We start from the raw sequence: 72,089 nt of genomic DNA on the forward strand, positions 1-72,089 counted from the left end.
ATGTTTTAAGAGTTTCATCTGTTTTAGACGTATGTTGCAAGTGTTTCATCTGAATATTTCAAAAGTAGATTAAGTGTTGCACATGTTGCAATGGTGCCACTGGCCGGTGGACAGTAGCCTGTCGCAGGGCTTCGGCTCCTACCTCGCGTGGCGCGCCTCATCCTCTCCTCTCCTCTCCTCTCCCTCCCCTACCTTCCCTTCCCTCCATCTCACTTTGGTGTTGGCGTGGCATTGGCGTTGGGGTGGGGGTGCTGAGGGTGCTGCGTTCAGACGCAAGTGCTGACGTGGGATGGGATGCGTGGCGCGGGGAGCAGCGTCCGGGGCACGGAGACTTGGGATGTGATGTAGGAGCAGCGTCTGAACGAGTCCTGCGCGGCCGGACGCCCTGGCGCTAATACTTATATGGTCATCTTCTGGTGGCAACCGATTATTCCCGCAGTTTTCTTCCTCAACATGAGTTGTTTTGACTTGTACGTTGTACTAGGAACCCGTTTTCCGTTGATGCCGGCTACTACTACTACTGTGAAAGCTGCTGTTCATGGGCATACATATGATACATACACAACACAGTCGTCGATGCTGATATATATTTTATTATTCGACCCCTATGTTATGTTTTCCAAGGCGTGGATCGGAATTTTGGCGTGTGGCTGATGGCAGCTTCTGTGATCTGGCCACAGCTAAAATCTTCCCAAAAGAAAAAAAAATTAACCCCGAGAAGAGGACATGCAGGCTTGGATGATGTAGCAGGCGGTCTTGGCAGATCGTCATCCAATTTTCGTCAGCCCTCTGTCACCCCAGTAGATAATGATTAATTAACTTAGCGCCGGCAAAGGTAATTTATCAGTCCGTCCAATCATAAAGGGCTGAAATTCTGCATATAATAACAGTTTCAACAAAAATATGCAAATAGATATATATACACTAAGAACAACTGTAGATTCTCCTTTATTAGATTGTCATAGGAACCGAAAGAAAAAAAATTGCTAGTATACACCAGAATCCTCTGCTTTATACTCCCTCTAGTTGCATTTTAGCGTCCTTTCTCGTGAATTTTATATGTTTTCATGTTGTTTTTATTATTTTAACGTTTTAGGATCCTCCGTATTCAATCGCTCCGGACACAGAAAGAGCCAAAATTTGGACTTCGAAACGATCTCTAAAGCAAAACTTTAACTAATAATATTACTATAATAGATTAACAAAACAACTGTTGATATTCAAGAAGTGATAGGGAGGTTGAAGATGGATCTTGAAAATCACGAGCAAAGATGAAAATGAGTTGATCCTAAAAGTTTTAGGAGAAACAGGCTTAGCCGGTATCCCAAAACCAGCTGAGCCAGTTTTTGTACTTTGTCAAAATGTGTAACGGACTCCACCATTGGGAGACGATCGAAATCATCAAATTTGGAGTTCGAGTAAAGAAAATGAGACTTCAGGAAATCCACCAACAGAAACCAGCTATGATAGATTTCACCGTTGCATTCCTCCCCTGAGATGATTGAAAAATATATAAAGAAATCCAATTTGGAGTCCGGATAAAGAAATTACGCTTCCAGGATATTTTCACTGCAACCCGCGCAAACCAATTCCTCCAATCTCGTGAAAAACTTACAAATTCCGTGTAGAATAAGTTTTCAATTGGGATAAAACTAGTATCCTCTATTTATTTGAGAGAATCATGACTGGTTGAGAGATCCGTCTATCCAATCGTCAAAAACACATATCTACCTTACTTTTTATCTCTAACCCTAGCTTTTCCATTCACTTGTTGTCCAGCATGTCGATTGTAACACCCTCGGTGTTACATTGTACTATTTTTGCTAAAACGCTGCACAAGCACCATACTTATGTACAATAGTGTGTAACAGGATGCATAAATCAATGTTCAGCACTTGAAACGTTTATCCGAAACAAGAAATAGATGTTACGTTTCTTGTTGTTTAGTATTCTAAGCGAATTTTTATCGAACAAAAATGCTATAGCATGTTTATGCGAACTTTGATAGAGTTTGTAGTACGTACTTCGTAGGCGACGATGAAATAGGTGTGGTCGAGGACGAGGTTCGCTAGCTAGTATACCTAGTGGGTCGGAATTGGCATTCGATGCGAAACCGTTCGAAGTTTAAGTCATTTCGCGTAAGTTTGAAAATGGGTCGACGAACCCATGTTCGGCAAAGTTTGTAGAGCGACCGGTTAAGAAGTGGCGAGATGTTTTGGCACGATTAGCTAGCCTTAGGTACCCGGTGGTTGTAGCATCGGATATGAGTTTTTGGGCCGCTTTAAAAAGCATGCACGGCACATGGTCCATCTCCGGGCGCGGTCACCACCCCCTGCTTGGCCTGGCACCGCTGCTGGCTTGCCAGCGCGCGCTGCCGCGCCAGCTGCGCTCCCACTGCCGCGCCTGGGCTTGTACGCACGTGCATGGCCCTTGCGCTACGGGTCGTGGCCGCCTGCCACCACGCGTGGGTGCGCAGCTAGCACCGCCGCTGCTGTCGTGCTGCGTCCTGGACACCTGCCCGCACCCTGCCCTCGCACGCGTCGGCTGAGCCGCCGGGTCCCATGCTGCAGCTCGCACTGCCGTGGCTGCACGGCACACCACGCACGCGCACACACACGCGCACTGCGTCGTTGCGTCTACTTGCGCCTTTCCGCTCGCTGAGCTGGTGTCGCCACTCGCCAGGCGCGCTCACGAGCACCGCTTGCTCGGCACTATTGCCGTTGATGCCACGCGGTTGCACACGCATGGGGCGGATGCCTACTTCGCCAGTGCGTCAGTGTCTGCTGCCATGCTATGCCATTGTCTCCTCTGCCCTGCCAGCCTCTACGGCTATTGCGCCAAGCCGACGTGCCTACCTTCCCCTGTTCCACCGTCGTCGGGCCACGCCGAGGCAGCGCAGCATCTGCAAAGGCAGTGAGATTGCGTGCCTTGGGATGGAGTGCGGACTTAGCGACATGCCGAATGCGTCCACTGCTGTTGTTGGCCTTTGCCATGCTTAATTGGACAGTTTCGTCGTCCTCGGTCGTTTTAAGGCCCGCAGCTACGCTGTGAAATTCCCTTACCCACGTCCACCGCTATCCAATTGCTTGTCACCGCACCTTCGCCCTGCTCTGCTTTACCACGTGCGCGCCATATTTCGCCCTTCTGTGGCCTGCCCAGCACTGCCACCGTAGTCTCGCCATAGCCGCCGTCGCAAGGCCTACCGGGTGCACGTGGCCAGGCCCACTCGAGCCGTCTCCGGTCAAGCCACCGTGACCGGTAAGCACGGGGTGAGTCTCTGTTGCCTACCCATGAGTTGGTTCACGCTGTTGAGGTTGTGGCTCACGGGAACACGTCCGCCGTCGTAGGGAAAGGGCCATCGCCGGGGATGGAGCTCGGGACAGCGCCCCTGTTTGCCGTATTGCCTCCGATCGTTGCGCGTTGAAGTCAAGGTGAGCATCAGCTCCTTAGGTTGGGATTGGAGGGTCGGGTGTGGCCGGCGTAGCCGCCCGGTGCCGCGTCGTCGCGCCGGTGTGCGCACGGGTGCCGGGGGACGTCGCCGCGGCGAAGAAGGGAAAGGAGAGGGTGGCAGTTGCAAAACCTATGACTCAGTGTAATAGTGCTCATGTTAGTTTTGAGAATAGGGTAAAGAACAGGGGCTTATTCGCTAAATGCGCCAGCCGCGCTCGGCTCCGCTGTGGGCCGCTTGCGATGGGCCGCGTCACGCGACGCCGAGCGAGCCGCGCCATTCGCTAGGCCTGCGCGCGGGCGGGAAGCCAGGGTGGGCCGAGTCGAACCGAGTGGGCCGCGCGATAGAATGGCGTTTTCCTATTTCCAGTAAAATAGGATGTGTTTATTCAATAAAGATTTTAGCTGAACTTTGATAATTTGTAGTAAATTGTGTAGTGGTCCAAAAATAGTGAGACTAATTTTGTTAAGTTCACAAAAATACCATCTACTTGTTAGTACAGTTAGATTGCAGTTAGCTGTGATAAGGATTGGGTCATAAATTCAAAACTAGAGAGCTAATATTATGTAGGTTAATATTTATAGGAATATTTGTGGAAGATTGTTGATAGCTGTAGATATAAAAATTTTACAGTAGGCTTGCTAGGTTGGTAGGTACTTGCTGTAAAATTTATAGCCCTAGGGTAGGTTGATAAGTAGAGTAGCTATTATCCTTGTTTTACTGTATATAGCGTAAATCAGCATTAGGAGTAAGGATAGTTGTAGTTGCGATAATGATAAATGCCATACTTCATACTTGTTGTTGATAGCAATAGATAACTTAATACCGTGGTCGGTAGCACTAGCGTAGTAGTTAGACAGAGGTACCTTATTTTAAGAGCTGTTGTTGCTATATTACTAAGTATTGCATCATCACTTCATGCATGTAGATCACGAGCTGGTAGAAGTCATGTCTGTCGACGAATAGGAGTACGACAAGGTCATCGAGGAGTACGAGGAGGAGATCCTCGTGTAGGAAGGAGCCTCGGAGCCATTCGGTGATGACCCTACTGACCCATCATCTGCCCAAGGCAAGCCCCGGTGCATAACCCCTATTTTTAATGATCATTGAATATATATATATGTGTGATGTGCATTTAAGTTACAGACATTTTATGGAAACTACCTGCATAGATATATCTACCCATGAGTCCTACTAGTACAGGTCGAGTAGCTGCTATGCTCAGGATATCGGTAGCGTGAGTAACCTGCCGTTACTCGTAAATAGGTGATAAAATATGATCACTCATGATAAAATGGTGGAAAGAAAAATAGTGATCGGGCAGGGATATGGTTTGGGTACTGGTGGGTGTAAGGGGTTGTGTTCTGCGGCCAACAGGGCATGACTTGGTTACACTTTTTTCCTGTCCGTGCCGATTAAGGGCCGGTCGTTGCAATGGACGCTAGGCAAGTCACAGATCTATTGTCCCGAGCACATACTTGGGTATGGGCGCAGAGAAGACTTGTTGCTCTCTTGTCGTGGATCCGGCTCTTTCCGGACCGACTGATTGGAGGCGGAGATGGTGTAGGTCCTGGCACCACACTGAGTCCAGGACTCAGGAGTGGGGGTTTGGAGTCCAAGTTTGGACGGAGACCTGGACACCCAGGACAGGAGAGTGATGGGTTAGTCCTGCTTGTGCCTGGGGTCCAAGCGGGACGTGTGTTTTCAGGGCACCCAGCTGGGCACATTGGTTCGCGAATCGCCACCGAGTCGGTACGACTTGTCTTAACTCTAGCATCGTAGTAAGAACTGAAAGATGGAAGGTGATGAAATAGAACTGATTGCTCAATTCTTGCTTGAAAGTAGAATAAGTGCTTATATAGACTGCATAGATAATAACTTAACGCGGCCAATAATAACAACCTAAATAAGGACTCGCTATTAGTATTGCTTTCTGCTAAAAATAAACCAGCAAACTATAAAGCTTCTCATATTCCTTGGAGTTGGAAAATTATTCCCACTAGTCGGGTAAGTCTTGCGAGTACATTGTGTACTCACGGTTTATTTACCCTGTTGCAGGTGATGTATGAGATGTACCTTGTGTGGAGGATGCTTCTGGTGGGCTCAGACGGATCCTCGTCTCTATCGCTAGATGTTTTTTTTAAATTCCGCTGTTTATCATTCCGCACTCTAATATTTGGTATTGTAATAATGTATTTTTTTTAAAACTCTGATATATGAAATGGACTAGTATTGTAACTCGTTCTCATTATTGAATCCTTAGGAAAAATGTGGATCTTTCGGGTTCTCCCTTGGGGTGTGCCCGACGAATACCGTCCGTTGTAGCTTGCTTTCGGGGTGCTTAGTGTTTGGTGGAAGACGAGCGCCTCCGTAAGTATGCTATTCCGGACGGTTCTGCCACATCAATGCTGATATATATTTTATTATTCGACCCCCATGTTATGTTTTCCAAGGCGTGGATCGGAATTTTGGTGTATGGCTGATGGCAGCTTCAGTGATCTGGCCACAGCTAAAATCTTCCCAAAAGAAAAAAAAAATTAACCCCGAGAAGAGGACATGCAGGCTTGGATGATATAGCAGGCGGTCTTGGCTGATCGTCATCCAATTTTCGTCAGCCCTCTGTCACCCCAGTAGATGATGATTAATTAACTTAGCGCCGGCAAAGGTAATTTATCAGTCCGTCCAATCACAAAGGGCTGAAATTCTGCATATAATAACAGATATATATATATATATTGTCATAGGAACCGAAAGAAAAAAATTGCTAGTATACACCAGAATCCTCTGCTTTATACTCCCTCTAGTTGCATTTTAGCGTCCTTTCTCGTGAATTTTATATGTTTTCATGTTGTTTTTATTATTTTAACGTTTTAGGATCCTCCGTATTCAATCGCTCCGGACACAGAAAGAGCCAAAATTTGGACTTCGAAACGATCTCTAAAGCAAAACTTTAACTAATAATATTACTATAATAGATTAACAAAACAACTGTTAATATTCAAGAAGTGATAGGGAGGTTGAAGATGGATCTTGAAAATCACGAGCAAAGATGAAAATGAGTTGATCCTAAAAGTTTTAGGAGAAACAGGCTTAGCCGGTATCCCAAAACCAGCTGAGCCAGTCTTTGTACTTTGTCAAAATGTGTAACGGACTTCACCATTGGGAGACGATCGAAATCATCAAATTTGGAGTTCGAGTAAAGAAAATGAGACTTCAGGAAAATCCACCAACAGAAACCGGCTATGATAGATTTCACCATTGCATTCCTCCCATGAGATGATTGAAAAATATATAAAGAAATCCAATTTGGAGTCCGGATGAAGAAATTAGGCTCCCGGGATATTTTCACTGCAACCCGCACACACCAACTCTCCAATCTCGTGAAAAACTTGCAAATTCCGTGTAGAATAAGTTTCCAATTGGGATAAGACTAGTATCCTCTATTTATTTGAGATAATCATGACTGGTTGAAAGATCCATCTATCCAATCGTCAAAAACACATGTCTACCTTACTTTTTATCTCTAACCCTAGCTTTTCCATTCACTTGTTGTCCAGCACGTCTCTCGATGAGTTTTGCTTGCGTTTTAGGTGGACTTGCCGATCCTAAAACAACCTCGTTGTTCATCGCCCCGATAGTCTTCCCGAAGGCATTCATGGTTTTTTCGAGCAAAGATTAAATGTCGAATCGGTGTCGTCGACATGCTGGCCGGCCTTACCATTAGGACCTCCCTCCATTTCATATTTGGGCTGTGTACAGCCTCGAGCGATCTAGCTCATACCGGTGTGTGACCTGAATCAACGTCAACAACAACTACAATAAACTTATATGATTATGAAACTATTTCTTGGAACAAATATACTCATCTCAATGAACACAAAAATAGTCAATATGGTCAAAGTTTGCAAGTATACTCAAAATGTCACTCTTTTAAGACATGAGGGAATATTTGCATTCTCTTGAATTTTGCTTTTTGATAGTACGTTCGAAAGGCCTTTGAGTTAAGCTTCTGGTTCATTTTTTAGCTAGAAATGTGTTTGTTTTACTTCTCTTCAATCATAATAACTTTCCTAACGAAGGTTTTCGTGTGTATACCCCACAAGCCTAACCATGAGGCCTATCGATCAGCTTCAAGTAGCTAGGAGTTATTTATTCGCAAATTCTTGTGTCAAGGTAGGACAACTGACAAGTTGAATTGAAAAGGACATATTGGTTCGAAGCCTTCAAACTTCAGTTGATGGTCAAAATCAGGAGCAAGCAGCTAACTGATGACTGGAGTCTAGAAGATGGCAACTCTTGGGAAAAAGGGAAGAAAGACTATGTAATGGCTTTGAAATTCCTAGAAACCAATATAGTAGCTAGTATTGATTTGATTGCATTTTTTCATATATTTTAACAGTAAATGTTAGGGCAATGAACTAGAATACCTTTATATATCTTCTTGGAAGAGACCCATCTCTATCTTAATTAACCAATTATAAACACATCTTATCATATGCCTCCCCCCATGCGAGTTGATTTTATATGAGCGCACCACCTATAACAATTAGCTTTCCTAAAATAGAAAAAAGAGCCTTTATTTATTTATATCAACACACCACCTTTAACAATGCAATCAAGTTAATCAATATCTGAGAGCATCCAGATAGCCTAGAGCTTTTTGTGGGTCCTTCAAAAGTTACCAAATACTTCTGTTTGATGCCAGATTGTAGTACTCAACATCGTCAGGGAGCATCCAGATAGCCTAGAGCCTTTTATGGGTCCTTCAAAAGGTACCAAATATTACTGTTTCTGTTTGGTGCTAGATTATAGTACCCAAAAAATATGTGTCATGAAGTGTAAAGTGGTATATAGCTAACGCCATGTTTGGTTGGGTTGTGGCTTTTGAAAAAACTATTGTGAGTTGTAGCTTGTGGAAAAGCAGGTGTGGCTTGTGGGCTTTTGAAAAAATCTCAAGGCTGTTTTGTTGCACAGCTGTAGCTTTTTAAAAAGCAGCTATCAGCGGGTTCTATGTGTCAGCCAACCCCACATCTGTCGCATGGTGGCCTGAGGGAGCTCCATCACCGGCCAAGAGCTCCATCATAGGGAGAGAGGGCACCAGCTTCCCAAAGGAGCGCCGCCGCCGGCCCAAAGATGCCGTCGCCGGTGTATGCTCGATGATCCAGATCTAGCCTTGTTTGCTCGAGGGAGGGCGATGGTGTAGGCACTGTCACTGTGGAGGCGGAGAAGGGGTGATCGGTGCTTCGTCGGAGAGGGACGCAGCGGCTTGGGCGGCGGCCGGCCTCGGGCGAGCAGCCTGGGCAGGTGGGCAACCGAGCATAGAGGGGCAGCGAGCCGCCTTGGGGGAAGCGGCTGGTGGGTGTGCCGGCCGGCCCTAGGGGCAGCGACCGGCCAAGGGCGGCAACCTGGGGGCAGCGGCCGGCCGTAGTAGTCGCTGGCGGAACTCCTTGTGTGCTCCCATCGCGTGGTGTTTCTATGGATGGGACGAGATAGAAGAAAAAAACAAATCGTTTTCTTCCATAACCAGTGGCAGGTGGGTAATTTCTTTGAAGTTACCCACCTCCAAATTAGGTGAAAGCAGGGGAACCTGCTTTTGGATTTGTACTGGAGGAAAAGCTGCTTTTGGGCCAAAGCAGCTATGGCTTTGAACCCCTTTGGTTGGCTTTTGACTTTTGTAAAAGCAAAAGCAGGTTGAAAAGCCCAACCAAACAGGGCCTAAATAGAAGTTTAATAAGTGACAAAAAATATAATCTTTATCTGTAGCTCTAATGGACGATAAGATATCATAGATGCGTAGAGCTCGTCAAATGCATTCCGTTTGACTACTCATATGCGTTGTCCAGAGTTGGGATCAAGAAACTACGGGCATCGGAAGATTGAAGGGAAAAAACGATCAATAACCATGTGTACTGTAGCACCGCTACGATACCCGACCATGTTTCTTTTCCATGCCTTTTCGCATCTCTTTCGCCCTTGAGCCGTCGTGTCTCTTATGCACGGGTAAAAGCAAGAAGAAGGAAGAGATGAGCGGGAGAGAAATTAGGGCTTGACCTTGGGTCACGGCCGTATGCGTTCCTCTTCTAAAACCAGTTAGTCATCTTCTTCTCCTTTTGGTTTTTTCTCAATTCCATACTTCCTCCCACTGTTCTTGATGGTGATGATATGTACGGAGTAGATGAAGTTGATGAGACGTGTAGCTTAGGAGATTGCCACAAAGAAGTTGTGTGTATTCGTCATACTCGCTTTTGGAGTAAGATCTATCTTTTTCCCACTATTTTTTAAGGGAATCCGTGTTAGGTTTTACCGAATTCGATGGATTAGTGAATGGGGTTAGGATTCTAATCTCATAATTAAGCCCTATAGTTTTTTCCAGATTGTGTAGTGATTGTTTATATGATGTTTACTGCTTTTTAAGTCTCTAAAAATCATAGAAAAAATACATTTATGTAGCAGACTTCGGTGTCTTTCTTTTGGTGTAGAGATCAAATTTATATCCCTTAAGGCTTAGGAGATTTGATCTTTGCTTGATGATGCATCTGGACAGTATTAGACACATTCAGTTTATCATATCTTAAATCCAGAATCACGTGGTATGATATAAACGAAAGTTGTAGGGAATTTCATAAGCTTTTCATATTGTTAAAGATCATAAATTATGGATCAGTATATCTCGAGTTATGACTGTTTTAGTGCTCTATTGTTGCTCCGTTGTTAGAAAAGTTTGGTTGTTTTGAAGTCTTGTTTTGTGTATCTTAGGCTCTTCGAATTCTAAAAGTAATTTTTGTTAAGATTTCTGGATTGATAACGTTTATGATGTTGGAATTAATATATCTTTAGTTATGAATTTTTGAAGTGTGATGTTCTGTTTTGGTCATCAGAAGTATTCAGTTAAATTCAATGGTTAATTATGCCATCTTGGAAACCTCTTATGCAAAACCGTACGATATACGAAAGTTGTAGATAATGGAGTTGTTCATAATCTTGTAAAATTTGGATGTGTGGTTCAAGTATATGAAAAAGAGAAGAGATAGTGATGTTGTCATGAATTGTAGCGCAAACGGTAGAAGCTTAAATGTCGGGTTTGGGTGTGCTCTAGTGCATAATTGTTGTTGTACTTGTACTTGCTTGTATGATTATGTTAGTACTGAGAATTGCTTGTGATCAAGTGGTAGTACTTTGGAACGTTGATAGTACTTTTGAACTTTTTTGGTAAAGAGGCAAGTGAATATAACGATGGTTTGCTACCGTTTTGGCTTGTTATATTATTTTTATCACCTATAGCATAATTTCTATAATAATTTCATACTACTAATAATCTATTTTTGTTTATTAAATTTTTATTTAATTGTTGCCTTAATAATTCATACTACTAATAATTTCATACTACTAATAATTAGTCATGATGACCCTTCGCAGTTTAATAATATTAATTGAGGTGGAACCTTTCTTAATCATAGTTTTATTGTTGTTGTTGCTCCCGCGTTTTACTTTGCCTATCGTGTTTGCTGCTGACTCTTGTGCTCTTGTGCTCCAGCACGAGGGAAGGGACGTTTAGTGGCATTCTTGGCTTTTTTTTTGCGCATGAGATGTTACACAGATGGGTCATATTTTTTTGGTACCGTCAAAATCATCATCGGAGGTGCCTCTCCAACAATGCTTACAATGCCACAAATCACTGACAATATTTCTAGTTTATTTGGGCAACTTTTTTTATGCATGAAACTTGGGTCTCGCGCTAGTTAGGCGTAGAAATTTTACGGAACTTCTTAAAAATCTGTTCATTTTTATATGGAAAACACAAGAAATAAGAAAAAAAACAGTTCATTTTTTATATGAAAACATAGCAAATAAGAAAAAAAAATCGGAGGCCTTAGCAGCCTAATTTAACACACGCCCATACAATGTACACAGGAATACATTGTGTCTGATCCTTGCAAGAATGAGCTCTATCAAGGTCAACTACTGATGGCCAATAATTTCCGGTAGTTTCCATGCTGAACATGCGTGGTTTTGACTTGTATCCCATTGATTGATGCCGGCTACTGGGAAAGGTACTGTACACGCTAAGCTTTCCAACAGCTCGTGAGACGTTTGAGATTTTCTATATCTCTTGCAATAATTCTTCTGTCTGACCACATCTAATGTCTTTGCAATATAAAATGACAGTCCTAGGCAGATCATCATGTAATCCTCGTCACGCTTACCTTTCCTAATTACTAAACTACTTTTCCATTGCAAATTATGAGACATTTTGACTTTTCTAAATGCATTGCTTTTATTATGCATCTTAACATAGTGTATATCTAAGTGCGTAACCAAAGCTATGTATCTAGAAAATCGCCAAAACATTTTAGGACTTGTTTGGATATACTCCGCCGATTATAATAATCAGATTATATAGTCAAATTTTGATTTAAACATAATTAATTATATGATGGATTATTATAATCAAAACTCTTGATTACCATAATACCATAAGACAGGCGAGACCAGGTTATAAGAGATTATGTGTTTTGAAAGTCCAACTTGTCCCTAACTGATTGTCTAACCTGCCAAACTATAAATAATAAGATATGAATTTCTCACTAGGATCAACCATAATCCATTGATCCAAATACTCTGATTATTGTAATTCATAATCCTAATTATAATAATCCCTATGCATAATCCAAATTATAATAACCCAGCTGTCATCCAAACATGCCTTTATAATTTAGGATGGAGTGGAGGGCTGTTGGCACAAGAAGTGGTCGGAAGAGTAGCGGACACGGGCTCATGTTGCCCTAAATGAGTAACTTATTGGCCTAACTTTTTTTTTGTGAGTAAAGAGAGAGCTTTATTAACTAGGCATGAAGTTTATACAATCAACATTGATCAGGCTTCAACACCCGGCGGTGTTTTCTCCAACCAAGCCTTTGACATTTTACTATGCCTAGCTAAACTAGCAAGAGCATTTCCAACGTTGTTTCCTTCTCTCTTTACACGGGAAATGCGCCACTCATTCAACAAACGAGTGAGCCCCTTTGCCTCCTCTATAACGAAGCCAATCTCCGACCTGTCCTCCTGCGCGCTTCTCATGGCCTCAACTATCCATGCACAGACGCACAGGCCGTTTCGATGATGATCCGAGGCAGTTGCCGCTGGACAGCCCACCGTAATCCTTCGCTGCAGGCCAAAGCTTCTGCTTCGGGTGCACTACCACACCTTCCGTACGTAGTACTTACACGCCGAGAAGGCTACGTGCCTATCACTATTTCATGCAACACAACTCCTACTCCCGCCTCACCCAACTGGCCTACAAAAGCTCCGTCAATGTTGATCTTGATCCAGCCGGAGTTTGGAGGAGACCAGCAAGTGTGCGGTTTGTTTATTTGGTGGCTGCGGTTTCTGGGAATTCTTGCCAGGTGAACTGGCTGTTTGTCCTTGCTGTCCTCACTGGCTAGGGGTTCTTTGCAGACAATCAGACTTTCCCAATAGCTGAGGAAACCTACCGAGTCCACTATATATAAATAATAAGATATGATTTTCTCACTTTAATCAATGATAATCAATCACCATAATCCATTATTGATTCAAATACTTTGATTATGATTATTCATAATCCTAATTATAATAATCCCTATGCATAATCTAAATTATAATAATCAAGCTCTGATCCAAATATGCCTTTATAATTTAGGATGGAGTGCGGACCGAGCCTAGCTCGGGTGGCGAGCCTTGCTCGGTTGGAGGCTGCCGGTCAGAGTTCGATTTCCCCGGGAAGTGAATTTCCGGTCTCGCACCCAAAAAAATCCCCTCGCTGTGCACGCGAGCCTGGTGACTGCGTCGGCTACGGTGCGTCTTCTGGCTGCGTCCGGTCTGATGATCTGTCCCGGTTCACTCGGCCCTTCGGGGCATATGCCAGGATTCAGGGGTTTTCTCGACCGGGGTCATACGGTCCCTTTCTATGACAATGCCGTGAGAACGTTTTTTCCCTCACCGGTCGAGTTTTTTTTTTTAATTTAGGATGGAGTGGAGGGCTATTGGCACAAGAAGTGGTCTGAAAGAGTGGCGGACACGGGCTCATCTATTGGCCCAACTTTTTTTTTGTGAGTAGAGAAGAGCTTTATTAACTAGACATAAAGTTTATACAATCAGCATTCATCCGGACTTCAACACCCGGCGGTGTTTTCTCCCACCAAGCCTCTGACATTTTACTACGCCTAGCTAAACTAGCAAGAGCAAGTGTTTACAAATGTTACGTGGAAGGAAAAAACTGAAACCCAAAAAGTGAAAAAAAGGACTGAAAAAAACACGGAACGGGCAAAAACAGGCACGAAGAAACTCTCCGTACTTTAGCATATCCGTACCAAATTTTATCCAAAAACGAAAAAAAAGGAGCTTTGAAGGCTTTCGAACTGACAAGCAAAACGGCGCTCACTGCCTCGTCAACGTCTTTGTCTTCTTCCTCGCTTCCTTCTCTTTTTCTTCCTCTCCTCCCTCTCTGAATTCCTTGTTCGGTTGTTCCTTCCCACTTCCTCACTCTCGTGCGCGTGTACTACTTCTGAAGCCGCAAGGTCAGAGGAGAGGATCCACCTTTGAGTTCGATTTCGGTGACTCGGGTCCTTCCGCCGCGGGGGATTTGAGCGTTTTCCTTGAGAAAATTGAGTTTCTTCTAGAGTGTTTTTTGTGTTTTCTCTTGAGAGATTCGTGCGAAGGATGTCACCTTCGATCCATTTTCTTGGGTAGTCGAATTGCAGTCCTATATAGCGTCAAAGAATCCAACTTTGACTTCTCCTTGGTGGCTCCTTCTGCTCTGTGTTGTCGACGAGACAATTTGATCTTTATTTAATTGGGTTGGATGCTTGTTCAGGTTGAATAGTTGGAAAGTGTAGCCAGCAGAAGACACCATCAATCCTGGTGATTTTGGTGCTTCTGTGAATAATTGAGGGTCAAATTAGTCATCTGCAGCTCTTACTTCTCGTTTTCCTGAGAGGATTTGGTGAATTTCGGTGGCAGGGCAGAGCTTCCTTCAATCCTCCCTCCTCGTTTTTATGGATTTGGGTGGTTGGGGGTATCTTAACTTTATCCTTGCTGCAAAAAGGCTATAAACTTGGGGGTTCCTGTGATATTCCTTTCTTGGGAGGATTTGATCTTGATTCTGTTAGTTCCTGGCGAGTTGGTTGAGATGAAAGGAGTACTATGCTAACTCTTCGAGGAAAGAATAGTACAGGCAGTACTACTCTGAGGAAAAACTGACACTTCTGTGCTTTCCTTTGGAGGACTGTGTTCTGTTCCTCCAAGAATTTGTGTAAAAAAGGGTGGTAGTTCAGAATTTTCTTTGCACGGGAGAAGCTCAATTCCGCCTTGCAGATCTGAATTGGCCCATGGCGGTGAGTAAATCGTTTCCGATTTTGTGTACTTATCATGTCTTTGACCTCTTGATGTCTTGGTACAGTGTATTACATTTTGATTCAACTGTAAGAAATCTGGAATTGGTCTGTCATGTGATGGCTAATTGACTGGTTAGAAAAGAACTAGTGTAGAATGATATTTTGGTTCTGCCTTGTCTTGCTCAGGCTGGAGAAATTTTTGACATTTTACATCTGGACGTGTTTTCGCTGTAGTTAATTTTAGACATCCTGTCTGGAAGACACAGGGAGACATATGGGACCTATAACTACTGATGAATGAGCAGTGTGCTTAGCTGGTTTGGTAATTATAAACCCACCTTAGTTTGTTCTTGTGGTGATTGGTGTGCTGTGTATGGTAGCCCTTTTTATGCTGTGAGTAATTTTTTTTCTAAGGTTGATATATGGCAGATGCTTTACCAGATAAATCCTTGTTGAAACCAGTGAACTGCAAATGTCACAATTCTAGATCTGAGTGCACCTGACCCAGATTGATATATGGATTATACTCTTCTTTTGCATGTCAGCATGTATCATAGTCATCCCAAATATTTAGGGGGTTTCAGTCCTAGTTTTTTCAGAAATGTTAATGTGAATCTTGCTGTAGAGTATTCAGCATAGTTTGGGATGCTTGAGAACCTTTTTGTCCTTGCTAATTCTTCTCCCACAAAAATGATCCTAGCAACAGATGGATGCTTTTACATGTTTATATATATCATAAATCATAGTCCTCCGAAAGTTGACTAAAGCTACCGATTGATCTGCTCTGTACAGCACCCTGAAATTCCTGCGTTTGGGGATTGGGAAACCACAGGAAACACCCCTTACACACAAAAGTTCGAGGATGCACAGAAGAACAAGAAAACAGGAATTCCTACACAACCAAATGATCCAAGGAGGAACCCAGAACATCCTCGCAAGTCGCCTTTGCATCCAATGGCCTACAAAACCGATCCTCAAGACCAGGGTCCTAGGAACCCACCACCTCGACCGAGACCTGAAACTGACCACCAACGACACTCCGACCGGCCTACTCACCGTGAGCCTGCACCACGAAGACATGCAAATCCTCAGAGAGAACAAGGGAGTAATGCCGGGGCACCAAGGAGCCCCTACAGAACAGCTGTTGGGTCTGCTTCACCAATGCAGCCAAACAACCAATCAAAGCCGAAGCACAGGTTGACTGGAATGCAGACTCCAGAGAGGAGGCCATCTTCAGAGGGGCATGGCCAGCATACACCTGGAAGGAGCAGGATGAAGCCGGGTGGCTATGAGGTAATAATACCTTACTATCTTTCTGTTTTTCAATAATATAATATTTCTATGAATATGGTCTAGAAATGCCTTTAGAGTAATTACTCTTGCTTTGCATTTGTCAATCCAGCCTGAAGAAGAAGTGGCTGTACCACCCTTTGGTGAATGGGATGATGCAAATGCAGCATCAGGTGAAAAGTACACTGGTATCTTCAACCGAGTAAGGGACGATAGGTTGTCACCTACCTCTTCTGCTAGGCAACCATCTACCACCCGTAGCCAGGAGAATAAGGAGCAACAGGTATGCAAAAACGAGTAAAATTGAAAATTCAGTTTATATGTTCAATTCTTCATTCATTTGGTATATGATTGCACACCATATATGTAAATGCACTTATGCAGAAATAGTATCATCATCTCCATGACGTTGATGCTAACTTAATTACGTATTGTATCTGATAGATCATATATAACAAACTAAAGATATTTATGCTATTTGCTTTTAGAACTCTCTGGCATTTAATCTTCCCTATGTTCTCCAGTAGAACATAGCCTGACTATATTAGTGCACTAACATTAGATGTCCACGGCTCATCTATTTTTTTTCTCGAACACGCAAGGGAGCTGTGTATCATTTTATTAAGAAAGAAGAGAGTACACAAGGAGGACAAAGTCCCCCGAAAATACACTCAAAACTCACACTAACACACAGCCACACTACAGCGAGAAGGGTACTAGAAACAAATTGCCTTTTTGAACAGCAAGTGACCAACAAGCTACCAATAAAATTTAATTGTCTTGTAATCAACTATGACTAATTGTCTGGCATTAACAGTCCAATCTGTCCAAGCTATGTGATCTTGAACCTTGATCTGACGACTAAACAATAAATGTTTTCTATATATTTCATTCATATGTTCCTTAAAGATTTAATTTTGTGACCTTAAATTCATTGAAGTATCGATGACAATATTTGTATGCCATACTGCTGGTCGGTCGGTAGCCTTGAGAACAGTTTTTTTTTTTTTGGGGGAACCCACACATCATTATCTGTATTCTGCAAGTAATATATACTGGCAAGTGGCAACTTCGCTTTTTTTCTTTGAAAAAAACTGGCAACTTCATTGTCAATTTCTTATATGATAGATTTGTATTAAGATATGTTACATAATAACATAAATACATAAGCTGCATGATGTGTTAATTATCTTCATTTGTTTGTTTTGATTCATGGCAGCGCAAACACTGAGACATATTCCTTACTGCTCTGTCAATAGTAGTAAACCATTAATCGTGGCATTGTTTTGGTATAGAATGTCAAACTGTTATACCTGTAGATTCTTCAAATGAGTGAATTTCCCTTCCAGATAAATAAACATGAAAAATTAAAACACACAGATAACCTTATTTAAAGTTCCCTAAAACTCCACATGTGATACAGGGATATCTTATCGACTGATCCTTGTCTCTTTTATCTCCAGAAATGTTCTTGCTGCATACTTTGAGAAAACGAGGACATGATCTCAAAGAGTTCTGGACAACTTCCTATACTGCTTCTGTGATGAGATCCCTATCTTGTAACTCTTCCTGTGCTAGTTGTCATGTTTGTTGTTGTTGGTGTGATTATGTATCTGTAATTGGATTGTTCCATTTAAGCTCTTCACTTACATGGAACATATATATGATACCATTTAGATTTGTAAAGTATGGAGTGAGCAATTTCCTTGCGATAATAAAAGATTTATCGAATGGGCTCTGGAGTTCTATAGTTAGTTAATGTGGATATCAGCCAGACACCAACAATGTGCTTTCAGTTTTTTTATTCAAAACCTCCCTTGTTATTCTCAATAGCTATGATCAGATTATAAACAGAAAATTCCATACAAATTAATCATTTGTCCTTTTACTACCATTTTTCTAGTTGGGATCTTCCTGAAGAGCATTTCTTAGTATAATAAACTTTTCCAGAGAGCCTCTAAAAAAATCCTTGAAATTAGGAGATATGTAACTATACTTTTTTTTTCCCAACTGAAACAGGGGGTAGAGGTCCCTACTGCATTAGGAGTTTAGGACATATGCAAATATAAGAGTTCCCCATTTTACATAGGGAAATGACTTAAATTTAGATAAAATAGCAAATGAAACTTTAACATCAAACAATTCTCATACAAGATATGATATAAATGGAACTAAATAGCAGTGTAGCGGCCGCTATAGCGTCCACAATAGCAGTAGCGATCTCTTACCGCTACACTATAACGTAGTGGACTAGATTTAGTAGGATGGAACTTATTTTTTTTCTCAAACTACGCAGGAGCGCTGCGTGTCATTTCATTAAGGTAGAAATAAAAAAACATGAGTCTGGTTAGATCCTACTCGAGTATAAAAACAACACAAACACACATACCAACTTAGCTAAAACAGACACGCCACAAAAAAACGACGACGACCAGGCAACACAGCCTGCCTTATACCCCCAAGGCCGGTGCCCTGACCAAGAGTTCCTGGAGCTTTTTTGCTCCAGCACTACACCAAAGATTGCCCTCAGCAGGATGGAACTTAACAGTCACTATTTGAGGTAATAGACAGCTATAGTGGTCCGCAATTCTTTGTAACGGACACAAATGATTCGAGAGATTATGGGAGTGATGAGGTTGCTACTTCTTACAATAACAACAAATGATGGTTTTATAAACTGTTTTATGTCTCTTATAATCTATTTAAAAAAACTCTGATATGAGATGATTTTATATGTTATGTGTGGACACCATGTTTGTTTTCTTAATTTAAAGTATGTGAGACATCGTACCTACAAGTGCAATTAAATGTCTATTTTTAATTATTGTTTATGATATATACATAAATTTATGTCACTACCGCAAAAACGATTTTAGGACACGGTCTTTTTGATTAATGGAGGTGGGCATATCTAGGAGCTCTGGAAAATCATCGTAACAGAGGCGGATGCCTTAGGGCATCCTAAGCGAGTAAGCGTCCATCACAGAGGCGGCTGCCTTAGGGCATCCTAAGCGTCCGTCTCTAAAAATCAATTTTCAGAGATATAAATAGTTGAATCCATAAAGAATTAATAATATTTTTTTATATAAACTTAGATAAAGACAAACTTTATATCAAATTTGTAGCACTTGACGTGATCTACAACTTTTTAGTTGAAAAGTTTTTTATTTGAAATAGTTTAGAGTCCTAAAATGTTGTTTTTAAGTTCATGGATTTGAAATTTGAAATCTAAAATTCTCAAACAACCTCGGATGTTGACATGGTCTATACCAAAGTTATAGTTCTCAATACAATCTACCAAAGTTTTCAATTCCTGGGAAGGACATTTTTTTAGGTTTTGTAGAACTATTAACAGAGGCGAGCACCTTAAGACGTCTGCCTCCGTTAATCGATTTTTAGAGGCGGACATCTTTAGGTGCCCGCCTCCGTTAATCAATTTTTAAAGGCGAACGATTCCGACGTCCTCCGTAAAGTGTGATTAATAGTGACTATTGATTAGAGGCGGATTCCGACGTCCTCCGTAAAGTGTGATTAATAGTGACTATTGATTAGAGGCGGACAAAAAATAAGAAATGACTGTCTCCGAAAATCTATTATGTAGTAATGTGTGTGATTATCAAACACCGCTATTAGAATTTACGCAATAACACCTGCTATTCACGATCCGCTATGTTGAAACCAACCCACTATATGCTAGTTAGCACCTTGATGGTATAGTGTAGTACCAAGTATTATTAGGAAAAGTAGCATAGTATATACTTGTTCTTTTTTTTGTCTGGCAAGAAAAGTTACATTGTCTCTTGATGCTTTCCAAATAGGGCTAACCTGGGAATATGTTGTGACCATAGAAAAGGAAAAAGAAGAAGAGAATTCCAAATGTTTGCTGTCTGTTCAACAATCTGTCACTGTAGGTACTGCTGTGGCAAATAGAATCTATTTCGTTCAGTACTTGATGGCTTGTTTTCTCCAAGTCCTTTGGTGCTGGAGCTACCTTAGCTTCCTCAATGGCAGTGCACGGCTGAAGACTTGCTCAACTTCAGTCGCTTCCATGTTCAGCTGATCCAACAGCTCCATCTCCTCCTTGCTCAGCCCCTGCAAGAAGTTCATCAAATCCTGTTTCACCTCCATGAGACCTTCTGCCAGCTTCTGAAACAATGATGCCTCCTCCTTCTCCAGCTCCTCAACCTCTCCCTCAATCTCCTTCACCTCCCTGACGATGGTCTTCTCTCCTTCCTCCACAGTCTTCTCTATTCTCTCCACAAGAGGCGGCTCAGGACCACAGGTGTTATCAGTCCTGATGAACGTCGAGAAGTCCCGACCTATGCTTTTTGCAGCTCTTTCTAGCTCAGGTATTATTGTTTCAGGTACAGTTTTACTTCTTGTGTACAAAACAGAACCACCATAACCATCCCATGCGTCATTTCGGCCACGGTAGTATACCAATATGTAGTCATCATCCTTGTTCTCAACCTTTGATGAGATAATGTACCTACAGGTCAGCAAATATCAAGTTGATAAACCTGAGGCATGATACATTGACAATGGTGGAAAAGAATTTCTAAGAGGGTTTACCAGTCATCTTGGTAGTGCAGGAACTCATTGTCATGGTTGTAGAGTATGCCAGGCTGTGAGGGGTCCTGCACAAAACGCTGCACGGTTGACCTGGTAAAGAAACCAGAGTCTGGGGTGCGGATTCTCCATGTTATGTTTGCAATTAATTTGTCTCCCTCGACATGAAACTCGTGAAGCTGGCAATCAAATGTGTCAAATGTTGGGTTTAAGCCACTTGAAATGTACCATTTGCCATTAAAATCTGCCATATTGAAGTTCTTAACCAGGGCAGATGGATCAGGGACTGGGAACTCGCCGACATCAGATTTTCTTGGAACACATTTCTTGCGTGAAACAGCACAATCATTGAATTCATCGACTACACTGTTCTCAAACAGGTCTCCACATTTGATCTGATGGATGATAAAAGCAGAGCATAAAAGGCTTATTTTTCTGGAAGATTTCAGTGAGCTCAAGGTTTATGGGATTAACCTGGCATTCACTTTCATCAGGTCGATTATTGCATGTGTTCAAGCATGCTACGTTTGCTGCACAGGACGGGTTCGCTATGCATTTGGCCAGTTCTATTCTGTGAAAGGAAAAATCAATTGAGTAACAGCTAACAAATGTATAAAACAATCTAAGTTTACTCTCATCCAAAAGATGACAAGCTTGTGAACGAGGAGCTCTTAGTTTCAAGTAGTTACTAACTTCTTATTGACCTATATTGGCTATATACTGAATATAAATAAAGAAAACCCACTGGATGAAACAATGAGACATCTTTGCAGTCACTGCAGTTCATGAAGCAGAGAAATCTGACAGACAAAATGCTGGCAGAATTTAAAAAGTGCAGTGCAATACGGAAGATGCATTACAATGGAAGATTAAGCATCTATGAGTGTTAGAGTATATTGTTATATCACTGGAGATCCGATATGAAAGTCTACACGTGAGGGGTTAAAGTATAAGTGAATTGTCCACCTTTTTCTATTACCTTATTAAGTTTTTTGGTTAAACTGATCAGTCCATACAACTCAATAATGAGGATGAAGCAATAAATCGGCAACTGAACTAATTCTAGTCTTCAATATGGTATCACAGGTTTAGGTTCTAATACTAGGCTACAAACCCTATTTGTTTGTCCTCCATGGCGCGCTGGGCACACTCCCTCACGGTGCCTCCTAGTATGCCCATTTGAAGATCATCAATAAAGATATTTGCTGAGAGCAGTGCCGCTAGTTGCGTTGATTGGATACTGGAGTCTTTTCCTAATTCGTTGATCACGGTTTTCCCTCTTGCTGGTGGTTGATTGGCATTTCTTTTGGTTTTTCGATCTGATGATCGGTTTCCATTGCTTGCTGCTTGTCCTCTTCACGCGCTTCTACTTCGACTTTAGCCTCGACTACACTAGCCACTTCTTCGTCTCTGCCGGTGAGGCATGACATGGCAAACTCCATGGGATGCTCACATGAGTCACCTCTATGCCTTTTTCTCTGCGTATCACACATGTCGCATCCATATCGATCGGGAGGCATCCACGAAGACCCTTGTTACACGACACCCCTGGTTCCGCCATGACGTGACACACCGACCATGATGTAGATGCCCCTTGCCTCTTCGGTGCAAGCGCTTAGCCTAAGGTTGGACAGCACCAGGATTTTCAAGTTTGGTATTTAGAATTTTTTCGACCACCCCTGGAATTACCAAAATTCGAAAAGTTGGTCAGAATTTTTTAGAGACTTAAACATGCAGTATACTGTTCAATGTTTGTTAGAGCTATGAATGTTTGTTTGCTGGTTAAATGGATTGATGGATTGGAGAGGGGAGATAATAGCCTTTTCTGTTCACTGTTGAGGAGAAAATATCTGGGACAGAAAAGTATTTTTCAAATCAAGACTAGGAAAGGTTCATAGTTTTGGAGATCTTTGTTGGATATTCGAGAGTGGTACCAGAGAGGTAGAGCTGTTGAGGTAAGGAGGACAGCAGACAAGATTCTGGCATGATAATTGGCTGGGAGACTGTCCTTTAAAAATCAAATTCTACAGGCTGTTTCAAATAACCTCAGAGCCGGATTTGGAGGTAGCAAAGGCAAGAGTGAACGGGCAGTGGTTAATTCAGTTTAGAAGAGAGTTAGATGAGACACGGAGAGATGAGTGGGATGAACGGCAGAGGTACAGCTTTCTGAGGGCACTGACAATGTATGCTGGGCACTTGAGCGTTCTTTTTTTTTGAAAAATATGGCAGGAGCTCTGCCTCTCAATTAAGATAGGAATAAGAGTTTATGTACAGAATGGCCGAAGGCCTAAGGGCACACCCAGAACACTTTCTCCGCTATGGGAGCACCGAACCCACTAATTGAAATTGTTATTGAACGCCCTCCCATGTAGTTCGATGTCTTCTTTGGCTCTAGAGGCCACCTGCCTTGCATCCACGGAGCTGTTCTGAAAAATCCTCCTATTCCTTTCCTTCCAAATATTCCAAAACGTGTAGATTACCACCCCATTGAAGTGTCGCCGCCTTTGCCTTGGGATTTTGGCAGCCGCTTGTTCGGCACTTGAGCGTTCTAGAAAGTATTCAACAAGATCTCTAAGCAAATTGATGACTTCAGGTGGAATTGTGGATATACAAATGATGACCGTGTGGAAATGTAACAATCCCCTCGAAGTGAAAATTTTCCTTTGGATGGCTGCTGACGATAGAATCCAGTCTGGTGTTCATCTTAAGAAGAGGCAATGGTCTGGACCTAAAAATTGTAAAGTTTGTGATAAGCTTGAAACAACTGATCACATTTATTTCAATGGCCCATTGCAGTTTTTCTGTGGTCTTATTTGATAGATGTTTTGGGTTGGACAAGATCGGCAACCAGCTGTTCAGAGGGTTTTTTTTTTTTTTTTTTTTTTTTTTGTTGTTGAGGTGGTGAATGCTTGTCGAGGAGAAAAAAAAAAGACATGTGACGCTTTTCTTATGTGCAGAAGCAATGTGGACCGTCTGGAAGACAAGGAATGATGCTGTTTTCAACAACAAAGTGCTGACTTCACCAGTGGTGATTATCGACAAGAATACAAGATGCTGATGTAGGCGAAGACTTGGTGTCCCCTCCTGAAGCCCAAGCTGAGGCCCATGGAGGATGATATGTTTAACTTGCTTTCAGCTGGTGCAAATTAGTTTGGTGGAGAACTAGTGTGTCTGTAGTTTAGAGTTGGTAGCTGAGATCTTTGTTTAGTTGAGCTTTGTTAAATCTTTCCTGTCGATGGTTTGGATGTTGGTACGCTTGTCTTTGTAAGCTAGTATCCTCAGCATCAGATCTTGGGCCTTCGTTAAGCTTTCTAATAAAGCCTGGGTGAATGCCTTCGATCTAAAAAACATGAAGCATGATTTTTCTAAAATGTTTGTATCTAAACAAAATATTAGAATACAGACCTATTGAGTAGAAGAATATGAAAAATATGAGTCTAGAGTTATAAAGCACATGGATTATTGTAATATGAAATTTCAGATTTTTCTTTCAGCCGCCCAGAAATTACCAAAATCCATGAAACTTTCATTGAAATTTTGCTGAAAATTTTGAACCCTGGACAGCACAAGTCATTGCAAAATGCAGCACCGGCTCCACCCTGGCATCGCCATCATCGTCTCTGACATCATGTGCTTCCTTGTAGAGCCAGAAATCGGAGGCGATCAAGCATTTGGATTCCAAGAGAGCTTACCTCGTGGTCTGTGCAGGCATGATTTTGACTAGTTTTTATGAGAGAATTACGCTCGGCCGCGTTGGCAAGGCAAGGCTTGCTTAGCCAGGCGAGTCTAGTTCCGAACCAAGCAGCCCTTATATGGGTCTGTATTCTAAGATTGTGGAAAGGCAAGAATGTCAAAACTATGTTGACATCATGATGAAGAGTCACCTGCATTCCTTTAGCAGGCAAGTGCATGTCTTGAGAGCATCGATTGCATCAGCAGAAGGGACTACCAGAACTACACATGCCATCACCCCTGTCATGGCGACCAATTGCAACTTGCTCCAGTTCCTGATGCTACTGAAAATATCTGACGCTTGCAGTACAGCAATCATCTGCTGGAGGAGAGAAAACCCTGCTGTTCTTAGTGGCATAACAGGAGGTGAATCGTCTCGGTATCATATTAATGAGCAATCATGTATTACCTCAGACGGAGTAGCCCCCTTGACACCAAGGCGCTCGGTCCTCCAGAGATTAGCTCTCACGCAGCACCAGTTGAGTCTGACGGTGCCGCGACTCCTACTGGATGAAACTCTAGATTTGAGGCCATGGAGGAAGCTGGAACCTCCACTTAGAAAGATGCGGTTTGTGCACTGTCGCGACATCATCATGTCTCTGAATCTGCAGTTCAAGAGGGAAAGTTCAGTACAGAACTCAAACAAACTCGAGCAGAAATATCTGCAGAAAATGTTTCAGGCTTTCTCTACATAAACAATAGGGTACATTCTCATTTTGGGGGTGTGGATTACAGCCATGACTCATCTCTTTTTGTTTATTTGTTTATAAGACTGCGCTACCAATCTGCTACGAGACATCTGACAAGAAGTGTCGGCAGATGAATTCTACTGCGTTTACATGCTCGCAATCACTAGCTCCAAAATATGCCGGGTCACCAAACTCTCAATTTCAAGCATGATGAACCACGCACGAAACCTTTAGTCTGATGATGTTACGTAGCCCTGAATGCAGGCGCAATTGGAACAACGAAAAATGTGAAACAAGAAGGTCGCGCGGGATGGAGAACCAGGAGAGGAGGGGAAGGGATGAGGAAACCAAGAGGCGAACCTGCGGTGATCTGCACACTGCGCCGCCGCGGAGACGCTCCCCCGGCCCGACGACGGAGGACGCGACGATAGAGCGCGGGGGGGGGGGGGGACGGATAGGAATGAAGCGGAGAGGTGTGGCGCGGAGCAGCAGCCAGCAGGGCTCTGCCTGGCTGCTCCTACTTATCGCGGGCCGACCAAACCGGGGCCCCATTAAGCGCAAACGGATCCAGCTGAATGGGTCCGGTTTGCCCGGACGAATCGCAGCCCTTCATCTCTCTCACGTGCTCGCTTTCCTTCTCTCCCCTCCGTTTCGAAAACCAAATCTCTCTCTACTGGGCGGGAGAGAGAGAGAGAGACGGCCATGGCGGAGGCGCGAGCCCTAGTGCCGGCGCAGGGTCCCGACGAGGCGCCCCTCGATGCGTCCGCCATCCGGAGGTGGGCCAACGATCCTCCTTTTCCATCTCCGCTCGGTGGGTTCCTCCTTCCGTGGATCTGGTTCCTCAATCTGCATTGTTCCCCTTTTGTTTTGTTTGCGTGTTCGTTTCAGCCGGGTGGAGCAGCTCTCTCTGGAACGGCGGCGTCTGGGGGGAGGGGAGGAGGAGGAGCAGGCGGAGGTTGCGGATGCGGAGGTGGCACTGGGTTTGGACTCCCCGTACAAGGTGAGGTCGTCGCTACTCAGGGTGTATTCTGTGTCAGGTGCGAGGGCGATGCTTCATTTTGGTTTACCGTAAGTGTGGCCTAATTGTTAGATTTGTTTTCTATTATGTTTCCCTTCTTCGGGGATCCATGTTTTAGGTGGCTCAGGAAACCACGGATGAGTGGGACTCTACCACTGCTGCAGCTTCAATTGATGATCTTGGTAAGCATGGCTGTGTGATTTGTTTTCAACACTTGCTTGTTCCGTGTGATACAAAGCACACTGTAGCAGCGATAAGCATTATAATGCAGATTTGCTTAATGGACTCAATTGAATACAACTAGGGAGAGGAAACATCAAATATAAGCTCCGAGTTTGTAGCTTGTAAATGTGGTGTCTCCTTTATTTTCTTTACAGATTCTTCTTATGTATTAATCATTCATTCATTCATTCCATTTGAAATTTGCTTGTTACTGCGGTGGTTCTTCGCTCAGTGCAATTATGAAGATGGTTCTTTGCTTTCAAACGGTTATTTGTTTCGAGTGCATCACTTAAAACGCCATTATTGTGTTCAGATGCATACCTGGAAATGTTGAGAAAGGATGTAGCCATGGCAGAGGAGGCGAATCGGAAGGTATCTGCTGAGATTAGTGTCACTGCAGAGACAACATTCAATGGTTGGTTTATTTATTTGCCATGTTTTTCTTTGCTGAGCTCCGACAGTTTTCTGGGTTAGTAATCAATAGTCGTTGTTATTCAGATATGATTCAAGTGGATGTTGGTATTGAGATGCTGGAGTCTTTGTCTTCGAATCTTGGTCCAAAGGTAAGTAGCTAAATTGTTATTTCTTTACAGTAAGTAGTCTAAAATATAATTTTCACAGTAGTTGAATATGGACCCTGATTGTTATAATCCTCAAACTGTATTTTGTTGATTTGCATCCTTATGGCGTTCCTTACGATAGAATCTAATATACAGCTCAACAGCTGCCGAGTTGCACAATTTTAACCTTACGTACTGTATGGCCTCAACATTCATACTGTCTTATTTGCAACTTATAAGCTGCATTGAATTTCTATTGAACCAAAGTCTAACAACAACAACAACAACAAAGCCTTTAAGTCCCAAACAAGTTGGGGTAGGCTAGAGTTGAAACCCAGCAGAAGCAATCAAGGTTCAGGCACGTGAATAACTGATTAATTTTGCTCATCAAATTAGAAGTTTCTCTTCTTTTCCAAAGTATTAGTTTAGTTTAGATGAAGACATTTGAAGTCTTTCATCCCTCATGATATAGGCTTTGAACCATTTTGATGAAAGTTCTGTTCTTGGGCTGTCAGACTCAACTGTGTTGGCCCCTGGACTCCCCGCACAGGTGAGCAATTAGCTCACCAGCACACTCACACACACACCACGGCTGAGCACACTAGCACAGCACAGCACAAGTCTGAAACTCTGAAAGAGTGTTGCTTTGAACTGAATTTTCCATTGCTATGACTAGAGTATATATACAACTCTTGTACCAGCTATAAGGTACACACGAGTATAGCTGATATCAGCCCCAACTACTCCCTATATGGCTGAAGTATGCCACTACCAAGTTGGTCTATTGCCATACTTCTACTAGTACACTTAGTACAAGGGGGTAATGGCCTTATTGCCATACTTCTACTAGTACACTTAGTACAAGGGGGTAATGGCCTATTGCCATACTTCTACTAGTACACTTAGTACAAGGGGGTAATGGCCTATTGCCATACCTCAACAGGAGTCAGCAGAGCTGACCGATTGTCAACCCTGCTGCTGCAGCAAAAGACTGGAGAGGGGGAGCAGCAGATTATCTTACAAACTGATTCATGCAGAAATCAAAGCATTGGTGACAAGGACTACATATATGAGGTGTGCTTGTAACTTAAATGTTTATGATGACATGTTTCTGTTTTCCTAGCATTATTGAACTTACTTGATTTATTGTAGTTGGAACTTGATCACCAAATAGAAAAAAGTACGATGGAACTTGAAGCTTTACAACATCTACAAAGGTAGTGATATTGTGTATGTTCTTTTTTATACTGAACACAAGGAACTAAAGGTATCATCCACCTTTAATCTATATATCAATTCTAAGTAAAGCATTTTAACACATACTAAACTATGAATGGTAGTGCATCTTGAATTTCTTATACACCTATCTTGAATTTGTTCACTATCATAAAAATTGTGATTTCTATAATCAGTTTTTTTTTTAAAAAAAAATGGATTCTATCCAATATTTGTGATGATCAAACCGTGTTTAAATTTCTTTCTGATATTTTAGAGAATACAAAACTTTGCTATTCTCTGTTTCAGAAAATATTTTTCTGCTGTATTGTTCTTCTTTTCCCACATGTGTCCTTGAGTTAGGAACACTATCATCAATGCATTGGGATTAAGCAGTTAATGGACTGTTTTCTGGAGTCTTTATTCATCTTTACTTCACACCCATCTTTTCAGCATTTGAAATCTTTTGCAGGGCTTCTAGTCCCAACAATATGCTCATATATGCATGCCTGAATCAGTTTGTGAATTCATCGCTGGTTTTCTGTTGTGCAATATATAGTCATGAACTCATGATCAATTATTCAGTTTGTAATGTTCAATGTCCTTCAAACTATATCGTTGCATGGTTAATCTGTTTTCAACTCATGCAAATTAAAGATCGCTGTCATCTTCTACTCTTCTTCATAGTTACTTATTGTTATTACCATTAGTCAGCAAGTGTACTTCTATTTCCATTAAATCAATGTATTTTTTTCCTTCCGGTACTGTTGTGAGCAATCACAACAGGTATCCTATGTTAACAGTTCTGAGTTTACTATGCTATGGATCGATAAATTTCTTTCTGACATCCCTAAACCTCTATATCCAGGGATGATGAAATGTTTCAACTTGAACCTATGTTATTGCCATTTGGAGCGAAGGTCTTAGACTTTAAAGACAACTGTCTCAGGATGTTCTTGAAGGCGCCAATATTGACCTCAGACTGTGAAATTTATGGACAGAAATTTAATTGTCCTATTGATTCGTTTATTTCAGACCATGAGCTGCTGATAGAAATTGATAAAAGAAATATGGAACCAAAGAAAATACAGGTGCTCTTATAGAAAACTTTATTTCATGATGATTCTCTCAATGTTTGGGCTTTATTATTACTATGGCATTGTTTTCGCCTTTAAATTATAAGGCATTTTGTTGCATATATCTTATTTATCTTTTGGGATTTTCAGATCATTCCTGATGACATTTCTGTAGATATACTGATTGAGAGGATGGAGTCCTCCAGGTATGGAGTTCTTATATCATGCTTTCCTGTTGATGACATAGAACTTATTTTATGCACAGATTCAATGTTATTTCCATTTCCTCATGTTTCTTTTAGATGTAAGTCAGAAAAAATGATTGTACAGTGTTATTCTATGTTTCTACTACTCTGTGTTCTTTCTTCCATTATGTGTTCGTACTAAAAAAAAAAGTGTTTGCCTGTTTTTGTAGAGAGGCTGTTTCTTATCCAGCCTTGCGATGGCTTATTCAACAATGTCAACACCAGTCTATAATCAATGCTTTGAGACGATCATTGGTGAATGATGCTAATAGTTCGAGGTGATGTGATTGTCCATAACTCCATATGCTAACATTGTAGTATAATTAGTTAGGAATATCTTTATATCAAACTGTTCTTAGAAGTTTGCAATATTTTATTAGGACGTTGTGAATATATAACTGTTATTTAAGCTGTTATCTGCAAGGGAACCATGCTCTCTAAACTTGTTCCTTGAATTTGTACTGTGTAACCTTGCCTTCTGTTGTTTATCAGTAATTATTGTTCTTTATATCACTGTCTCGTTCTGTTTGTCACCGTGACTGCTCTGCTGAATGCTGATGTGGTCATTCAAAGTGCCCAAATAACCCCCACTTTGCTCCCTAATGTGGTCAAGCACCCCTAGGCCTGAGTGATTTATCCCACCAAGGTTCCACCTGCCCGGAACCATAGCACAGAGGTCAAGGACAGTATCTCAGTCAGTGCATAATCGATGCTGAAGTGCTGCATGGGATCATGAAGTCTCTGGCACTGCTGACAGCCGCCAAGCATAAAAGTGGGGAGGAAAATGGCCTGCAGAGTTCAGGAGAGAACAGAGAATGGGAAGCGAAAGAGGTCTGGAGGAAGAAGTACCATAAGGGAGAGAAGAGCTGGGTCCTGTCCTGGGCTCCTGGCAGTAAATTAGAGAGAAGGGGAAGGCGTATAGACATGAGGGATATTTAGGTTATTTTGTCACAGTCAACGGCTTGAATGGGGCTCATAACATTCAAATCAGTAGCATCACACTAATAATTTGAAAAACAGTAGTGTATGTCGAAAAAACATTTTGACTCATGAAATAACCTAAATTTTCCATGTATTTGTTTATCAGTCCTTTTATCCCTTTACATCTTAAAATCAATTATCTCAGCATTATTGTACAATCATAAACCTAATCTTTACTTACATTACAATTGCACATGACAATGTTGATGCAAGACTTGTCTAGTGAAGCTTGACCTAATCCTAGGTGGAGAGCATGGATCCTAAACCGTCTCCTAGTATTCAACTTAACCTTTTTGGAGAAACTTCATTCTTTTTCTCAGGCATTCTTTTGAGTACTTTAACAAAGAGGAGATGATTGTTGCTCACTTAGATCGTGGGATTGATGTCTCCATCAAGATATCTTCAGATTGGCCTCTTTGTTCCTACGGCCTGAAATTAATTTCAATCCGCAATTCAGGGGACCGTCTGACAAATATTGCTTCAACTCTGCTTTCCAAGACCAAGGTAAAAAGTGGTTGCTGCTGGTCTGGGACCAATGCCTATACTCATTGCACAATGCATGCAAGAATGTGTTTTGAACCCCTCTGAAGTGGTAGTTCTTTCTGAAATACCAATTTATTCGAAATTGGCAGTAGACCTACATTAACATCTATTAGGATGGGGGTAAAAGTTCTATGGTGATCATACCACTGAAATTTCTGCTGACTGCTGAACCTATTTTTCCCAACTGTCTGGCATGAAATTTGAAGCTAAAGTGTTTGTATGGGTTAGCAAGCATAGAACATAGAAGATGGATCGGTATCAAACAGCCTTCTGGAATGAGGTAGTAGAGCATCTCGGCTCATCATAGTTAGTAAATAGAAAATTTGAATGTTTGCAGCACTCAGACTGGTGCATCATATCATCCATCCTCTAATGGCATGGATGTATTACTGCTGTGGGTCGACCGATGGAGGTGTACATGCTGCATTAATGCATTTTTTTCACTTTTTTGAAAGAAAAGGGAAAAAACTACTACTAATGCTGGGTCCTTATGGGTGCTAGGAACTGGCCAATGAATTGGAGCTGCAGATTCGCCAACATCTTGTAAAGTTTGTCGATGCTGTTGAAGAGATTCTCATTCGAGAGCTGCGGTCTTGTTAGGATCACGCTGTTGGCAGGAATAGCTTTGGGGGATAAAGTATAGCCAACCTCTGCTGGATTGTGGATCACTGTTTCACTTCCACACTTTGTACAGAAGCGACTATATCACCAGTCATTTTTACGCATCTAGGGCTGATTGTTGAGTGTCAGGCGCATTGCCAGAAAAGAAAATCTTATTAAGCTTTTGTTAGTCAGTTCTTATGTTCCTCCAAGTTTGAACCATTGCAAATTTGACCAGTGCGTGCATGGTTCATATATACTTGCCTTCATCATTTTTATCACTTGCCTTCCTTTTTGCATCGTTTAGGAACTTGAATATTATTGACGAAGTATACGGGCAAGGAATTGGTTGTTTGTTTGCTCTATTGGGTTTGGTTGGATGGATGAAAAAGGTCCTGTAGCGGCATAATGCAAGCCGCGCTGTTTGGTTGCCTGCACATGCCTCGCCATTAGCTCATTAAACAAGCTTGCGAAGTGAAACGGACCCCAATTCCAGGCTTCGCTAGTCGTAGAGATGGAACGTGCTAAATGCAGGCGAGCACGCTGCGGCGCAGCCTCTTAAACACCCTGTTTGCAGCGCCAGCGCGGCCCTCGCAGTTGCGTTGGGACTAAAAATCGGGCGCCAGCACGAGCGTCCTCCACGAAATCTGCAGCGGTGAACTTCTATGAGCTCCGTAGCAGGCAGCTGGCAGTGGATCGGCTCCTCGTCGATCGAACCCCCTCACAACGCGCATTCTGCGCAGGGCAGGCACTGCAGAACAACAGCACGGTTCGGTATTTGTGTAACAAAGCGGACTTATATTAGGCTTATATAATGAATCTATATAAGTTTCAGCCGGGGGTGAAAAGGCGGCATGTAATACAAGAATACAAACTCTCATTCCCATTGCAAAAAATGTACTGGTGTTTACACTTCGGTTCTCACTGCAAATCTGCAACGTTAGGTCAAGATGCACTTCATACGTGATCCGCATGTCAGGCTGCAATGCACTTCATCTGCAAATATGGTGAGAACTGTCTCGCGAGAGACTTCTGATTCTTGGCATGTAGTAGGTTCCATTGCTAAGACCTAATCCACAAGGTATGCTCACAGTGAATTTGGGCTGAATTATTTACCTTGCCCAACATAGTGACGGTATTATTCATCGAATAATATTAGGTTGTACAACCATTACCATATGCTTTGGTCCTCTGCCTTATAAAATGGAAGAGAACATCAAAACTAGACGATAATGACTTCACCTACACCTAGAATTTGGTGATTACAACAGCACTTTTACAACCAACCAAACACGGATGGCTGATAATCATGCAAAGCTCAGCTTGCGCAGCCAACCAAACACAGTGACGACAATTAAGCATTAATTTGGGCAGGCAATGACTTGACGATATCAGAAGTTGAGACCAATTCAGAAACCAAGACAAAAATACTAACTTTAGATTCTCATCATGCATCAAAGCAAGCTTGTCCATATACAAACTCCATATTATTATTACCTTGAAACTATAAGTCCTGTAACATATTCAATACAACATAAGTTCACTCAGTTGCGATGGAGTCACCATTCATAACCAGCAGCAGGCACCCCACAGAAGTCTTCTCCACCAGGCCCACATAGTAATCCAAACTTTGCAACTTTCACGATAACAGATAGCATACTGTGCACGAGTGAGATCCATAAGTAGCTGAATTCTACCCTGCTAGATAACCTAGAGACTGTTTCTTATAGAGAACCCCAGGACTGAAAATGATATAGCAAGTGCAAACATTGCCTAGTGTTCTTGATTAAAGCTGCACCTTGCGGTCATAAATCCAACTGAAAGGAATAACTGGTGCCTGCTTCGCCCTTGCTTGAGCTCTTTCGTCCAACCGCCTGATTCTCGGTGCCAAGGTACAGACGAAATCCTGCGCCCTTCTCCCTTCTCCAGACAGCCCAGTGAGATCTGCAACTTTCCACCTCTGGACCAAGAACTCAAGGATGTCAGCGTAATCTTTAGCAGTGTAGACGCCCAGCCTCTGCGCCACTGCACTGAAGTGCTCAAACAGGTTGTCGTCCTTGCCATCATACATGAGATGAGCAGGCATTGTAATCTTCTTCCTCATCATGTCAGCAAATGCAAGCACTGTGTAATCAGGATCAATCTCGAAGAGCTTCTCGACTATCTTGGTGTAGGCTGTTTCATGGCGCTTTTCATCAGCTGCTATTGTACCACATATCTGGGCCAGCTTGAGATCACCATACTCCTTGGCATGCCTTGCAGTATTCCCATGCGATACAAATGTTGCTCTTTCTTGAAATGATGTGTAAAGGAAACCCAAGTATGGGTTGTTCTCAGTTCCAGGATCCTGCATAAGAAATGAAAATAGAAATTACACTTATGGCTATGTTCAACAAGTTATCTAAAATAGCTCACTCCACATCATTATTTTTTCCCCATTTATCCAATTCTTCAACATGTTACTATACAACATTTGTTGCCGATGATTTCATGATTCAATGAAAGTTATAAATGGAAGGAAAGGGAAAGACAGATATCAGTAGTGCCTAACTGCTTACCATTCCGGAACCAATCAGATACTGTATGGTCTTCTCAATTTGTTTCATGTCAACCCGTCCAGTAAGGTACATGTACTTATTAAGGAGGTCACCATGTCTGTTCTCTTCAGCTGTCCATGCCCTTGTCCAAACCGCCCACGTGGTTGGACTTGCACCAGTTTCATCGCGGACACCATCAAGGGTGTTAAGCATTGTTTGATAGGTAGGTAAGGCTTCCTCGGTAACCATATCACCAACTAAGCAAACAAAGTACTCATCAGGTATTTCATTTGCCCGCTCCCTCAATTCTTTAACTTCATCATAAAACCCATCAGAAGAAGGCTCTGGTAGGAAGTCCTGTGGCTGCCATGACTGTTCAACTGGCTTCAGTAGGTTCAATAGGTTATCCTTGGCCCAAGGTTGAAGTGAATCGAAAATCTCCCGCTTTTGAGGTGGTAGTGAATGGGTAATTTGGCGATGTACCTCTCGTGGAGGAGTATAGGGTTCTTTGACAGTTTTGACCCTAGTAAAAGCAATAATCAGAAAAATGGAAAAGGAACATTGCACAGTAAAAAAAGTAGTTGACAAGGTGATCCATTCATAACAGATAAAACAGAAAGAAATGTGTGCAACTCACGACAAACTATCTACCACCAAATCTTAATTCTTAAGGATGTAAATTTCCACATGTTTCTTGCAGGAAACTTAGAGAACAAACTACATAGCAGAAAACCTCTAGACTGGAAACTTCCACATGCTTCTTGCAGAAAATTGAGAACAAACTACTACCACAAAACTTCTGGACTGGAAATTTCCACATATTTCGTGCAAAAAAAAAATACAGTAAACAAGAAATCTCTTTAGCAATTCATAAGCCACATGAGGCAAAGCGAAACAACTTATTTACAATGGTAGCAAGGGCTTCTGATCTTTGCATAGATAGTTTGTCTCAGGCTCTCACAATTTACCCTAAACAGGGCCAGCATCTGACACAATAATCATTACTGGAATTTTCTAAACATAGTTATTATCTAAGGGGCTGGGTTTAAATGCTAATGTTAAAATTGCAACATATACTTACATTAAGATAGGAGTACCAAGTGCAATGTTTGATCAACTAAAGTACAACGAACACACTGCAAAATTCATGTGACAAATATATGGCACTTTACAATTAACAATACATCTTTATCAATTCATCATCAGTTTATTAACCGCTTCTCACGTTTGATGGCAGGTAGTGACTGCTTTCTTACTGTTTCATAGTACCAAATGCAGCAGTTTGACAATTTACAATCATGTATATTCCAGGAGTAACGTGAAGAGAGGCAGAGGAAGACCGAAGTTGACTTGGGTAGAGGCAATAAAAGGAGACTTGAAAGGATGGAATATACCCAAAGACTTAGCCTTAGATAGGAGTGCTTGGAAGACAGCTATTTACATGTCTACACCTTGATTGCTTCTGATGGGTCAACTCTAGCCTACCCCAACTTGTTTGGGACTTAGCTTTGTTGTTGTTGTTGTATATTCCAGGAGTGTTCTTGATATGGATCCTAATTTCGTGCGGCAAACTTAAGCACTGTAATGATTGCAGTAAAGTTTGACAAATTCTTACTGCATATAGCCCTCTAAAATAACACATTTATTGTCAACCAATAGAGAGTGACAAAATCCAGTTGTTTAATTGATAAATTCAGATGTAACATTAGAAAGAATGTAAACCAATCGTTTCTTAAGTTCACGACAACTCAATCGCCATCAGCAGATTTGAACAAGTTGAGACATCAACAGCCAACTAGTTTCTGCATGGTATCAATACCGCCGCAAAGCAACCCAGATCACGAAACCAAGGGCGGATCACTAACAACCGGTCCAGATCACAAGCAGAAACGGAAAATCGACTGAGAGATGAAGACGAAAACCCGGCACAAATCTTTCCAATATCCTGGATCTCGATGAAAACGATGGAGGGTGGGGGTGGGAGGTGAAAAAAAAGACCGCAAGGTGGCATCTCTGCCCCGCCCAGATCACGAATCAATCGCAAAGGTAGAATTTTCACCAGTGATTTGCTTCGATCCACCGGGGCCAAGTGACTGCAGATCGCGAATCTCACTTACCCCAAAGATCGTGGCTCCCAAGAACCAACACATTTCCGCGAAGGAAAGCATCTCACGGTGAGGAAGACAGCGAGAGGAGAGGGATCCGCTGTGCTCACCTGTTGATGGTGGACGCCATGGCCACCACCACCCCACGGGCCATCCTCCTCCGCGCCAACGGTGGCAGCGGCGCTGCCGCGGCGCCATGCGACACGGGGGACGCCCTCAGCGCCATGGCGATCCTCTCGACGGTCACCGCCTCGGCAAAGATCTCGACGCGGAGGACGGGATCTTAGGCGCTCGTGGTTGTCCCCTTCCCTGTGCCTGCTGTGCTGCACTCGCGCTGCGACAAGGGGTTCCTCGCGACGTTGAGGTCGGCTATTAAAAAGGGTCTCCTGGCCCAGGCTCTCCTTTCCGCCGTGAACATTATTATTACTATTATTTTTGCTTTTGTCGTTATTTCACTTTAACTTAATATGTTTTTTTCAGTGATTTTTTTCCCAGTGCTGAGTCAGCGTTTCCAACCTCTTTTGTGGCGTGCATTCAAAATTCGTCCGTCACCGAAGGACGCAGTCGGTCCATTTGTGCAGAAAATAGCCAATGACTCGAGGAAGTGGACCCGGCTGCTTAGATTAACAAAATATTTTGTTGATGAAACTCTTTTATTAGAAAAATTGTAGTCCACCGTTCTAAACTGCACTCCACTAAATCATGTGCATCTAGTCATTTCAATGACGATGATGAGCCAGACACTAATTCAACATTCTTTTGCATATGATGGTCACAAAAAGGTATGGCGAGCACACGAGTATAAACACAACTAAAAAAAATATCAGTTCAACAAAGCAAATGATTCAGTGCAACTAGTTGTATTTTTCGGCCACATTCTACATTACACCATGCATGACCATCATACCATTGGACTAGATTTTCTGCAAGTATTTTCTCAAACAGTCGGGATGGTTCAAATCTTTCAGTTCCAAGGTAGTATAATTGAATTTCTGAAGTACAAATGTAATTGGCATGATCTTATTGTGAGACAGTTCCTTGCCACCGTGGAGACTGATTTTAACGAAGAAGAAATAGAGTGGATGATCCGAAAAAGGCAATTCAAGGCTTCATTTGTGGAATTCTGCACGGCTCACAAGTTAGATTATAATATCTCTACTAAAAGCATCAATATTGACAATGAAGAGTCCTTCAAACAACTGAGGTCCACTAGTGCCAAGTAAACCGCCATAGCCGACCATCCCTCTATTTATAGGAGGAAGCCATAGTGCCACACTAACAATTAACATCAGTGACTGACCTATTTTACCATAGGTATGCCAGACAAAAAACATATGAAAATTAAAATTAAAATGCAACACACAGAAGTCGAACTAGCAAACCACATGCTTACTAGTGCATGGAGACATAAATGTTTCTTATATTAGATGATACTCCGCGCATTGCTGCGGTAATTCAAAAATGACTGCATATACTTGGTTATAGGAGAAATAGTTAAAGAACCAAAACACGTCTACACGTGAAGTTGGGGCTGTAATTTTGTACATGTGGGTATGTAATTTTCTGGTTGAATATAATATGGGCATAATCTACTATATGTGATTGATTTTCTCTAGCTAAAAGAGGATGAGGAAGAACAGAATTATGTATTCCTGTTGCCATGTTTTAAAGAGGCTGCAGAGTTTCGATCATCTCTCAAAGATAGCAAAACAAAATGATGAGAATGACCATAATTGCATTTTGAAGCCCAAAAGAAAGACCAGCTAATAGGAAACATGATACAAAACCAAAGAATCGATCAAAAGAGGATTGGATGAAGAAACGTTGGCTTGGATGTCGGCTCCAGGAACACGAAGTCGAAGGCGACCCTGGTTGTCTTCATCAGTGAGGAGCGCGTCCAGTTGCTCCATCGCAGGGCCCTCGCGCTCGCAGAAGTCCACCAGGTGCACGACCCCCCGCCTGGTCAAAGAACGGCCGGCCAAGCTCATAGTACTCGCAGCTCACGCCGATGGCCATAACTTTGTCGTGTCCAGGGAGCGAGGGTCGTGTCTACGAGCGAGCATCCGGTACGGTGAACACAATCGCGTTCTTGCGCCGCTCAAATTTGATCACCATCCGCAGCCACTGTTCCTCAACTGGACCTCTAGCGTCGGCATGTTCCACTTGCACTCACACACGCATGGTTACGGCCCTGTTTGGTTTGTATATGCGCTCTTAAAATTTCTGTCATATCGAATGTTTAGATATATACATGAAGTATTAAATATAGATTAATTACACAACTTGTGACTAATTTGCGAGACGAATCTTTTAAGCCTAATTAATTCATGATTTGACAACGTGTTGCTACAGTAAACATGTGCTAATGACATATTAATTAGGCTTAAAAAATCGTCTCGTAAATTAGCCTCCATATATGTAATTGATTTTATAATTAATCTATATTTAATGCTCTTTATTAGTATCTAAACATTCGAATTGACATAAATTTTAGAAACAACTAAAAAAACCAAACACCCCCAAACTCACATATTGAAGAACTGCAGGAGCTGCAGATGCATCGGCATGTGGCTAATCGATGCAAGAGATGGCTTGGCTGCAACTACTGGTGGGATGCCCTGGAGCACAGATGATGTGATCGCTGGGGCCTTTTAACTGGGTAGTTGACCGTCGGTAGATTCCAAATGAATGACGAATTGATGTGGAAGGGGAAGGGGAAGGGGAAGGGATGGATTAAGTTGATTAATGAAATCGTTTCAGCACAGTGGGATGCCGTTTCTGATCAGTGATAGACGTGAGGGAGATGTACAGGCAGAGAGCAAGTATATCCTCTCTGTTCATTTGTTTAATCGGGATGGGTGTTATGGCTGACACGTGAAAGGTCTAAACGGCCAGAGGAGTTGAATAGCTTATAAATTTTTTTACAAATACACTAAAGTAACTTTATTTGTCAACTAAACGACGAAATACGTTTTGCTCTAGCTCTAATTAAAAAGCAAGCCACCTACCAGTAATTCTAATCAATTATGATCACTAAACACTCAATGGTTATGTCACTAATTGTAATAACTAGTGAGCTAACTAAACAAGTAATTTAACTAATTACTTCTATGCTACACTAGAGAGCTACACTAGTTAGCTAAGCTACCTCTACACAAGATATATATAATTGAATGTAGTCGGTCCAACCTCTTTTGATGGCGTGCATTCAAAATTCGGCCCTCACCTCACCGAAGAATGCAGTCGGTCCATTTGTGCAGAAAATAGCCAATGACTTGAAGAAGTGGACCCGGCTGCTTAGATTAACAAAATATTTTGTTGACGAAACTATTATATTAGAAAAAAAAATGCAGTCCACCAATCTAAATTGTAGTCACTGAATCATGTGCATCTGGTCAGTTCAACGAGGATGATGAGCCAGACACATAATTCAACATTCTTGCATATGATGGTCACGAAAAGGTACGGCGAGCACATGAGTATAACAAAGCTAGAAAAATATATCAGTTCAACAAAGCAAATTATTCAGTGCTTCCACAATTTCACGCTCAAGTGCAGTTAGATGTATTCGACCACATTCTACATTGCACCATGCATGACCATCATACCATTGGACTAGATTTTTGCAAGTATTTCCTCAAACAGTCGGGATGATTCAAAGTCTTCGAGTTCCAAGGTATGACTGAATTTCTGAAGAACAAATGTAATTGGAATGATCTTATTGTCAAACAGTTCCTTGCCACTGTGGAGATTGATTTTGACGAAGAAGAAATAGAGTGGATGACCTGACAAAGGCAATACAGAGCTTCATTTGTGGAATTTTGCACGGCTAACAAGTTGGATTCTAATTTCTATACTGAAAGCATCAACATCCGGGGAGTGCGGTGCGGGCCACACCGGCAGCGGATCCGGCGAGCGCGGCCCACTCCACCCTCCTCCGCTCCAAATTCGGCGGTGGATCCAAGCGGTAGTAGCGTCGACGCCCTGAGCGGATCTGAGCGGTGCGGCGAATTTAGAGTGCGGCCCACTCCACCCTCCTCCGCTCCAAATTCTGCGGCGGATCCAGCTCAAGGCAGCAATGACGGGGCCACAATGATGGCAAATTCGGCTCGGGGGCCAAGAACAGGCTCGTCGGTGGGCTCGGGAAGGGGCTTGCCAACGGAGGTGGGCGTTATAATATGCCTGTCCCATAGTTTTTGTTTTTGCAGGCGGGCAGTGTACCGCGCCTGCCTCGGTAGTTGATATTTACACAGGCAGGCAAGGAACCCGCCTATGAAGCTGTTGATTAGTGCATACATTTCGAGGTAGGCGGACTAAATGCCCGCCTGAAAAAAAAAAGCTTTCTAACCACCCGTAGAAAGTTTTCTATAGTAGTGAGGACAGGCATATTCTTAATAGTTCATTTTATATGTTGATCTATAGACAAACTTATTTTAATCTAGGTCAATTCACCTATAGTGAAATTAGTTTTGCAGGTTGAGTTTTATGTATTGTCATACACCTGGTTTTGGTTGCCCTCACACCAGTTTTGAAAGCTACTCCACCCTCCATTTTAAATTGCGAGACATTTTGGCTTTTTAATACATACTTTTTTATGCATTTAGATTTATACAATATCTAGATATATAGAAACCAATGTATCTAAAAAACAAAGGGTGTATTTGGTTTGAGGAATGAAGTGGTCCATTATGTACTTATTTCTTACTTTTTTGTTTGGTTTGTGGAATAGAATAGGTTGATACATCATTAGCTCATTTTTCACAAGCTAATAATTAGTACTAGTACGAGAAATGGAGTCATTCCACCAAATTTATAGTATGTTTGGTTTGTGAAGTCACCTCATGCTTCATGAGGTGGTGCATGATGAGTTCATCCCATAAATTTTGGTAGAATCAAGTCCCTCATGCATATACTAATGATTAGCTGATGATAAATAAGATGGTGATGGATTAACTCAGGTCATTCCACAAACCAAATAAAAAAAAAGGAGCGAGAAGAAGATAGATTACCTCATTCGCCAAATCAAACACACACTTAAGAAATAAACTCATAATGTATCATCTTTACTCTTTAGAGTGGCTCCTCAAGCTAAACACCCTATAAAAAAATTGCGTATAATTTTTGCCGAAGGTTGAAGGGGTACAATAATGATACAACTGCCACACATTATGGGCGGCCGCGAGTCGTAGGTGAAAATAGTGTACCACTGTACTCGCTCGATCGGCTGGGATGGTTGGGCAGGCCGCGCAGCGCACCTGTTTTGATGTGCTGCAACAAACGGGTGGCACATTTTGCTTGTATAATGGCACATTCAGCCCTTGTTTAGTTCCACCCCTAAATCCAAAAAGTTGTTACAGTACCTGTCATATTGAATGTTTGCGGTCCGTGCATGGAGCATTAAATGTAGACGAAAAGAAAAACTAATTGCACAGTTTGGTGGGAAATTGCGAGACGAACGTTTTAAGCCTAATTAGTCAATATTTGGACACTATTTGCCAAATAAAAACGAAGATGCTACAGTAACCCCAAAATCCAAATTTCGCGAACCCGCGTTGCAATACTGCAGCCTTGATCCATAAAAAAAATGGCTACACCTACACAGCTTGCTGCCGACCGTCAATATAGAGGCCACAAGCTGCTTCTAGAGGCATGCCAAGTTCGCAATCGCACATTTGGGTCTCTTTTTAGAACGAGGGACTTTTTGCTTATGTCCTGTTTTTTTTAAAAAAATAATTCCCATAAAATCCTACATTTTTGTAAATCCTTACCTTCCAAATAAAAGGATGATGGACCAAACCTACTCGATGCTTTCCAAAGGGACAGGGGAATATTATTAAGATATCTATGCTTCATTGTAAGTTATTAAGATAAAAAAGAACGGGAAGAATGTTGTTAGAAAAAATATAATACATCTAGTCGTTAATACTTGATGTTTTCTTTTTTTTAGAGCATCTCCAATACATCTAGTCGTTAATACTTGATGTTTTCATTTTTTTTAGAGCATCTTCAAGAGACTCTCCATATCTATCAGGTATCGATATTAGGGATACCCAAAGCAAGAAAGTTAGCGCCCACACTGACTTTCCCGAATGGTTCGAGACGTATTAAAAGGTCTCGCCCGACCCCTTGGGTGCGGGCTCCGTCTCGCCCGACCCCAAGGACGCGGTTTTCGTCACGCCTGACCTCGGGCTCCGTCTCGCCCGACCCCAAGGCCGCGGGCTCCGTCTCACCCAACCCCTTGGGCGCGGGCTCCGTCTTGCCTGACCTAAGGACGCGGTCTCCGTCTCGCCCGACCCTTTGGGTGGGGGCTCCGTCTCGCCTGACCCTAAGGACGCGGTCTCCGTCTCGTCCGACCCCAAGGACGTGGGTTCCATCTCGTCCGACCCCTTGGGTGCGGGCTCCGTCTCGCCCAAGGTTGCAGGCTCCGTCTCGCCCAATCTCGAGGATGCGGTTTCCGTCTCGTCCGACAGGGTCCCATACCGCCGCCAACCACTCCAGATCCAAGCATATGGGCCTGGGTCAAAACTCTGACACCAGGGAAGAGGCTGGCACGCCTCGATATAACCGTGGCCATGACGGGCTATACCAGGGGATTCACATCAAGAACAGTGTCGGACGTGCCGGTGCTATTCTGTCTAATCCTTGTATGGACGATGACAAGCACGTCAGTTCACCACGACGTCCGCCATGACGGAGAGGAACACCATGACCGACAATGATGCCATGCATAGCGTTAGTGACGAACAGGGCCGTAACATGGAAGCGCCTCTGTTGACATCTACAGGATCAACGGGACCCGCTGAAAGGTCCTAATGGCTAGAGGGGGTGAATAGCCTATTAAAAAATTCTACAACAACACTTAACAAACCAGTTAGACAATTATGAGGCGAAGCAAGTGTTGAGCTAGCCTACTAAAAAGCAAGCCACCTACCATAATTCTAGTTTATATAGTTTATATCCACACAATAGCTATGACACTACACTAAGTTAGTGCGCTCTCAAAAGCTAACTAAAGAGCCACACTAACCAAACTAACAAGCTCTCACAACTAGCTACACTAAAGAGCTTAACAACTAGTTTGCGGTAATTTAATGAGAGTGAGCAAGAAGGTTATACCGCCGTGTAGAGGAAGGAGCCAATCAATCACAAGAATAAATAACAACGAAGACTAATCACCTCGGAATCAAATGATGAACACAATGATTTTTACCGAGGTTCACTTTCTTGCCGGCAAGATACTCCTCGTTGTGGCGATTCACTCACTTGGAGGTTCACGCGCTAATTGGCATCACACGCTAAACCCTCAATAGGGTGCCGCATAACCAACACAAGATGAGAATCACACAAGCCACGAGCAATCCACTAGAGTACCTTTTGGCTCACCGCTAGGGAAAGGTTAAGAACCCCTCACAATCACCACGATCGGAGCCAGAGACAATCACCAACCTCCGCTCAACGATCCTCGCTGCTCCAAGCCGTCTAGGTGGTGGCAACCACCAAGAGTAACAAGCGAATCCCGCAGCGAAACACGAACACCAAGTGCCTCTAGATGCAAACACTCAAGTAATGCACTTGGATTCTCTCCCAATCTCACAAAGATGATGAATCAATGATGGAGATGAGTGGGAAGACTTTGGCTAATCTCACAAGGTTGCTTATGTCAATACAAATGGCCAAGAGAGTGAGCTTGAGCCGGCCATGGGGCTTAAATAGAAGCCCCTACGAAATAGATCCGTTGTACCCCTTCATTGGGCACAACACGGGGTGACTGGACGCTCCAGTCATATTGATCGAATGCTGGACCTCAGCGTCCGGTCACGCGATGCATGCCACGTGTCCCTTCTCTTCAAATGTTGATCGCCCGATCTCAACGGTCAAGTGACGACCGAACGCAGCAGCTCAAAGTAACCGGACGCTGAACCCCAACATCCGGTTGTTTCCAGTAAGCATCCAGAGATGACTTTTCATGACCGGACGCGTTCGGTCATGCTCGACCAGACTCACCCAGCATCCGGTCACTTGGCGACTCCCCTGTGCACTGCCATGTCAGCAGGACCGGACGCAGCCCTCCAGCGTCTGGTCACTAAGTAACCCAGCATCCGGTCAAAGACCGACGCCAGCGTCATTTCAGCTTCTACTGACCGGACGCGTCGGTCCAACCGAGCCCAGCGTCCGGTTACCTACAGTGACCTCTATCTTTTCTGTCTAGGGCGCCGATGGCACTGTCGGACTGTCCGCACTCTACGAGCAGACACTCAGCCGGTGAAGTTTCTAACCCTTGCTCAAATGTGCCAACCACCAAGTGTATCACCTTGTGCACATGTGTTAGCATATTTTCACAAATATTTTCTAGGGTGTTAGCACTCCACTAGATCCTAAATGCATATGCAATGAGTTAGAGCATCTAGTGGCACTTTGATAACTGTATTTCGATACGAGTTTCACCCCTCTTAATAGTACGGCTATCGATCCTAAATGTGATCACACTCACTAAGTGTCTTGATCACCAAAATAAAATGACTCCTACAATTTATACCTTTGCCTTGAGCCTTTTGTTTTTCTCTTTCTTCTTTTCAAGTCCAAGCGCTTGATCATCACCATGTCATCATCATCATCATGTCATGATCTTCATTTGCTTCACCACTTAATGTGCTACCTATCTTATGATCACTTGATTAAACTAGGTTAGCACTTAGGGTTTCATCAATTCACCAAAACCAAACTAGAGCTTTCACCCGCGTGAAGGAGGAGAAGGACCCGACAACCCTAGAAGCCTTCTTCTCTCTCTCATTCTTATACTTTTCCTCCTCTGTAACCCATGCTTTCCCTTGGTCTATAAAAGGAGAAGCAGGGCGCCTCATGGAGGGAGAGCAAAAAAAAAACACGAGACCTGAACATAAGAGCACGACACGAGCACATGGTTGAGCGGCAATCGAGCTCTTAGCTCCTGTTCACTCCTTCCACCAGAGACTTAGGATCCTTTTTCTCTCTCACCTATTTGTAACCTCTACTACAAACCAAGTGCCGGTAATATGAGCAGCAGCGAACTGGACTTAGGGACATTCCGCCCAAACCAGTATAAACCCTTGTGTCCACCGAGCACACCATCCAAACCAGACATGCAAATACAAATTTACTCGTCGGTGGTCCGAAAACACCGACGATATCCTTCCTAAATGCTAGGAATAGAGATTTTGGTGAAAAACTACTCTCCAACAACTTCTCTAAATGGTCATCCAAATATAGCCTTCTATTTTAGATTTTTCGTTAGCCAAAAATAGAAGACGAGAATGACTCTCTAGAGTGCGCATGAGATATAGAAAGCGTTTTATTTATGCAAATGGCTCTCCAAATGATGATTTAAAGAGTAAGATTTAGAAAGGCTCTTGGAGATGCTCTTAGTACTAGAAAATTGAACTATCAAAATGGTGAAAAGATGACTGACTCAACCGTCTCTAGTAAATTGGAGCTCTTGCCTCAACCATGTTTCATATCCTGTTTTAGGTTGTTTTATTTGTTGTAGTCAAATTGAATTACCTAACAGGTTATCCTTCTAGCCAATTTTAGTTGATCATTGAAAAGGTGTATCCTAAACCTATAGCTCGCAAGAAAGAGTTTCTGCTCATGCTCGATTTCTACTGGTTCTAAACCAACTAAACCATCCGGCATTGAGTTATCATATATAGGCCTTGTATTCTGATGTGAGAGTTGGTCTAACTTTAGTGAAGTAAGTATAAGTTGATTATTATCCTTAATCATGCTATGCATATAATAGACATAAGAAACACATGAGTATCCAAAATAGAGTTCTTAGATAGTGGTGCCTTCTTGTCATGACGACCGGATGACTTTGGGCCATCATGATTTCTTTAAGATCATGCCTCGTGGTACGTGGTTCCTACAATGAGACAAGCAGAGGATGGATGTGAGAACTATATGAGAGGCTCAAAGGTACTTGCCGAGCAAGTAAATGATCTTGAAGAGATTTGGGATACAAAGGGTTGGGTCATGTGACAGAAAGGGATTAGGTAGGTGCTATTATAGGTTAAAACTAAGGTAAGGTGTACTAGTGTAGAAGGTGCCTAACTAGTCATTGTCTTAAGTGGACAACACAATTTGTGTTAACGGTGTTTCCACGGATAGTTCATGGATAGGTGACAGACTGTCTGTCTAAGTAGTGTCGAAGTGCAGGGCCTCTATAAAGGGGTCGATGGACAGTCCATTCATGTAAGATTGAGGGTGTCAAGTTTTGGGTGCCTCTGGGAGTGGCTATGAACATTCTATCGAGGTGCGATGGACAGTATGTTGGGCTAGGCTGAAGTGCTATGTGGTTGAGTGCAAAGTCTGGCAGGCTGTTTTATTGGGTCGTCGCTTCATCGGATGGATTGGCGGACACCCTATGGTCCCTTAAGGGCTACAATGCATGTGTTCCACATACAGTCTGTGTGGCCACCACACATAGTTTGTTGATGGTCGACAAAGACTATAGTGTGTTTTTCTTTATGTTGCGAAAGCAAAAGTGTGGGTGATGTTCTAAGTGAACTAGCGGTGATTCTTATGTTTGGGTAAGGGTGCTTAGTGCAAAATTTAAGTGCGTGTAAAGCTAAAGGAACTAGGGTTTGTGAAAGTGGCATGAATTCTAAGTGTGGTGTCCATGCTCAACACTAGGATTAAGCCAACATAGAGGTTGTGGGAGAGATAAGAAACTACCTATGGGGACTTGGAGCTATGGACACTATTGCTAGAGCTCACCTCTCATGTAGTCCCTACACCCATGAGAGGGAGGCCACCAAGGATGAAGAGGATTACTTGGGAAGAAGCATTTCCTTCATGCAAGCACATATGGATTAGGGGTTTAGGATTGGAACATGAGAGAGACAAAGAAAGATCATGAGCTTACACTAGATATTGTTGTAGCTCATATTGATTTCTTGAGCTTCATGTTCTCCTCCATGCCTTCATGAACACTCCTCCAATCCTCTATCTACCTCACACTAGCTCCTTGCACATGTTCTTTCTTCTTTGTTCTAGCTTGTTCTTGGTCTAGAGAGAGATGGGGAAGGATGAGAGTGGTGAGGAGATGAGTGGGAGAGCTGGTTTGGTGACTTGGGGCTTCTCAACAAGCTAACAAAGTGGGGGCCACAGGGATTAATAAGAGGACATCACAACATTTGCATGTTGCAGGGCCATTGATGTCTTGATAAGCAGTTCGTCCAGATGTGACAGATAGTCCATCAGGACCTCGTGGGCTTCGATAGTCTAACTTGTCAACTTGTTGACTAGCTAATTGATGGACAGTCCGTTGGGATCCTACAGTCAGTCTTCTGAAACACTAAAGGCATTAGTTGCCAAGCTTCTTGGCTTATTAGTTGACTTGGTGATGCTCCAAAGGGCACATCCATGAGTTGTGTTAAGGGCCTTAGGGGCTTGGGCAATCCTTATCTCGAGTATTCCCGAAGGGTTTCTCCTTCTTTTAAAAAAGTTGATCATTGTTAGTTACTCTGACCATCTGCCTTAGGTGCACATGGTACTTGATCCTAGCTTGTCCTGAGGTTGGTAAGTCCTTACGATCAGGGACGGATCTATAGGGTATGCAGGGTGGGCCACCGCATACCCTAGGGTCCGCCAGTCATAGAGATAGGTAGAAATTTTCAATATAAAAAAAATAAAAAAGGAAATTTTCACCGAATTGCATAAGAAAATTCTTTGCTGCGCATATCTAGAGGTAAAAACCTAGGCCCGTCACTGCTTATGATGAGGCTCTGCTTGCTTGTAGCCGGGACATGTGGGTTGTTGAACACCTTGGGAAATGCAGGGTTCCATTTGGGGTTCCTATGTTCGAAGATCAAGTATAGGCATGAGAAGATTATGGTCAAACAACTAAGGATAAACCATGAAGGACAAGAGGATGGTCAATAAATATATTACAAAAGATTAGTCCAAAGATCAAAGCCCTGTTTGACTTAGGGACAAAGGGCTCTTTTTCGGGTTGCACCTCAGGTTGTGGTTTATGAGACTAGGGCAAGAGCTCAACTTAACAAGGGTTTTTAGCAAAGTTTTGTTTGGGGTGGTTTTCGGGTTGTGACACTTTCTCATTTTTAAATTCTAGATTGAGAATTAAATCCAATCATTAGGGAACATAATGTAGAACCGTGCACTAGTTGATTATGATCTTTGCAAATCATTTAATAATAAATCGTTCTTCATTAACCTAAAGGTTAGTTATCGATTAATCTATACTCAGTTGTATTAGTCATTACAAGTATCAGGAGTGCTTATTATATCTTGGAGTTTGTGTTTTTGTTTTGTTGTAGGCTTGAGAAAACTTAGGACTGGACACTACTACACAAAGTATTTTTAGGGGCGGCTGGTAACCCTTTGTAGGGGCGGTTTGGCCAGCCGCCCCTACCGAACCGTCTCTACAAATCATGCATTTGTAGGGGCGGTTCTCAGGCCGCCCCTACAAATAGATTTGTAGGGGCGGTTGGTGATTGAGCCGCCCCTACAAATCGATTTGTAGGGGCGGCTGGCATTATGAACCGCCCCTACAAATCTATTTGTAGGGGCGGCTCAATCACCAACCGCCCCTATAAATCTATTTGTAGGGGCAGCTGTAGTGCTAGCCGCCTCTATAATACCTGTTTGTAGGGGCGGTTCAATCTAGAACTGCCCCTACAGTACGTTTTCTCGCAAAAAAATTCAAATTTATAATTCAAATTCGACCAGAACTGTTTGTTTCCGCGTATTCCATCCAGCGTTCGTATTGCCGAACGCTCCGCGACCAACGTTCCGAACCGCGTTCGCGTTGCCGAATGCCCCGCAACCAACGTTCCGAACGCGACTACCAGCATAATAGTATTATATAAACTACAATTACAAGTCTAATTCATAAGGATATATACAATCCATCATTTAATATATAAATTTCATAAACATTGTTATCAACGTCCTAGAGCTAGCCTTTCAGTGTCATGAAGGTATTGGTACTGAGGATTTCTACCTAAGTCAGACTCTCAGTCATGGTAGGCGCCTTTGACGTGTACAATCTGGTCCAATATGAAGTTGCAAAGGTCGCCGACGAGCTCTAAGAGTTGGTCATCCTTGTATGGGTCTTTTTTCATTCCTTTCTCTTCTCTCCACTACAAGAGAACAAGTTTTGATTTAATATTTCATACCATATACGAAGTTTTTATACTACTAATGAAGAGGTTCAAACTTACCATTGTTCATAAATTCACATATGACTTATAGTTTCATGAACTATACGAGAAACATGTTGATTTGTGAATAATGTTTACTATTACTTTGTCAGATGAAGAAATGATCAAAATAAAAGTTGTAGATCTTGATGAATTATACAACTTTGATATTCAACAATTTTCTAGCTGAAATCATTTAATGGTTGAAAATCTTGGTATTCTCACACACATGCATAAAATGTAGTCACACACAAATACAAAAATATGTAGTCTTACACACGTACATAAATATATAGTCTCACACGCATGCATAAATGAAGTCTTACAAACACACACTTACACAAACACTCCACGTTCAACAACTAGCTAGCCCACTGTAATGACTTTCCCCTTCACACCTTTTCGTTCCCATAGCATTATGTCTTTGGGGAGGTTCTTTTCCACAACACTGATCTTCTTAGGAAAGTCTGTGAATAGCGGCATCTCATCGTAGTTATTGTAAGCTTCAACATCGTCCACGCCATCAACTCCAATAATGTGTTGTTTCCCAGAGGCAACCACGTGCTTTGTCTTCTTCTTCGGGGGAAGGTTACTTTGTGGGTCAGACATATAGAAAACTTGTGCGACACGTGAAGCGAGCACCCAAGGATCATCTTGGTAGCTTAGATTCTCGAGGTCCAGGACTCTCAATCCGATCTCGTTCAGTTGGTGTTGTTTGATCCAGCGGTATCGAAACAGGGCCACCGTTATATCCCTTCCATAGTCAAGTTCCCATATCTCTTTAATGATGCCAAAGTATTGGATCTTTCACCCTAATCCATCAAGAGCCTCTATTCAAACGCCGCTGTTTTGGTTCACATATTTACTATCCTTTGCGTGGGTATAGTACGTATACCCATTGATGTCATAAGCATTCCAAGATGTCACTTGTCTCGATGGCCCCTCCGCCAACCTACTGATGGTAATAGAGTCTATGGTTTCTCTTAGCGGTATGTTTTGGTCCTTCAACCATATAGTTAGTCGTTGCTTGTGTTGTTTCATAACCCAATCATCCGAACGGACATTTCTCTCCGCCATAATGATAGCCAAGTGTTCATCAATATACGGTTGCATCAGTTGTGTACTCTGCAAGACACTATAATGCGCCCGACTCACCTCTTTGTAATCATGGTCGATGAACACTTTTCTACCACTGGTGCCCTTCCTAGCCAGCCTACCCTTGTGACGAGAATCGGGTTTACCAATCCCTTTCTATACTTTTAGGTACTCTTGACAGCACTCGACGACTTCTTTAGTACTGTAACCCTCTATCATGGAGCCCTCTAGGTATGCTCGATTATGCACGTATCGACTTAGAACTGACATGAACCGCTCATAGGACCACATTTCATGCAAGTAGCAAGGGCTAAGCGCCTGTATTTGATGAACCATATGAATCATGAGATGTGGCATTATATAAAAAAAAGCAGGAGGTAAACACATCTCCAGTTGGTTTTGTGTCTCCACCACAAATTCTTGTAGGTCACTCAGCTCTTCCTTGCCAATCGTCTTCTGTGAGATCTTCGAAAAGAAGTAGCACATGCGGGTGATGGCCATTTTCAAGAACTCTGGCTTTATAGCCCTGATTGCAATAGGTAGAAATATTGTCAGCATCACATGGCAATCGTGAGCCTTGCAGTGTGTTATTGACAAGTTCTTCATCGACACTAGCTTCTTCACATTTGCTGAAAACCTAGTCGGGACTTTGATCCCTCTTAGGAAAGTGCATATAGCTCTCTTCTCGTCTGGTGTTAGGTTGAAGCATGCCGCGGGCAGAGTGTATTTTCCATTAGCCTCAGATACCGGGTGAAGCTGTGGCATCACGTTTAGCTGCACTATGTCTTTTCGTGCTTTCAGACCATCCTTTGACTTGCCTATGTCCATCAAGATAGCAATGAGACTCTCAAAGACATTCTTCTGCACGTGCATAGCATCAATGGCATGGGGGACCTCTAAGTCTGGCCAATAAGGCAGATACTGAAAAAAGATCGATTGTTTCTTGAAAGGTACGCCTTCGACAGGAGGTGTGCTTCTATCTCTACTTATTCAGATATATATAAAAATGAAACAAATTAATAATCACTTGAGAATAATTGTATATACTTCAGATATATATGAATATAAATCTAATATAATTACATGAAGCATACAAACACACCATGGTAAAAGAAAATTAATTAACGGCCCATTTATCCATAAATAATTAAAATACATATTTATTGATTACAATAAATAATTTCAAAGACAACAATTAGCAAGAATTATACTTTACCCAACATCTTTCATACAAACCCTAGTCCAATTTCATCAAACATAAATTTACAAAAACAAAATTAATAAAAAAACCAAACCCTAGATCTAGATCCACATGCACATGAAACATCCATAAAACTAACTAATTGTTCAATAAAATCAAAAAACATGGACCAAATAAGGGTATGATCTTGTTCCCCTCCCTAATTTACCCTAGTACATTCAAAAGTTGGTTCTAATTTGCTTCATAAATAGCTCAAGCACCATAGAAGAGAGAGAAAAACAAAACTCTAATTACTCACTAACCAACCATTAAAACTTAAAAAAAAGTATGGAATAACATTTTCTTACCTTCTACAATCTCTCCATCAAAGGATTTGAGACCAAAACATTTCCCCCTTAGTAGAGCAATTTTTGAAAGGTGCTCAAGGCCTCCCCATATTTTTTTCACGGGTTGGAGTGAGTGACCCGAGGAGAAAGAATGTGTTGTATTTGTTTTATATGGGGGCATTTGTAGGGGTGGCTGGTGATTGAGCCGCCCCTACAAATCGGTGCTATAAATACGGGGTCATTTGTAGGGGCGGCTCAATCACCAACCGCCTCTACAAATAGTATTTCCAGGAGCGGCTGGTGATTGAGCCGTCCCTATAAATCAGACCCCATTTGTAGAGGCGGCTCGTAACATCAGCCGCCCCTGCTGTTCCATTCGTAGGGGCGGCTGGTGTCTGGGTACCCAAACACGCTACTGTAGGAACGACTCCATCACCAGCTGCCCAAAAAAATCAAACCATTGCTAAAAAAATCATTTTTTTACGTAGTGGGAGCTGACCGTAGATTGGGTCCAATAATCTGTCCATTGACGTGCTCCATCTTGTATGGACCCCTCTATCCATCATGCAACCGTGCCACCAGGAGCATCTGGCATTCTAACGTGTCGCCGTCCAAATCAATTAATAACACGCAGTACGATTGTTGCTGCATGCAATGCACGACTCAAATATAGTACACGCTTATTGTACTGGGCAGGGAGTTGTTACACCGATCGATCATGTGCATTGGTTGGATTCCATGACGTTCTCCGGGCAACACGGCTGCACTCCTCTTCATTGGACGACCGCTCCGACCCGGCGACCCGAATGGTCGGGTGTTGCCTGCTCTTCTCTCCTCGTGTGTGCGTGTCAGTGTCGCGTGTTGATCGACAGGTCATATGGGCCGGCGTACATGCATGTTACTTCTAGTGAAAATAATAAGGCCAGTCCATTTGGTATCCCAGTTTTTTTTTCGAGCAAAGAGAGAACTTGATTAACTAGACACAGGAGAGTTACAATTGGCATTGAGGAAGTTCTAGACACACGCAGGTGCTTGTCCCAATCAGGCCGCAGAATGCGTACACCGTGGTCTAGCTATAACAAAGCTAAAGCATTAGCTGCTTGATTACATTCTCTCTTTACTTAAGAAGTCTCTTCCAATCATTAAATAGAAGAGCAAAACCTTTTGCATCCTCTAATATTTGGCCGATTTCTGACCTGTCCACCGAGGGGCTATTGATCGAAGAAATGATCCTTGAGCAATCTGATTCGATGATGATTTGGTATCCCAGTTTATATAAGACAGTGTTCAAAAAATAGTGCATTCTTATAAAACTCATTTTACTCCTATAAAATTTTAATCATCTCTCTTCATTAGCGCTATTCCATAACAACATATTTGTAAAGTTGATAGTTTATTTACAACTCATGGAACTCGTATGACACCCTCATTATTAAGACTGGCTTATAATAAAAAAATTGAAACCCACAAAAAAAAAACTACCATATCAATGACAACAATAATACTCACTCCGTCCACAAAAAGATTGCAATTTTAACACAGTACTATAATAAACTATCTTGGCTTTGACTAACTATAAAAATATTAACATTTGTAATATCAAGGTAAGGTAGTATCATTAAATTTATCATAAGATATATTTATTAGGTGCCAATAAACATCAATATTTTTAGTTATATTTTCTGTCAGACTTTAGAAACGTTAACCAAAAATAAATCTAGAATTATAGTTTTTTTTTCTTGGACAGAGTTAGTATAATGCACACATAAATAATCTTAAGATTACATCGTCAAACTATAACTAGCTAGAGCTAGAAATGCGGCGCGCGCGTCGGCGTGAGTGAAACGGCTGTCGGCCGTCCTCCACACGCTGCTGGTGCATGGCGTGTCGTGCTCAGCCCATCCCATCCCATCCCATCCCATCCACACCGTACGGAGATCGCCGACTCGCCGCTAGTAGTATTACGGTTGCCGACTCGCCGCTCATCCGGTTGTACGCATTTTTGCATGCACATGAAAGTTCTAGCTCCTATGTGTGTGTGTGGCAGCTAGCCTGGGTCGCCGTCCAAAACACCCGGTCACGCGGTGGCGGTGCACCGAATGATTGATGTATCTGAACCAAACTCTAGTCGCTGACTTGTCGTGCTTTCCGTACAGGGTCAAATGCATGGGCTGCCATCAGCTTTCGCCGTCCAAGAACAAGAAGGAGGAGAGCATTTTGGTCCCTCCAATCCAACGGGGATAGGCTGGGCCCCGACCGTTTAGTTTGCATTGCCACGACTTGTAGACTTGAATGGAGTGGAGTCTTCTGCAATGCCCATTGCGCCAATAAGGCCCAGTTACCCATTCCATTACAAACTGGGCCTCGTCAGCATCCATCAAAACAGTAAGGCAATTGTGAAGCCTCCGATCAAGATAATAGTTCACTCCTCTCCGTCTTTTCAAATACTAGGAACTTTTGCGCGCTTCGCGGTGCCCTACCACCCAAACATTGTACAGTATTATACTCATCACATATCGCAAGGAATATTTCTGTTGTTATGTGGCAAAGACATATCATTCTTGAGGACTGCAGAATTACATAAATTGCTATGCGAGACATTATTAGAAAATTATATCAGCACTCAGCATTTTGGCTTTCGACCTAAGAAAAAAAATACATTGTAACCCACATCTTCCCGGTAAAGCTTCCAGGCAGGATCATCAACACCTCTCCTATTGATCACCATTGTATCATTCAAATGCAGGGCTGGTCTGCCTGTTCAAATCGCTGGGCTAGAACAGCGGCAGCTTCCAATAGCAACAACACCTTCACTTCCTTGCAGTTAAAAGGTGCACTCTCTTGCTTCACGAGGTTGACAAAGGCATTAATGTCATCAACATCGTAGGTCCTCATAGTGCCCTCCAGCAAGGTGGAGCGTGGGCTATACTATAATCAAAACTCAGCCTGTACCTAACAAACTATGAAAGTGCCAGCAAAGAAACATCCAAACCAACTCATTTAAAGATATCTGAAAAGGATGTATATATAGCACAAAAGTTTTTGTTAACAACACATATCACATATGTCTTCTTCAACCAACGAATGCATCAGAAATTACTGCAAATGCATTGGTTCATGGTTCAATGTTTAAATCGAGGGATAAGAAAATGAGTGAAGAGCTTTCCTGCATTGCCTCATGTGCCAATTATGACAAGTATACTACCAGAATATATCACAAAAAATGTGCCCACCTTCACATGGCCATGGGTGAAGCATGAAAAAACATATCCTGTGCTGGATATCATACATGCAAAGATCCTTAGGAAAGAAAAGCCTGCAAGGTTGGCAGAACAATATCATGTATTCACATTAGTAAAAGAACATTAGTACATGTGAAACACCACAGAGCTGGAGTTAGCAGTTAGCAATATGGTCTCTAACATTTGGAAACTAATCAGAATTAGCCAACTATTTATGCTATTATATCCATAAGCATAAGCAGGGAGGACATGGGTTGTTCCTAGCTATTAACAACCAGCAAAAAATTCTGAGGTTGGTACAAAAGCTAAGCTTACCTGCATGTGTTGTGGTACAGAGAACTATTCAGGCCTTCCATATGAGAAATTCCTTTACATCCAGCTACTACCTCAAGAACTCGCCTAAAGTCGACAGTTATGTAGTCATCATCTTTTTTTTTTTTGAAAAATGCATGTGCAAATATAAATCTGAGTAGATAAGGCTGATGAGTTTAGTTTGTAGTCTTTGGGATAATTATGACTTAGGGCACAAGGCTTATGAATCACAAAATTGGATTACCAATGCTCAAAACTTCATTGATCAAGGTGAAGCTACAAATTTCCATGTAAACACATGTCTCCTGTTCAATGTTTCTACATAGAAGCGCATGAATTATGATGAGTCTCTTAAAAAAAAATGAATGGAGTACTTGACTGAGGAGCGAAAATCTCTACAGGAAATGTTTAGACTGGTTTATATCTGTTATGTGCATTTGTCAAGTTGAAAATAAGGAACCAGCTACCGGTCTAAACATTTCCTGAATCAAAAAAACTTATGAAATAATGCAGAATTGTGGAGACTTATCTGAAATTTTGAATACACAAATCTCACAGCGACCATGTAGCTTTGAATTTGACTCACACTTTTATTTCTTTGATTGATAGCCAAACCGATTTTACATAATGGCTTCCAGCATGAGTACTTACGTCATTCCAGCATGAGTACTTGTGTCACAATATGGGCAAACTGTTTCTATCATCAACCTATCCATTGGAAATTACCTCCCATGAAAGAATGGTAGGGAGAAAGAGGGAAGCCGAGCTAGCAGGTGGAAAGAACGACTTGGGCTCGAAGCAGACAACGACCATACCCTGCAGGATGCAGCTATCTAGCAACCCAGGCGCCCAGGAGGGCCCCACATTGCCGCGGTCCTGTCATCGAACTTCAGCAAAGCATACATGAAAAAATTAGCATGTAAAGCCAGAAATTGGTCCCGTCATCTCACTTCCGCAAAGCATAAACGAAAAAAAAGCACGCAAAGCCAGTAGTGTTTTGATCCAGTATGATGCCACATACCTTGGTGAAAGTGTCGCCTTGCCAATGACGATCAATGAGGGACAGGAGGACTGGCAGTAGATAGTGTCGGATGGAAACGGCGAGCGTTGGAGCCAGATGCTGAGATGCCAGCTCTGTCACGCCGGCAACCGAGAGATCCGCTGCGTGAAACGTCGGGATCCACCTCGAGGCTGACTTTGCCCTCTGCTACATGCGTATGGCGAGTGCGTCTTCGGGGCGCCCGGTCGTGAGTGGATAGCCGAGGAGCACGAGCATCACCACCATCCCACGAACTCCTCCTCCATGCCGCCGGCGTTGAGGGGTAAGCCAGATCTCGCATCATCGGAGCTGGGAAAGAGGATCGCTGTCTTTGAGACAGCTGCCGGATCCCACCTCCTATCCGACATGTCACAGCTGCGACAGCGCGAGCCGCCGGGCTGCAAGCTTTAGACGCGAGGGGCAGGCGAGCAGGAGAGGAAGGAACGAGGGGATCTAGGTCTGGTGCTGGGGAATTAACTTCCAAAGATAGCCTGCTGTACACACGTGTGTTTTAACATAAACCAACACATGGTTGTTGGCTGTATGTAAAACACACAGATTTCAACATATGAAAACCACGTGTTTTGGACTAGTTAGCACATGGTTGTTAGATGCATAAGAAACACACGAATTGAAACACCGGAAAAAACGTGTGTTTTAAGAGAACGCAATACACAAATTCCATCAGGCAAATAAGGCCCACAACTATCGTTCAGCCCAATAAAGACGTGCCAGAGAGGCCCACTAACTAAGAAGACAGAGAGACCCAATATCAGCAAAGAGTAGTTGATATGCACACGCCCGTGGATCACGTGTGACGAGTAGTTGTGGCCCAATCTTCTCGAAGGATCCGCGAACTTGATAACTATCGCTGCGTGACCTGGTGAAGAGGTAGTGCACCGTGGGTCTGCACACGCGATGAACTACCGAGACAATTACCCTTCCACGTACCGACAAAGCCAGCCCACACAATCACATTTAAAGATATGAAGGCACAAACTGGGTGAACCGCAATTTGGCGTTCTACAACTCCCTCAGAAATCGAAAGAACAAGTTTGCAAGTCTCTCAAGACTCACGTGGAAAGAAGAACTCAAGGAGTTTGTATTTCTGAATTGGCAGTCCCCAAAAAAGTCCCTCACGTCATCTATTACATGGATATATATAACACTAGTGGAGTCTTCAGTTCAGATTAAAGAAAATAAATGAGAACATGCAGTATGAAGTTGTAGCACTCCTATTAATAGCGTGGCCTTATGGAGCTCTTTGGATGGTTGGTATTCATCTGCATGCTTCTGCGTGTGGTGAAACAATAGCCTGGTTGCTAACTGCCTTCCTAAACTTAGGAATTAATTGTTTTGCATATCCACAACTGATCTGCTTGGTAGCTGAATGGTCCATCCTCTCTATGCACATCCAGGCTCCTTAGTTCATATATTTGGAGGGCAGAAACCATCATCATCCCATGCCCGGTCATGCACTCCATCATTTCTAAGAACATTAAAATAAGTACTTAAAAGCATATGATCATCCAAAATAATCTGATTATTTAACACAAGGTTAGCATTGACATGAGAATGCATTTTCTTCTCCAGTTGCTTAGCTCTACTCCTTGTATCAGATATAGTTTCATTAGGAGGTGGAGAGGAGTTGATGCTAGATGTGTCCTCATTAGTAGTTTAGCCCAGAGCCCAATAACTAAGAAGATAGAGAGACCCACTAAAGACGTGCCAGCACAAAAGCCTAAAAACAGCAATCTATATACTTGGGAAATAAGCCGGACAAATAGGGGGAAGCCTCTGCCCTACGTGGAGATCAGATCTCTTCGTGGGGGCAAGCAGAGCACTGCTCTGTGTGTAGATCAGATCCCGACGCAGAGCAGGAGAAAGGAGAAAACAACCAACAGATCAAAGATGAAGATCTCCTCTACGTGGGGCAAGCAGACTAGAGGAAAGGGGCAAGCAACCAACAGATTGAAGGGGAACCACTAACCTCAACAGCCAAGGTAAGCACACCGACTTCCTCGTAAAGATGTAATCCAAGATTGCTAGTACTTGCTGCAACCAAATTCAGGAATCAGAATTACAGATTAGCAAATTAAAGAACTCAGGAAACAAAAATACAGAATACCGAAAAACAAATTGCATATTTTAAATAGTGCAACTGGTATTTGCTAATTAAATAAAGCATGTGCTTTTCCTAGTTTCGATCCACATTTCATGATTCATTCCAGATCAGTGTAAAAACCGGTGAATTTTGCCATTATGCAATCTACTATGGCCACACAATTTGATCAACAGAAGAAAATACAAAATCATGTTCTTATGCATATTCCCATTATGATACCCAATAGGCCAATACAAATGAAGTAAAAACCATTTCTTGTCTTCTATGATGCCCGAGATAACAAAAGCATGCCCAAGCTTGAAGCGAAGCTACAAGGAAAAGGAAACAGATGGATAGGTCTTGGTGTCTATGAAAGCAAACAGGACTCCCGTAAGAGAGAAATAGAAACTAGATTCCAAGCTGGCACAACAACTAAGGCACATAAAGTTGAAACATCTCCATGCTTGGTACTATCCAATGACAAATGCTACCAGCAAACCTTTTGTTTAATTTGGACAGTGGGCAAATATTTATATTCACATATTCGTTTAGCAGGTCAACAAATATCTATAGATGGCAAACAAAAACAGAACAGAGAACCCAAAATGTGGGGGCAAATAACTAATTCAACCACAGAGGCAAGCTTTCTGAACATATATTTTTCCTGCTTAATCAAATATAAAAAGGAAAACAAAATAGTGCCAAAGTTATATATAAAGACCGGATATTGCACATGTTAAACACGATAATTGCTATATTTTAAGTGTGCAATTTATTACTTATAAATGTGCAATCAAGAAATGGATACTAAACACAACTTTCTTGTATAGTGTATGCGTATATGCAACACACAATTAAAAGGTGTGAGCTCCTACTATTCCACTACAAAGCCACAAGACAGCCCAGCTATCCAAAACTACAGGAAGATGAGGCTATACACAAGCAGTACAGGGTAAAACAAAAATGCTTCATCAATGTCATTGTTAGTGGAGGGATCGAGCTCAATTAGGCATGATGGCTACTGCAGCTTAAGCAAAGAATGTGCATCAATTAGGATTTAGAGGCAAGCAAACCATGGTAACACTGACAAACCTGTGCCTCCTCCACACACATACACACAAACACACAAGCAAATAAACAAACAAAGTACAACTTAAAAGCACTCAACTGGTCTACGTTTACTGGCTCCATAACCAGCATTCCACAAAGAAAGCTTCACAAAGTACAAAGTACAATCTGAAGCCACCTCCGATGAAACTAAAAAAAAGGATTCACTGTGGCAGAACCTCCTAAATTATAGGACCCACATGCACTTGTCACTGTCCAACGACCTCTGATGACTATGCATATGTTTCTGGTAACTTAAGAAGTCTGTCGGGTGTCCTCGGGGAACCCCGAATCATCCACGATTTCTGAGCAGGATCACATTAAAGAGTCATTGCAGTATTACAACATTTATTAAAATAACTACATCAGAGTAAAATAGCGAAAGTCTTACGATAACTTAATTTACAAACCAGTTGTTTCAAACCTTACAAACTAAGTTCGATAATTATTACAAACCATAGTAGTAGTGGAGTGGCATTAGTATCATAATATAAACACACAAAATAAGCATCCTGCCCGAGGATCACACATTCACTTATCGTCATCGACATGAATAACAGTCATGCAGCAAGGTCCAAAACAGACCTGCTCATGAGGCTCACCTACAACAAGGGTCAACGAACCCTGAGTACAAAAGTACTCAACAAGACTTAACCGGAATAAAAACTGAGAAGACTCAGGAATGCAGGCTCAGGGATTCAAGGTATGGCTTTAGCAATAATCAAAGTTCTTTTACGTAAAAGCTCTTTAACAAAATTCTTTACTACAACATATAAAACTTTATAAGAACCACATATGAATCTGCCATGATCCATAATGAGATCATGAACTTCATATCAACTCTTTCTCAAACCTTACTTGAGTTCCAGTTATTAACTACGATGATGAACAGAGAGTTGAGTCTCCATAACTGAGGAGCAACGATGATTCGAATTGATTAAAAACCCAGCTGGGGATTCCAGACCACACGACATATGCAGGTCCCCGACCTCCATATACCAACCTACCCTTAGGTCCTCTAAAACAAGAATAGGTCCGTGCCACCCGAGAATACAGTACCCACCAATCCAGCCCATTGCCACATGGGTACACGCTATTCCCACCATCTCTCCACTCCCAGTGCGCGAGTAGCCGTTCTCGTAATACAACCGCCAAGCTAAGGCTTACCGGAGTATGTGGTTAGTACTACAAAGTCTCATCTCACACAGTTCAACAACGGACGGACCTTAATCGACATAGGCGGAAAGAAGCCGCTCACAAGACCTCCATGTCTTGTGGCTCTCACACACCGAGTCCGCCCGGTCCAGATTTATTACTTCACATGTTCATATCTCATGATAACATAAGTAACCAAAGATCCATTTGAAACTCGTAGGAGACAGGTAATCACCCGACTAAGCATGACTAAGCATAACTAGGCATTTACGAATAAAACTGGTAACAAGGTAGATATGGAAAAACAAGGTTGGTAATGCACCAATTAGGTTTCCACTTGACTTCTAATCACTTAATGCAGTATATAAAAGCAAAAGCGATAGAATTTATAAAACACAAGGTAGGTTTAGATGCATCCGGGGCTTGCCTTGATTCACGAAAAAGTCAGGTTCCTGTGACGTTCCATAATTATCAGATCCGACCTCAACAGATGGAATAACTTCCTCCACAACTTGATTGACTACCACGTTCTCGCTTTCGTTCACTACACGTAGTAACAATGCCATGTTTAATATAATGCGAGATATAAAACATGATGCTTGATGACGGATGCAAAAATTATTAACTTGAATACAATTTTCCTTCACGGTATAGTTACAAGTCAAAACTAACTAAACCTTTTTTATAAACCCAACTACTTACTTTAAGTACCAAGAATCATCTTATGCTAATGACCCAAGGTCATGACTCAATCAAAATTTCAAACAAAACCTAAGTCATTAAGGTTTACTATTTAACTAACATCACACAACTAACTATAGAGAGCAAGCACATCAAGCATGACACAAGTTTAACAAGGTCACAAGTATCATAACTTGACCATCAACAAGGGCATAAGCCACACTTAGCAACACATGGAGTAAACAACCACAACTAGCATATGTCTATTTCTGGACTGGAAACAACAGCTTCATGTTTGGATCATAACTAGAGTTATACAAATCCAATAGCCATGCAACAAGACATTCTAGAAAGATTATGAAATTTTCTACAACTCATCTTTAATCATCTTAGCATGATTCTCAAGTTAACTAAGTCAAATATACCCATTTACAGAAACTGGTCCACAATTGACAGAGAGCAGCCATTTCTGAAACCCAACTTTAAACAAGCATAACTCACAAACCACAAGGCCAAATACCACCAAATTTTAACAGCAGCTAGATACATGAATTATCTACAACTTTGTTATTAACAAGTTTCCCAGAAAACATCATTATCATGATGTAATCCAAACAGTTCCAAAAACTGACCCAAAACAACATTTGCAAGAAAATAATTATTAACTCATGTTTTAAACATGCACCTGGGCAAAACCATTGCCACCAACATGTTCCATATATCAAATGAACACCAGAAAAAATAGTGTCCACCACCAAATAAATTCTTTCAATACATTTCTTAATTTATCTGAATAATAAGTAGAATTAAAGAACATATAACAAAAGTGCACAATAAAATCTACAAAATTTACAGTAGCTTCCACATAGTACCAATAGACTACTGTACAAATTTCAGGCCATTTGATCACATATAGCAACCTCTATGGAAAAATACCAAATGCTAATGCAAGAAATCATGTGAGAGCAAGATAAACCAATAACTCACTAATACAACAACCAATGACCATGAAATTTTTATCACATATCAAACATCACATGAGTAGCATGCCATAAAAAATTCACTTTATTTGGAGCCCTACATCTGTAGTTATGAAAAAGGACAAATACAACTAGCATTAAAACCCTACTGCACAAATCCATTTTTACAGCTAAAACTTTAAACTAAAACATGCCATATTATAGATCTATTGCATAGGAAATTTCACAAGGATTCCAGAAAGTCCCCATTTGTTATTTTATGATTTTTCTATGGTTTTGTACGAATTATCAAATTTCAGCAAATTTCAAAGCAATCAGGTCCAAAAGGCACTATTCACATGAGTATGCGGTTCACAGAAAGGCCCCTCCCTATTCCCGAATTCGAAGCCGAGGTCCCTGATCGCGATTTTGAAGAACAGAGGACGTCGGAGAGACCCGATTTCCGGCCGGTTAAAGCTCGTAGGCGGCAATTGGAAGGGTGGTCGAGCGACGGGGTGGTGAGGCGAGCCTAAGGGTGGCCGCAGCTCGGCCGGTCGTGGCCCGTGACTGCCTAGCCACGTGAGCCCACGGCTTGGCGGCGGAGTGGCACGGCGGCAAGGCGCGGAATGGCTACAGCAGCCTCAGAAAGGTGAAAACAGAGTTCGTAGGAGATCAAGCATGCTCACCACGACATGATTGATCAACTGATAGAAGCCGAGACGCGCTGGAGCTCCCTACCGGTGACGGCGGCGTTCATGGTGGCCCGTACCGACGTCGCGATGGCGTTCTGGCGAACACTGTGGTTAAAATGACCAACCAGTAAGCATTATAGCTTTATGGTGCCAAGGGGAGTATGAAACAACAAAGAGAAAAGCAAGAACTTAGCCCGAGACGACTGGCCACATCGAGATGGAGCATGGCGCCATGGCGGCTCGGCCGCGGCGAAATTCGAGCGATAGGCGATTCCGATAGGTAGCAGTAGCGCATATGGACGAGGGAGCAGTGCAAGGAGCAGGCGAAGCTAGGTGAGTGAGCTATTGGGTGATGGTTGATCATCGGCGATGAATTTCACTAGCAAAGAGAGCTCGGCTGGCGGTGGTTCTGAGAGAGAAAAGATAGAGACGACGCTGGCACTTGGCTTTTAAAGGGCGCAGTGAGACTTCTGGGCGTGCCAGCGGCTGCGTGAGCTCGGCCACGTAGACGACCACGTGCCCAGGCACGAGAAGCAGCGCGAGGGTGGCCAAATGGCGCATGGCAGGGACGAGGCAAGCTGGCTGCTGCCAGCGGTACTGTAGCTAACTAACAGAGCAATTTCCCTTCTTTCTTTCTCCCGATTCCAAACATAAAATTGATTAGCTCCTTTAACAAAAGTTGTTAATCTACCCGAGATCTCTAACTTTGTAAAAAAATCCGACATCAAAAGATCAAAGGTTTGAGAGATTTTGAATTTAGAACACAGGAACTTGAAATTGTAAATTCTGAATTCAGTTTCCAGAGGTTTTCAAAACTGTTATGCTTAAGCATTTCTGGGAATTGATTAGTTAACAACCATTAATCAATCATCACCACTAATGGCACATTACCAAAACTTAAACATCATACCAACCAAAGAAACAAAAGTTGTCCAACTCTTACTTGTGAAAATTAATTTAATAACTCCCCAAAAAAAATTAAACTCCATTACGGTTGAAACAAGGACTTAGTCAAAATGGCTAAGTATGAGAAGTAGTTATTAAATTCAATATTTGAGCTTAAATTTGAACATGTTTGATTCAAAAACACAACATATCTTTGATACTAATGTAAAGCATCAATTTAACACTTTAAACTTTATTAAGAAAGAATTTGAATTGTTTAGGAGATTTTCACACAAAAAATTCACAAAGTTTCTTAATCACTATTATTGAGATTATTTCATGTAACATATAAAACACTCCATAAAATAACATTTGCATACTATAATATAAACATGAAATGCATTCATGAGTTAATGCATGATGATTATGCATAATGATGACATGATCACCTTCTTAATTATTTTTTTAACATCAGGGATGTTACAGTCCTTCTCCCTTAAAGAAATCTCGTCCCGAGATTTAAAGTCCGAGGGTAAGTAATGGAAAAGGAAATATGTCAAACACATTAACTTTCAAGTTGTTCATAAAACAACAAGAGTTGACTTGAAATTGTAAACGAGATCAAAAGATAGTTGTAAGGGACAAAGGATTTAGTAACTTCAATGGAATGATGGAACATGAATTCCAAATGAGAGTTCCAAGATGAGTGAATCACATTAATTGCGAAGCTATAATGGATCATGACCGTAGACCTCGATACCAGCGAGCGCCCAGCAGTATTTCCTTATGGCTGCAGTCCATAGGAGACCCTAGGTTTCGACGCGGCACCGTAAATCATGGATCATGGCACCACCATAGGGCATAACTAAAGTAACTCATAGGTAACACTTGTCAAGCTAGCAAGATCAAGGAACTAGCATGTGTTGCATTTAGGAGAAACCAAGACATGACACATGCATAGGTTTGGGAAGTCAAGGATTAGTCCCAAGTTTCAACATTGAGTAGATGGGGGAAAATTAAAGTGCATCAAGAAATTCCCAAAGATGTGGAACTTATGAGCAAAAATAAGCAAAGAGTGGTTTACTAGCAAAGCCTGGTGCATGACCAGATTCATTAGGACAAAAATAGCTATATCAAGTAATAGCCATTCTCTAAATGGAAGGAGAAAGTTTTAAACATCATTATATTTCAACTTTATATGAATAATTATAACTAGACTATATGCAGTGTTTCATTAATGACATGATGCATGAACGATTCTTACGTTACTAAACATCAAAGCTCCTAAGGTACATAAACAATAGTTGTTATTATATAGGGCATAATAAGATTACTACTCCACCACACAAAGCCTTTTTAATCAAATAAGGAATGGAGAGAATGAAATAAGATAAGTCGAAAGCAATTTGGACCAAATTAACAAGTTATATATATTTGTCCCAAATCATTTTGAAGTTTTTGTAAAACAATACAACAAAGACTTTGTAACCATCGCTCTGATACCATTCTGTGGCAGAACCTCCTAAATTATAGGACCCACATGCATTTGTCACTGTCCAACGACCTTTGACGACTATGCATATGTTTCTGGTAACTTAAGAAGTCTGTCGGGTGTCCTCGGGGAACCCCGAATCATCCACGATTTCCGAGCAGGATCACATTAAAGAGTCATTGCAGTATTACAACATTTATTCAAATAACTTAATCAGAGTAAAATAGCGGAAGTCTTACGATAACTTAATTTACAAACCAGTTGTTTCAAACCTTGCAAACTAAGTTTGATAATTATTACAAACCATAGTAGTAGTGGAGTGGCATTAGTATCATAATACAAACACACAAAATAAGCTTCCTGCCCAAGGATCACACATTCACTTATCGTCATCGACATGAATAACAGTCATGCAGCAAGGTCTAAAACAGACCTGCTCATGAGGCTCACCTGCAACAAGGGTCAACGAACCCTGAGTACAAAGGTACTCAACAAGACTTAACCGGAATAAAAACTGAGAAGACTCAGGAATACAGGCTTAGGGATTCAAGGTATGGCTTTAGCAATAATCAAAGTTCTTTTACGTAAAAGCTCTTTAACAAAATTCTTTACTACAACATATAAAACTTTATAAGAACCACATATGAATCTGCCCTGATCCATAATGAGATCATGAACTTCATATTAACTCTTTCTCAAACCTTACTCGAGTTCCAGTTATTAACTACGATGATGAACAGAGAGTTGAGTCTCCATAACTGAGGAGCAACGACGATTCGAATCGATTAAAAACCCAGCTGGGGATTCCAGACCACACGACATATGCAGGTCCCTGACCTCCATATACCAACCTACCCTTAGGTCCTCTAAAACAAGAACAGGTCCGCGCCACCCGAGAATACAGTACTCCACCAATCCAGCCCATTGCCACATGGGTACACGCTATTCCCACCATCTCTCCACTCCCAGTGCACGAGTAGCCGTTCTCGTAATACAACTGCCAAGTTAAGGCTTACCGGAGTATGTGGTTAGTACTACAAAGTCTCATCTCACATAGTTCAACAACGGACGGACCTTAATCGACACAGGCGGAAAGAAGCCGCTCACAAGACCTCCATGTCTTGTGGCTCTCACACACCAAGTCCGCCCGGTCTAGATTTATTACTTCACATGTTCATATCTCATGATAACATAAGTAACCAAAGATCCATTTGAAACTCGTAGGTGACAGGTAATCACCCGGCTAAGCATGACTAAGCATAACTAGGCATTTATGAATAAAACTGTTAACAAGGTAGATATGGAAAAACAAGGTTGGTAATGCATCAATTAGGTTTCCACTTGACTTCTAATCACTTAATGCAGTATATAAAAGCAAAAGCGATAGAATTTATAAAACACAAGGTAGGTTTAGATGCATCCGGGGCTTGCCTTGATTCACGAAAAAGTTAGGTTCCTGCGACGTTCCACAATTATTAGATCTGACCTCAATAGATGGAATAACTTCCTCCGCAACTTGATTGACTACCACTTTCTCGCTTTCGTTCACTACACGTAGTAACAATGCCATGTTTAATATGATGCGAGATATAAAATATGATGCTTTACGATGGATGCAAAAATTATTACCTTGAATACAACTTTTCTTCGCGGTACAGTTACAAGTCAAAACTAACTAAACCTTTTTTATAAACCCAACTACTTACTTTAAGTACCAAGAATCATCTTATGCTAATGACCCAAGGTCATGACTCAATCAAAATTTCAAACAAAACCTAAGTCATTAAGGTTTACTATTTAACTAACATCACACAACTAACTATAGAGAGCAAGCACATCAAGCATGACACAAGTTTAACAAGGTCACAAGTATCATAACTTGACCATCAACAAGGGCATAAGCCACACTTAGCAACACATGGAGTAAACAACCTCAACTAGCATATGTTTATTTCTGGACTGGAAACAACAGCTTCATGTTTGAATCATAACTAGAGTTATACAAATCCAATAGCCATGCAACAAGACATTCTAGAGAGATTATGAAATTTTATACAACTCATCTTTAATCATCTTAGCATGATTCTTAAGTTAACTAAGTCAAATATACCCATTTACAGAAACTGGTCCACAATTGACAGAGAGCAGCCATTTCTGAAACCCAACTTTAAACAGGCATAACTCACAAACCACAAGGCCAAATACCACCAAATTTTAACAGCAGCTAGATACATGAATTATCTACAACTTTGTTATTAACAAGTTTCCCAGAAAACATTATTATCATGATGTAATCCAAACAGTTCCAAAAACTATCCTGAAACAACAATTGCAAGAAAATAATTATTAACTCATGTTTCAAACATGCACCTGGGCAAAACTATTGCCACCAACATGTTCCATATATCAAATGAACACCAGAAAACATAGTGTCCACCACCAAATAAATTCTTTCGATACATTTCTTAATTTATCTGAATAATAAGTAGAATTAAAGAACATATAACAAAAGTGCACAATAAAATCTACAAAATTTACAGTAGCTTCCACATACTACCAATAGACTACTATACAAATTTCAGGCCATTTGAACATGTATAGCAACCTCTATGGAAAAATACCAAATGCTAATGCAAGAAATCATGTGAGAGCAAGATAAACCAATAACTCACTAATACAACAACCAATGACCATGAAATTTTTATCACATATCAAACATCACATGAGTAGCATGCCATAAAAATTTCACTTTATGTGGAGCCCTACATCTGTAGTTATGAAAAAGGACAAATACAACTAGCATTAAAACCCTTCTGCACAAATCCATTTTTATAGCTAAAACTTTAAACTAAAACATGCCATATTATAGATCTATTGCATAGGAAATTTCACAAGGATTCCAAAAAGTCCCTATTTGTTATTTTACGAATTTTCTATGGTTTGTACGAATTATCAAAGTTTAGCAAATTTCAAAGCAAACAGGTCCAAAATGCTGTATTCACATGAGTCTGCGGTTCATAGAAAGGCCCCTCCCTATTCCTGAATTTGAAGTCGAGGTCCCTGATCACGATTTTGAAGAACAGGGGACGTCGGAGAGACCCGATTTCCGGCCAGTTGACGATCGTAGGCGGCAATTGGAGGGGTGGTCGAGCGACGGGGTGGCGAGGTGAGCCTAAGGGTGGCCGTAGCTCGGCCGGTCGCAGCCTGTGACGGCCTGGCCACGCGAGCCCATGGCTTGGCGGCGGAGTGGCATGGCGGCAGGGCGCGAAATGGCTACAACAGCCTAAGAAAGGTGAAAATAGAGTTCGTAGGAGATCAAGCATGCTCACCACGACATGATTGATCAACTGATAGAAGCCGAGACAAGCTGGAGCTCCCTGTCGGCGATGGAGGCATTCATGGCGACACGTACCGATGTCGTGACAGCGTTCTGGCGAACACTATGGTTAAAATGACCAACCAATAAGCATTACAGCTTTGTGGTGCCAAGGGGAGTATGAAACAACAAAGAGAAAAGCAAGAACTTCGCTCGAGACGGCTGGCCACATCGAGATGGAGCATGGCGCCATGGTGGCTCGGCCGCGGCGAAATTCGAGCGGACAGGCGATTTCGACAGGTAGCAGTAGTGCATATGGATGAGGGAGCAGCGCAAGGAGCAGGTGAAGCTGGGTGAGCGAGCTATTGGGTGATGGTTGATCACCGGCGATGAATTTCACCGGCAAAGAGAGCTCGGCCTGTGGCGGTTCTAAGAGAGAAAAGAGAGAGACGGCGCCGGCACTTGGCTTTTAAAGGGCACAGCGAGACTTCTAGGTGTGCTAGCGGCTGCGCGAGCTCGGCCACATAGACGGTCGCGTGCCTAGGCACGAGAAGCAGTGCGAGGGTGGCCAAATGGTGCACGGCGGTGACGAGGCAAGTTGGCTGCTGCCAGCGGTACTGTAGCTAACTGACAGAGCATTTTCCCTTCTTTCTTTCTCCCGATTCCAAACATAAAATTGATTAGCTCCTTTAACAAAAATTGTTAATCTACCCGAGATCTCCAACTTTGTAAAAAAATCTGACATCAAAAGATCAAAGGTTTGAGAGATTTTGAATTTAGAACACTGGAACTTGAAATTGTAAATTCTGAATTCAGTTTCCAGAGGTTTTCAAAACTGTTATGCTTAAGCATTTCTAGGAATTGATTAGTTAACAACCATTAATCAATCATCACCACTAATGGCACATTACCAAAACTTAAACATCATACCAACCAAAGAAACAAAAGTTGTCCAACTCTTACTTGTGAAATTTGATTTAATAATTCCCCCAAAAAAATTGAACTCCATTACGGTTGAAACAAGGACTTGGTCAAAATGGCTAAGTATGAGAAGTAGTTATTAAATTCAATATTTGAGCTTAAATTTGAACATGTTTGATTCAAAAACACAACATATCTTTGATACTAATGTAAAGCATCAATTTAACACTTTAAACTTTATTAAGAAAGACTTTGAATTGTTTAGGAGATTTTCACACCAAAAATTCACAAAATTTCTTAATCACTATTGTTGAGATTATTTCATGTAACATATAAAACACTCCATAAAATAACATTTGCATACTATAATATAAACATGAAATGCATTCATGAGTTGATGCATGATGATTATGCATAATGATGACATGATCACCTTCTTAATTATTTTTTAACATCAGGGATGTTACATTCACGGAAGTGAGTTTGTGACCGTATCACAAGATGGTTTCGATCTCACCTAATCAGTAACAAATTCAGAAACTAGGAAGAATATACAGTAACTCCAATCTTATTCAGACTATGGTTCACAGTAACATGCAGAACACGGTAACATATAGGGTACACATTCACACTTAACTGAAAATTCAGAAATTAACAGATAGGAGGAGCTTAGCTTCTGAGGTCTATAACCTGGTTCTTCAAAGTTTGCAACTGAATTCTTCTCCTTTTGGTATATCTCTATGCTTCAAATTCAGTATTACAGAACTTCTACAGAAAAAAGGAGGAGCTTAGCTTCTAAGGTCTTTATTTGCACAAATTACAATAAAACATAATCACAAAAATGTGGTGTGTGCTAGCACAAATATATGAAATGTGTCACCACAAATCATAATTAACAAAGATGTGGTGTGTCCTAGCACAAATCACAATAAACAAAGGACAAGGTGTGTTAGCACAAATCACAACAAACAATTTTTTCTATAAAAGGACAAGGACAAAAATTTGTGTGTGCTAGCATAAATCACAATAAACAAAGGACAAGGTGTGTTAACACAAATCACAAGAAACAATTTTTTTCTATGAAAGGACAAAGAATTTTTTTTGGTGTGGGCTGACAAAAATCACAATAAACAAAGGAAAAGTTGTGTTAGCACAAATCATAAGACACATTTTTTTATATGAAAGGACAAGGATAAAAATGTGCTTTGTGCTGGCACAAATCACAATAAACAAAGAAAAAGTTTGGGGACTAGGGTTGGGGTTATTGAAAGTCCTACAATGAAAAGAACTACAATTGCATATACTGAGAACTACAATTGTAGCACCCAGTAGCCTCAATTTACATTGTTGGTGATTGCAATTATGTAACTAAATTTTTAGTTTGTTTGGTTTCATCAACAACAGGTATTAATAGTGACAAAGCACTTTAATATGCAGTAGTATATTGTGAATGCATCTTATTTCTACAGTACTACACCAAAATAACTAGAAAGTAGCTTGAGCATATTTTCCAAGATGTGACGTTTTGTGAACTCTGATTGAACAAGGAAATCATGTAACACAGAACAACTCAGATTGAATCAGCAACGCTTAAAAAGATTGGTTTAACGACATCCCTAATAGGTTCCAAGTCTTCCTGAGGCAGGCAGGCACCAAGTGCTGCAACAAGCCACTCAACATAGTTGCGGCATTACAGCCACCCAAGCATAACTGTAGTAGCGGTGCTTAAAAAACTAAAATTTAACATCCTACTACTAGGTTAAGTCTTCCTGGGGCGAGGCAAGCACCAAATGCCGCAACAAGTTCATGGAGCGTTTACCGCCACCTGACACAACTACCAGGGTTTAGACCCAACCATCCACCAAAAAGTTAAACCACGAAAGATTCCCCTGCTCAGCAGAAGAACATCGAGTTATTCACTTTCTCATGCAGACGGGACAACTCCTGGATGGGGACGATGCCCGCCGAAGTGTGCCCGTCGTTGCTAGAGGACTTCTCCAACATCTCATCGAACTTTACGAACTGGCCAACCTGAGCAGCAGCGAGATGTGCATAGCAGATGCGAGCAACTATAGGCAGGCAAAACAAGGAAATTAGTTCCAGCAGATCTAATACACAAAAGCTCCTAGAGGTGATAAGAGTTTGAAATAGAGGGAAAAAG

The 72,089-nt window shown here is 41.9% G+C and overlaps 3 protein-coding genes and 1 pseudogene across 3 annotated transcripts; 2 read left to right on the forward strand and 2 right to left on the reverse strand.

The window, feature by feature from the left end:
- Positions 1-13,860: 13,860 nt before the first annotated feature.
- On the forward strand, positions 13,861-17,864 carry LOC136492977 (RPM1-interacting protein 4-like). The gene is made up of 4 exons (XM_066488998.1): positions 13,861-14,820; positions 15,613-16,113; positions 16,223-16,393; positions 17,574-17,864. Exons 1-4 carry the CDS (start codon positions 14,815-14,817, stop codon positions 17,595-17,597), a joined length of 702 nt encoding a protein of 233 aa, XP_066345095.1. The 5' UTR covers positions 13,861-14,814; the 3' UTR covers positions 17,598-17,864.
- A 1,960-nt stretch (positions 17,865-19,824) lies between these two features.
- Positions 19,825-25,728, reverse strand: LOC136494752 (violaxanthin de-epoxidase, chloroplastic-like; annotated as a pseudogene).
- Positions 25,729-25,738: 10 nt separating this feature from the next.
- LOC136494753 (uncharacterized) lies at positions 25,739-31,802 on the forward strand. The gene is made up of 12 exons (XM_066490927.1): positions 25,739-25,876; positions 25,989-26,100; positions 26,237-26,300; positions 26,654-26,755; positions 26,839-26,903; positions 27,885-27,974; positions 28,053-28,117; positions 28,984-29,206; positions 29,342-29,397; positions 29,607-29,714; positions 30,738-30,921; positions 31,462-31,802. Exons 1-12 carry the CDS (start codon positions 25,803-25,805, stop codon positions 31,558-31,560), a joined length of 1,242 nt encoding a protein of 413 aa, XP_066347024.1. The 5' UTR covers positions 25,739-25,802; the 3' UTR covers positions 31,561-31,802.
- Positions 31,803-32,644: 842 nt separating this feature from the next.
- On the reverse strand, positions 32,645-36,571 carry LOC136494754 (stearoyl-[acyl-carrier-protein] 9-desaturase 5, chloroplastic). The gene is made up of 3 exons (XM_066490928.1): positions 36,313-36,571; positions 34,119-34,620; positions 32,645-33,907 (listed from the first exon to the last, which is right to left on the reverse strand). The coding sequence occupies exons 1-3, from the start codon at positions 36,426-36,428 to the stop codon at positions 33,347-33,349; spliced, it is 1,179 nt and encodes a 392-aa protein (XP_066347025.1). The 5' UTR covers positions 36,429-36,571; the 3' UTR covers positions 32,645-33,346.
- Positions 36,572-72,089: the final 35,518 nt, after the last annotated feature.

The sequence above is a fragment of the Miscanthus floridulus genome, chromosome 11 (assembly GCF_019320115.1).
Source record: "Miscanthus floridulus cultivar M001 chromosome 11, ASM1932011v1, whole genome shotgun sequence".
NCBI lineage: Eukaryota > Viridiplantae > Streptophyta > Magnoliopsida > Poales > Poaceae > Miscanthus > Miscanthus floridulus.

Coding starts and splice junctions, on each gene's coding strand:
- LOC136492977 (XM_066488998.1), top strand. Junction 16,114..16,222: donor TGAAGCCGGGTGGCTATGAG/GTAATAATACCT, acceptor TTGTCAATCCAG/CCTGAAGAAGAAGTGGCTGT. Junction 16,394..17,573: donor AGGAGAATAAGGAGCAACAG/GTATGCAAAAAC, acceptor TTTTATCTCCAG/AAATGTTCTTGCTGCATACT.
- LOC136494753 (XM_066490927.1), top strand. CDS start 25,803: ATGGCGGAGGCGCGAGCCCTAGTGCCGGCGCAGGGTCCCGACGAGGCG. Junction 26,756..26,838: donor TGCAGAGACAACATTCAATG/GTTGGTTTATTT, acceptor GTTGTTATTCAG/ATATGATTCAAGTGGATGTT. Junction 27,975..28,052: donor ACAAGGACTACATATATGAG/GTGTGCTTGTAA, acceptor GATTTATTGTAG/TTGGAACTTGATCACCAAAT.
- LOC136494754 (XM_066490928.1), bottom strand. CDS start 36,428: ATGGCGCTGAGGGCGTCCCCCGTGTCGCATGGCGCCGCGGCAGCGCCG. Junction 34,621..36,312: donor ATGGCGTCCACCATCAACAG/GTGAGCACAGCG, acceptor TGCTTTTACTAG/GGTCAAAACTGTCAAAGAAC. Junction 33,908..34,118: donor ATCTGATTGGTTCCGGAATG/GTAAGCAGTTAG, acceptor TTTCTTATGCAG/GATCCTGGAACTGAGAACAA.